The sequence below is a fragment of the Cucumis melo genome, chromosome 3 (assembly GCF_025177605.1).
Source record: "Cucumis melo cultivar AY chromosome 3, USDA_Cmelo_AY_1.0, whole genome shotgun sequence".
Lineage (NCBI taxonomy): Eukaryota > Viridiplantae > Streptophyta > Magnoliopsida > Cucurbitales > Cucurbitaceae > Cucumis > Cucumis melo.
In genome coordinates this window covers 21,160,961-21,229,928 of record NC_066859.1, presented here as the reverse complement: position 1 = coordinate 21,229,928, position 68,968 = coordinate 21,160,961, and the positions used below count along the sequence as shown (strand labels likewise).

Sequence of the window (68,968 nt, the reverse complement as noted above, 5' to 3'; positions counted from 1 at the left end):
TGATTGGGCCAATTTTTAATCCACCTCGATTAACAATCTTATACGCGCCATTTGTGTAAACTTCTTTGACAATATATGGTCCGTCCCATTTAGGTGTAAACTTATTCCCCGTATGCCTTGTCGTGATGATAGGTCTTCTTACTGCAAGCACCAAATCATCAACTTGAAATGATCGAGGCTTTACATGTTTGTCAAAAGCTTTAGACATTCGAGTTTGGTAACATTCTAATGCTTGCTGAGCTTCTAATCGCCTTTCATCAAGTACTTCTAACTCTTGAAGACGTAACTTGACATTGTCTTCAGTAGTCAACCCTTCTTGCACTGCATTCTTAATGATGGGATTTCTCTTTCAAGGGGAAGGACAACTTCTACATCGTAAACAAGCAAATATAGTGTAACCCCTGTAGGAGTGCGATGAGTGGTTCGATAAGCCCACAATGCTTCACCGATTCTTTCTTGCCAATCCCTCTTCGACTTGGAGACAATTTTCTTCAGAAGATTGTATAACGTCTTATTGAATGCTTCTGCTAGGCCATTCGCAGCTGCGTTGTACATAGATGACTTGTATTGCTTGAACTTGAATTTTTCACATAATTTATCTATCATGCCATTGGAGAATTATCTTCCATTATTTGTCACAATCCGGTGAGGAATACTGTATCGATAGATGATGTGGGTATGAATAAAGTTTGCCACGTTCTCCTTCTTGGCCTCTCTCAAGGGAATGGCTTCAGCCCATCTTGAGAAATAATCTGTTGCTGCAATGATATGAGAATGTCCTGCTGATGATTTTGGTGTAATAGGACCAACTAGATCGAGTCCCCAAGCCTCGAACGGCCAAGAAGCCACGGTTGGATGTAGAGGCTCTGGAGGATGATGTATGAAGTTTGCATGGTATTGACAAGCTTCACACTTCTTTGCATAGTCCATTGAATCTTGAACCATCTTAGGCCAATAATAGCCCATTCTTCTCAACTAAAATTGAAGCTTTGGTCCCGATTGATGTGCTCCGCAGACGCCTACATGTGCTTCCTCTAGAGCTTTTATCGACTCTTCCTTTCCAAGACACCTAAGAAAGAGTCCTTCAAGAGAACGACGATATAAAGTTCCTTTGTAATAAATAAAGTGTCCAGCCCTTCTTCGTACCTCAGTTTTATGACGAGAATCCTTCGGAAGTTTTCCGTGCTCAAGATACTCTATGATGGGTTGACGCCAAGCTTCTTCGTCAATCAAATGAGATGTCGTTACGTTCGCTTTTGACATTCAGGCAAAAGTGGAGGCATAATCCATTGTTGACAAAGTGGTATATTTAGAGTTACGTTATCCGGCATCATCAAGACAGTGGCTAAATTTGCCAATGCGTCTGCTCTTTTGTTTTCTGTTCTAGGGACATGCTCCAGCATTACACTGTCAAACCTTTCCATCAATTGTCTAGCATAAGCGAAGTATGGCTTCAAGTCTTCATGTTTCACATCATATTGAAGCGACAGTTTATTGATTATCAACTTTGAATCGCCATAAATTTCTATGAATGATACTCTGATTTCTAATGCCATTTGAAGGCCAATTATCAAGGTTTGATATTTAGCCACATTGTTTGAGCACAATATAGAAAGCACAAAGCTATAAGGTAACATATGTGTGAGAAATGAGGACGATGTCTGCCCCTGCACCACTCCTTCGCGCAGCGCCATCAAAATACATAGTCTAAAATTCCACCTCTTCCGTGAAGAAAACTTCATCATCTGACAAATCCTCACATAACTTCCAATCTGAAGGAATTGGGTGGTCCGCCAAAAAATCTGCCAATGCTTGTCCTTTTATCGCCTTTTGGGAAATATAGACAATGTCATATTGCTGGAGTATAATCGCCCATTTGGCTAAGCATCCAGAGATAATCGGCCTAGACAGAACATACTTTATAGGGTCCACCTTTGCTACTAGATGAATCGTGAAGGCCTGCATATAATGCCTCAACTTATCGATGGCAAAGAAAAGTGCAAGGCACATTTTCTCAATGGGAGAATAGTTAACTTCGGCTCCAACTAAAGTTCTGCTTAGATAGTAGAGAGCACGTTCCTTTCCTTTCTCCTTCTCTTGCGCCAACAATGCGCCTAGAGACCGTTCTTGTGCAGCAATGTACAATATTAATGGCTTGTCAGGTATTGGAGCTCCTAATACTGAAGGATTGAGCAAGTATTTATTTATGTTATCAAAAGCATTCTGACCAGTCTCATCCCACACAAAATTTTCTTCTTTTCTCATCAACTTTTGAAAAGGTTGGCACCGACCAGGCAGGTTGGAGATGCAAGCTCTTTGGCCTTGGCATCTTCTGGATGGCATCAATCTTGGACTGGTCTATCTCAATCCCTCGATGTCTTACAATAAAGCCAAGAAACTTTCCTGAAGTTACACTGAACGCACATTTGAGAGGGTTCATCCTCAACTGATATTTTCGCAAGCGGTCGAACACGACTTTTAGATCCTTCAAATGGTCTTGTCGTCTCTTGGATTTGTCCACAAGGTCATCAACGTAGCACTCGACATACTTATGTAGCATATAGTCAAACACTTATTGCATAGCACGTTGATAAGTGGCACCAGCATTTTTTAATCCAAAGAGCATCACCTTGTAACAATATATTCCCTTTGGGGTCCTGAAAGCTGTCATTTCTTCATCTGAAAGGGTCATTCGTATTTGATTATATCAAGACGACCCATCCATAAAGGATAGTGCCTCGTGTCCAGTAGTTACATCAACCATGATTTCTGTGATGGGTAAAGGAAAATCATCTTTAGGGCACGCATTATTCAGGTCACGGAAGTCTACATAAACACGAAGCTGCCCGTTCTTTTTTCTAACAGGGACAATATTTGCTATCCATGTGGGATATTTGACTTTGCGAATGAATTCTGCTTCAATCAACTTGTTGATTTCAACCTCGATGGGGAATAAGCTCTGGTTCGTCGTTGTGCTTGTTTAATCGGTCGATACCCTGGTTTAATTGCAAGATGATGGATTGCTACCTTTGGATCAAGTCCTGGCATCTCCTTGTACGGCCAAACAAAAATGTCCTTATACTTTGTAAGCAAACTCATGTACTTACCCTCCTCTTCACTAGAGAGAGAGACACTAATGAAAGTTGGGTGCGGTTCTTCTATTGTACCAAGGTTTACCTCTTTCAGCTCGTCTGCGGTAGATTGGCCACCATCCTCTAGACTTTGTGGGACATCTTCCGCATCTTCTTCAGGAGTTTCAATCTCTAATTCCTCAAGAATGGTGATGTGATGACATGAGATTTCACCTTCTCCTTGTTCTAAGTCTTCCTTTTCAGGATTAATTAATATAACATCATGTCTTTTCACCTTCAAGGAACCTTGATTTGTATTGAGAGTAAAAAAGTTTTTCTTTTCATTCGGGAAGGAACATTGCTACGAATTTCTCTCTCTCCCTTTACCTCACAAGGAAACTTCTTCCATGGCATCTCTTAATGTCTATATGCTTAATTTGACGCCAGACCGACACGCGAGATGTTGGTTCCTTCTTCTTTGTGTCTATACTAGAATCAGTTTGGACATGTAGGTCTCCATCCCCAAGACGATTAATAATTGGAGCATGAGGTGTTTGTACATTTTTCTTTTTAGCTATGCTTAGCCTTTCAAAGGCCAATGGTTTTGTAGTCATCGAGGCCTGACATATACCTTTCTCCTTTTTAAAGGTCATAGTTAGTCTTTGAAAGGTCGATCGTCAATCAGGGTTAGATGTTGACTGATGATCTTTTCTTTCTGCCTCTGTCATGCTTAGTCTTTCAAATACTGGGGCACGTGCAACATGTGGACTAATTCGATCAAATGCTGAGGTTCTTTGACTGTCACCTTCTTTTTCTTCCATACTATCGACCTCCTTTACAGTTATATGATTGTTGTCAACCACTTTTTCCTTCTCCTTTCTAGTTATGCGAATTGGCTCTGGTGACTTGTATCCGAGTCCTTTTTTTGACATGGGTATAGCATTCCTTCCCGTAATAGCTTCTTTTGGGTTGAGGAAAGCTTAGGTTGTTCGTGAATTTTGAAACTTTTAAACTCAGTGTGAGTTGTAAAGTCATAACCTGCTTTCGCCATCAATTTCTAAGCCTTGGGGTCGAACCCGTCTTTCGTCTGCCTTTGAGGCAAGCTTGCTTCTGTCAGGTCTATCTTTATTTCTTGCTTAGTTATTTTGGTAAGTGGTGTAGTAAAGCTTTCTTTTAAGACTTCAATGTCACCAACTTTCAAGCCTTGTGGGGACTCTATGAATGGTGATTCGCCTTTGTTGCGCCTCGACAGGGGGACATAGCGCAAAATCGATGGGTTCGAAGTCTTTTCATCCATGAAGATCACATTTTTTGCGGTGCTTGTGGACGTCTCACTCTTTCCAGAATGAAAGGTTCCTGTACTTTTATGTGGTTCCCTGCTTGCAAGTGATTTCAGTTGTAAATTATCTTCTCTGTTTACAAAAGGAACTTCTACAGACACGGCTTCTAGACTACTGTCATTCTTTAAATAAAACTTTTCATATGCAAAGTGAGATTCAACCTCTGAGAATGGGTTGGAGTCGGGTTCAACCTTCTTTACGCCATTTCCATGATGCAGTGTCGATGTTACTACTCCATTGCCATGAATCCAAGGACGACCGAGTAACAACTTACAAGTGGTCCTTAAATCTATGACATGAAACAAAGCACTAGCCTTCAGGTCACCAATTATGAGTTCTAAGCGTATCATACCTATTACTCTTTGGCTGCCCTAGTTGAAACCTTGAATTACCAGTTTACTATTTGAGAGTTCCTCCATTAAGATTCCTAATTGCCTCATAGTCGATTTTGGCATTATGTTGACAGCTGATCCTTTATTGACGAGAATTCGGTCGACTCTCTGTTCTCGAACATATCCAGAAACATACAAGGGTCTATTATGAAGTTTAGATCCCAATTGTAAATCCTCATATGAGAAGCCTATAGACATGCAGTAAGGAGTACTCTTGTATGTCGCAGTTGGAGCACTCGAACTTGATGCTGCTGAATTCAACAATGCATTAATGAGTATGGTTTTGGTTTCTTGAGGAAGTGATAACAAATCATCCACATTGAACATCGATAGGTCTTTTGACTCTCCTTCCTCCTCTAATGATCTTAGCGGGATGCTTTCTTTTTCGATTGCATCAATACCATGACATGCAACAACTCCTGGGTTTTCATCCTGATGATCACCAAGGAATCTTGTTGGAAAGAAATCTGCCAAGGTTACTAAGCGCTGAGTTCGAGGAAAATCCTTATCTTCCTTGTGCACGAGCTTAAGCTTTTGAGTTTTCTTCTTTTTCTTATTCTTTTGAGCCTTATTCCCTCTTCTATAATTTCTGTAGAAACGAGGCTCTTTATGGATCAGAGTTGATTTTCTTTTCTTTCGACAGGTCACAACAGTCCACCCTTCATCGTCTTCTTCGATCAATCTTTCTTTTTCTTAAGAATCCTCGGGTGCAACTTCCTGATGGAATCGGACCACTACAGGCTCGAAGGTTCCGAACTGAACCAAGCTTTCCCTTTGCTCAAAAATCAATCTTGGTGAAAGAGCCTCTGACATTATCATTGTTGCAGCATGGTTTGTTTGAGCTACCTCCTCTAGGTCCAACTCGATCTTTTTCTCATGAGCTAACCTTAGAATTAACTCTTTCAACACAAAACATTTCTCTATCGGGTGACTGATGAACCGATGATATTTGCAGTAATTGTGATCATCCACCTTTTCTGCTTGCTCAGGTCGCTTACATTCTGGCAGTTGGATCAGCTGCTTCTCCAATAGTTGCTCTAGCATGTCAGCAATATATGAATCAGGAAATGGGTAGACTTTTTCCTGACTTTCTTTTAAAGTCAGACGTCGTCTCTCGCTTCCATCATCCTTCTTTTCAGCTCTCCCTTCTTTTCTTTTAGGGAACTTCAGTGGGGTCGTGTTTACGACCATAGATTCTTTCACAGTGCTCTTCACTACCTTTTCAGCACTCTTTGTCTCCTTCTTATCTTTTCTTACTTCAAGAACAGGAAAATCCTTGGTTCCTCTGCTGGCAATGCTCAATTCCATATCATGAGCGCGAGTTGCTAACTCTTCAAATGTGTGTGCCTTTATTCCTTGTGAAATGTATAGGAGTCTCGAATGCATGCCTTGGGTGCACATTTCTAACGCTGACAGTTCAGTGAGTCGATCTTTGCAGTCAAGACAGCTCTCCATCGGTTTATGTAATCGATGACTGGCTCTCCCTCCCGTTGTTTGGTGTTTGTAAGCTCCATCATGCTTAAGGTACGTCTGGTGCTATAGAAACAGTTGAGGAACTCCTTTTCTAATTGTTCCCAGCTATCAATGACTTCTGGCTCCAGATTGGTGTACCACTCGAAGGCATTTCCTTTCAAGCTTCGAACGAATTTCCTGACTAGTTGGTCTCCTCTTGATCCTGCATTTTCACATGTTTTGACGAAGTGGACGATATGTTGCTTTGGGTTGCCTTTTCCATTGAATTGCTGGAATTTTGGAGGTTGGTACCCAAGTGGCATTCTCAAGTTATCGATTCTCTTGGTGTACGGCTTAGAGTACATGAAAGTAGTTTGCGGCGGTCCTCCGTACTGAGCTCTAATGGAATTCACAATTATATCCTGTAGCTGCTGAACTGAAAGAGAAGCAACAGAGACTGATTGTTGTTGTGGTTGGTTTTCTTGTACCACATTCTTTCCTTTATCAGTGGCTTTGACAATAGAAGTTTGACTTGACTCAGCAGTTTCACGAGTCCGCATTTGCTCCCTGTGATTTCATGGTCTCGTTCCTCCACAGCTTTCATCAGGAAGTTAATTTTCCTCTCTATCTCTGCCATGGCGGCTTCGGCCGTTATATCAGCCATCATGATAGACATCACGTCAGGATGTGCTTCCTTTTTTTACTTGCTAAAGGCAGAATCAGAATTGTCATACAAAGGATTTTCCTTGATAATACCATCGACTTTTCTATCCATCGTATGCCAACGCAAGTTCTTAGCATTCTCTAAGTTCTTAAACATTCTTATAAATCTTGGAACTATTGGAAAATACCACATCTGCTTGGCAGCAACTCCACTGTTTTCCTTTGTTGATTTTTTATTGATCTTCCACCTTGACAAACCACACTTAGGACACTTTGTCGAGTTTGCATACTCTTTTCTATACAAACAACAATCATTAGGACATGCATCAATTTTTTGGTAACTGAGTCCTAAGGCACCTAGTGTTTTCTTCGCTTCGTATAAAGAAGTTGGTATTTCGTTGTTGTCAGGTAGGAGATCACTTATTATGGACAACAATTCAGAGAAGCTAGTGTTACTCCAACCATATCAACCTTTAAGTTGTATAGTCTCACGAGAGCTGACAACTTAGTGAATTTCTTACATCCTGGATATAAGGATTTCTTTGCATCATCAAACATAGTATCAAATGTGTTGGATGTATTACAAGATCCGTCATGAGCGGATTGAAACATGTTTACTGTATTAAACAAATCGTCCTGTTCATATTTTTAATCGACTATATTTTCCATTTTACTGGTAACCGTCTCTGAGTTGAAATCTTCACCATGCCAGAACCATATCTTGTAACTTTTATTAATTCCATTGGCATACAAATGATACCGAACTATTGAGACATCCTTAAGTAAACGATTCCCGCATTTTAGACATGGACATCTTATCGAATTAGAGCCTTTGGCATGAGACAAACCAAATTGAATAAAACTTTCAACTCCTACATCATATTCTCTAGACATCCAATTTTCCATCATCCATGATTTGTCCATTCTGTAGATGTTACAAACACCAAATCTTCTATAATTGCCCTTTACACAAACCTATGTTACAAAAGAGAGGGATGACAATAGTAGAAGCATGTCCAAGCCAAAGATTCATTAATGTATGACAAGGGTAAATATACATAAATATTAAAACAAATAAGGAAATAATAAATTTAGCCTAAATTGAGGATAATTTACCACTCATAATTCGTGTATGGTAAGAAGCCCAAAATAAAATATAAACGGATGAAAATTAATTATATATGTGTGTTATAATCTCCCCACCTTAAAAACTTGTGTCCTCGAAAGGTTACTTATTCACAACTCTACAAAACTAGCTTTAGTTATTTTTTCCAAGTTTATTATTGAGTTAGTTAGTTGCTCTATGATCTTTCAACATTGCAAGTAAACCGTACCCTTAACAATTTCGCTTTATGAAAAACTCTTAATATTTTCAATAGTTTTTTTTAGATCAATTTGTGCAAAGAGTTGCTAACAACATTTCTTAACAATAATGCACCAAACACAATGCACACCTCAAATGAAACTATTGATGATCATGTTAACCAATAAGTCACTTAACTATAGTATTTGATATCTATAAAGATCCAATATATCTTTGGTGAAATCTTCTTTTTATTAGGAAAACATACAACTCCTTTTATAGTTGCAATTCAAGAAAGCATGTGATCGCCAAAACAAACTTTAAATTAATGACCCAACAAACTTTAAGAAAGCAAGAAAGCATGTGATCGCCAAAACAAACTTTAAAAAAGTAGATCCTCAATTTAGGACATTAATAACGTTTCCCACTATCGACTCCAAATTAAAATAACTCAACACCATAAACTATAAACATCGATAAACTTCACACTGATGAAACTAACATTAGGACACATGTTCTCTAGTGTCTTCTCTATTTTTGCCCTATGCCTCTTAACTAATTCGTAATCAATATTAGTGATACATTGGATTCACAAATTTCATAAACTATAAACTCATCCTTACATCAATCAGAAAAATTTACTTTGTAATTTAATTGGGTATTAAATTGATTCTAGAACCTTAAAATTGGAGATGGATATTATGTATCAGTTAAAAAGAAATGGATTAGAACCTGGGTACGCGAAAGATTTGGAGCTGCGCGGATGACGGGTGGACTGGGTGCGTCGGCTGGGTGCGCGGATGACGGCTGGACTGGGTGCATCGGGCGTCGGCTGGGTGCGTCGTCGAGCGTCGGCTGGGTGCGTCGGGCGTCGGGCGTCAGCTGAAGATGGTTGGTTGGGCGTCGGCTGAAGCTGGACTGTGCGGGCGTCGGCGGAAGCAACCTGGTCGGCCATCGGAGGAAGCACGGCAATCGCGTGGAACAAGCTGGTCGGTTTCGTTTTGGAAGGGGAGGAGGCATGGAAAGGGCAAATTGAAAGGAAGAAAAATTAGGGATTGTGTTTTTTCAATAAAATTAAGTTTTTTTATTTTAATAAATTATATTAAAAAATCCTATACCCTTTTATGACACCAAATAACTGTCACGAAAAACAATATCTGAAAACAACGTTTTTTTCTGCTAAAAAAGCGCATTTTCACATATTATGACAATTCTTTCTCCTCTCCTCTCAATTTCTTTTCTTTAGAAATGTCATGGAAAGTCACTTTTCTTGTAGTGTAATTAATCAATTTGTCTACATCAGATTGTAATGTTCCACTTTTATGGTCTCAATTACACTGATACATGAAAGAGTAAACCGCTTCATATGTAACTACTTCGATCGAGCATGTAGGTTACAATGAAGAACAAATAAAAATTACTAAGAGGAGTTGTAAAGAAAAAATTAGGATGTAAAAAATTCCCATCACAACCATTCTGACAAATGGGAGTAACTACGATCTTTTAATCACTTTTTACTCAAATGTCAACGACTCCAAATTTCTTGTGTCAATATATTTTTTTAAACAATTTCTCTGTTTGGTATATTCATATTTGATCTTTCAAATTACTAATAAAATATAGCCCCATAGGTAGTGAAAAGTAGTTAATTAATTAATAATAATATTACAATTTTGTCATCGACCGATCAAAGAAAAAATCAAATGGATTTTTCATGCTCTATACACACATAGGTGTATTGTTTATTCATATAATAAAATATAGAAGTTACTTCTAAAAGTTTAAAAAGGTGCAGGTGGAGGTGCATCAAGTCTGGTAATACAATTATTATAAACCTTCATAGGATTAGGCTCGTAGATTTCCAATCCAGGAAATTGGTACCAAAAAGTAAAAGCTTGTGCGCACTTCTTTCCCATGACTTTAACAAAAACACAACAATTTAGATCCAATTCCTTCTTACTTATATTGAAGTAGTAATTGTATAGTTCCACCTGACATTTTGCACTTCTCATCCTATCCAAACATGGTCGTAGAGTGTATCCTCTGTCTTCGTCTACCCATCCATCCCATATAGGTGAATTGTAGTCTTCGTCTACCCCGGAAGATTGAACTAATTTTGACAAGTTTATCGCGAATAAGAGAATCACTATTGCTCTCATTGTATTGGTTTTGTTTGCCATTGCTAAGTATTTGTTGTTTGGGAGTTTTGTTTTTGTTTTTTTTTTTCGTGGGATGAATTTGTGTTTTATTCCGTGCAAATCTCCAAGCTATTTATAGATATGGTGAAAAAGAAAGCAATTAATATATGAAGATGTTCAATTACAAAATAATTAAATGATATTTGTAAGTTTCATATATATATGTTTTGCTCAAAGAATTTAATTTGAATGTAGTTAATTATTCTTTTATGAAGTAAGTTAAATCGATATTTAAAGTAATTTTAATGGAAAAGAGATCATAACATCCATATTTGATAGGTAGTAAAAACTTTTTAAAATAATTCTAAAAATAGTATTTTTAAAAAATACATGTGTTGTTTAAAATAATTTTCCAAGCTATCACTTTATAGCTATTTGTTTTTTAGTTCATAGGTTTAATTGTAATCGTAATAATAAGCATGTACGCAATGCAAGTGAGAATGGTATTTTAGTAAATGTGTTTTGGGGAAATGAAAAGGTTAATTACAAAATCTTAGAAATAAATTTAAAAGGCAAAGTGAAGTGTTGGTTATTTCATAAAGGTTAAAAAGTAAATGGAAAACATTGTGGGTATGTTCACGTAAGAGGAAATAAAAAGATTTTTTTAAAAATATTTTTAAGAGTTTTTTTAAAAAATATAACAAAATGACAAAATATTTACACGATATATGACAATTCTGAAAACGAAAAAACACATACATATAATAAAAAAATACAAAAAATGTCTCATCAACCGCGTCGTCAACAACGCATGTAATATATAAGGTGCACGATCATTTAAACTTGGCTATTGCTTAGATTTAATCGTTTATTTTGGATTGTCAAATCTAAATAATTTTTTTTTAAGATTCTTTATACACGATCATTTAATTTGGTTGCATAATCGTTTAGATTTGGTACACGATCGTTTAAATTTGGATTTGGGTTGCCTAATCTAAACAATTTTTTTCAAATTGTTTGGTATACGATCGTTTAGATTTGGCTAAACGATTTTTTTCAAGATTTGGTATACGATTGTTTAGATTTTGTTACACAATTGTTTATTTTTTGGTATACAATCATTTAGATTTGGCTTCCTAAATTTAAATAAATTTTTAAAGATTCTTTTGGTATACGATCGTTTAGATTTGACTATTTTTTGTATACGATCGTATATATTTGGTTACCCAAATCTAAATGACGTTTAGTTTTTTTCAAGATATTTTATATTTAGTACACGGCCTTGAACAATCAAATAACAGTTTGAAAAAAAATAAAAAAAATAGATATTTTATATTTGATACACGATCTTGAACCAAATAACAGTTTAGAAAAAAGAAGAGAAAGAAAAAAAATTGCAGCGGAGAAAGAAAAAAGAAGAGAGAAAAAAAATTGCAGCGGAGAAAGGAGAAAAAAGACTATAAAAGGGAATGACAGACCAGAAATATTTTAAAAAATAGACTTTATGGGTTTTTTCACTGACCGTAAATATTTTATCGATTTGCGATATTTATGAGAATTTTCCTATTTTTAAAATATATACTATTTGCCATATGCCCGCCTTATAAATCAATATATAATTTAAATTATAATATGGAAAGTTATAAATAGAACATTTAACAAAATATTTGCATTTTATAGAAAGTCAAATATAATAAAATTTATTTTTTTTAATGATTTTGTTCTATAAAGTATAAATGACCGGTCAATTTTTTCTATTTTTGAAAAGGACATACAACTTAATTCATTTTAAAAACTTTATACTATATCTTAGCTATTTAAAAAGAAATTATGAAACTATATGAACTAAACTCACTCACTATTAAAATAAGCAAACGTTTTCTTAACTTTTCGTCATTATAATAATTAAACAACCACATGCTCTGATACTAAGTTAATTGAAGTTTTGAGTTATTAAAATAAGCAAACGTTTTCTTAATTTTTCGTCATTATAATAATTAAACAACCACATACTCTGATACTCAGTTAATTGAAGTTTTGAGTTGAAATTATTCTTAGTTTCTCTTTTATAATTTTACAAAACATTGTTTTTTAAATTTCTTGTAGAACTTCTTTTAGTTTCTTTAGTACGACAACGGTATAATAAACAATTAAGATATGTTTTGACTGGAATTTTAGGAAAAAAAGGTTAGGAAATTGGGCCAAACACTATGATAAATGAGGATTAGGGTTATATATTCTAATCCCCAAATAATCTTCTCCTATCTTTTCCTTTCGTACAACCTTATATTAACCTACACAATTTTCGATCGATTTTTCCCATTCTCCTCTGATTTTTGGGTGATTTTCTTCATTTTTTCTCTGATTTATTCTTCATTTTCTGTTGTCTTTTCCATTTCATCTCCACTGTGAACCGAATGATAGGAAATATATTTCTTTTCTCCCATTTTCGACGTTCGATTAGTTCTGTTCGTCTTCGAATGGTTGTCCTACTACTCTCCCCGATTTTCTATCCCTGCCGTTGAAACCACTAAGGTTTCAATATTGGAAACATATCAATATTGGGAACATATTCAAACGCATACATTAATTACCTTTGTAGGCAAATTAAAGTTTAAAGTAGTTTTTCAAATGTACTTGACCCCACTTAACCTCTCTTCCACTTCAAACATGTACATGTCATATATGGATGTTACCTCTTTTTTCCATTTAAGTGATTTAAATGTTAATTTCACTTACTTCACTAAACTTGACTCCTTCAATTAATGTCATGTAAGTTATAAATATTATTAAATTAAATCAAATTAAATTATATTTTGTAAATGCATGGAACATATGTTCATGTTTTAATTACTTTTTCTTTTTCAATGTTATCTATAAATAATTTGGAGATTTGCATCCAATAAAACGCCAACCTATATTACCAAAAAAAGAAAAAAAAAACCAATAAGAACAACAAACTCTTAGCAATGGCAATTAAGAGAACTAACACAATAAGAGCACCAGTGATTCTCTTATCGGCAACAAACTTGCATGGCAACATTTGTTCAACCTTTTGGAGTATAAGGTAGACTACATTTCACTCATATGGGCTGATGGGCAGACGAATATAGAGGAATATAACCCTACAACCATATTTGAATAGGATGAGGAGTGCAAAATGTCAAGTGGAACTTTACAATTCCTTCTTCAATATAAATAAGAAGGAATTGAATTTTAAATTGTTGTGCTTTCGTCAAGTCATGGAAAAGAAGTGTGCACGAGCTTTTGCTTGTTGGTACCATTTTTCTAGTTTGGAAATCTATGAGTCTAATCCTATAAAAGTTTACAATTATTGTATTAGAAGACTTCGTGCTCTTCCGCTCGTACCATTTTAAATCTTCAAAATTTGATCTTTTATTATCAATAAACAATACATCTATGTAGGTGTATCGAGGTTTCCATATGTATAGAGCATGTGAGAACTCCATTTAATTTTGGTTTGATCAATAAAAAACGTGAATGTAATATTAAATATGGGCGTTTGCAAAAATAACAAAAAAAAATTATGATAATAGGACACATGTTACTACATTTTCTAAAATGCAAAAATAGCAAATTTTAAAGCGAATAGCCCTCTGATAGCCTTTTGATAGCTCTCTGATATATCAAATTACTTGTCATATTTATCATATCTGCAATATGTAAAAAAGAATTACTATAGACTATTCTTTTCTAAATTTTTTTGTCATCTGAGCAATTTTTCTATTAAATTACTACTTTCTTATGTTGAATATGAGGTCGTGTGTTTAAATTTGAAATTTAAAATTAGTAAGATGAAAGAATGTTGAACATCAATAGTATATCTTTAGATAAAATAAGCAAATAAATTAATTTTAAAATGTAGTGTAAAAAAGAATTAGAGTGTTGGCATTTGAGTAAGAGGTGAAACAAAAGGAAACTCTCTACCATCATTTTGTCGAAGATTTTAGTTGAAAAAATCGAGAGCTCCTGCAATTTTAAACATTTGATTCTAACAAAAATTGAAATCCAATCTAGAAATTTGAGACAACATTTTGAAGGGTATGTTGAAGATGTTACATTGAAAAAAAATCAAAGAATCTTACGATCCAAGGATATTGACATTACTTTTGTTCTTCGAGGTTAAAAGTTTAGTCACTCATATCATGTAGTTGCTTTTTCTTAGTATAAGTAGACTGCGATTTGAATTGTGAATCTCCTGATTCTTTATCACATATAAATTTTGTTGATCTAAATTTTTAGGATGCGTTTGGGGAGGAAAACAGTTATGGGAGAAAAAGATTACGATAATCCTAGTGTTATGATAATAAGTGTTTGGGGGAAGGAATATGAAAGATAGTGTTATGATAATATGTGTTTGGGGGAGGGATTATGATAGTAGTGTTATAATAATATATGTTTGGGGGAATGATTATTATTGTAGTATTATTATAATATGTGTTTGAGGGAATAATTATTATTGAAGTATTATTAATATGTGTTTGGGCGAAGGGTAATGATTGTAGTGTTATTATAACATGTGTTTGGGGGAAGGGTTATGAGTACAGTATTATGATCATATACGTTTAGGGTAAGGATTACGTTAATAGATTTAGGATATTTTTTTAAAATAAGGAATATTAATATATGAATTTAAAAAATATCATATAATTTTTTTTTTTTTTTGTAAATAAGCAATGTTAAGATATGTAATTATAATAAACCATATATATATATTTTAAAAAAATACATTTTCAAATATTTTTCTTATGTACCCCACATAAGTGAAATATTTGTTTTATAAATCGTTATATTAAGGCCTATTTATTTTTATTTTTCTTTTCTTATGTTCTGTCATACACAATTAATGCATACATTCGTTAGCGCATTGAAATAGCTTTTTTGACGTGAATGTTACTGGGAAATAGTGGTTCACTACAACTTGTCATTAACATATGCTACGAAAACATTACATACATATGATACAATAACAATATGATAACACTACATATGATAGCGGAATCTGTATACATACCATAACTGCTTGAATACAAACTTAAGAAATGTGAAATAATAGTACATAGGATAAAAAGACAAACACAACAAAGTGCACGGATAATTAAGCAGATTGAAAAGACACTAAAAAAAATAGAACAAACAAAGTGGTTACTAGTTTTCTTGGAGAATCACGCTGCAGTACAGGAACTTCATTTTCTCAAGTACATCAAGGAAAGCTTTCATGTCGTCCACATTACGCATCAGTATATGCATTAAGCGACATCTATCCATTAATGTTAGCTCGGGGATGACATGTAATTGTCGAACAACCTCTTGTCGTGTTGTGCTTACGTCACTACAAGAGACGAGGGTACTCCCGACGCATAAATACGTCGGCGAAAATGCAAAGTACGTCGGGAAAGGATATCCCGACGTACAAAACGGTGTCGGGAAGAACGTCGGGAGAAATGCGTCGCGAGAGGCTTTCCGACGCCGTACCAAATCGGCGTCGGGAAAGCCTTTCCCGATGCCGGGAGATGCGTCGGCATGACGGCGTCGGGAAAACCTTATTCCCGACGCCGTCTATGCCGACGCATCTCCCGGCGTCGGGAAAACCTGTTTTCTGACGTTTTTTTCCCGACGTAATGAACGTCGGGAAATATTTTTTATATATATTTTTTAAATATTTTATTTTTACTTTTTTTCTTATAATATTTTGCTCAAACATTCACAATGATGTTCGGATTGCTCAAAAAGTTTCGCGACGTTTTGGATTAAATTAAAATAAATTAATAAATATACAAACACAAATTAAAAAAATAGAATTAAAATTAATAATACAAATAAGTTGACTACAACAAAATATAGTTCTCAATATAGAAAAAACATAAACATAATGAAAAATCTCCCAACGAGGTGCGTATGCGCGTCATTCTACACCTTCGGTCCTAAAAATTGTATAAAAATAACTAAGTTTAATACATAATCATATATTACAAAAACTTAAGAATAATAGAGACATATACGACGTACCGCAGAGCTAGGGATCATGTGGTGGTCCCTATTGTGCACGAGTTAGGTCTTCAATCATCTTTTTCATAGCTTCGACTTGTGAAGCTAATGCTTGGTGATTTCTATCTTGTACTTCAATCCGTTCCAAAGCTTCATGAAGTTTAGCTTGTAATTCAATCTCTTTTTGTGTGGACTGCGAACAAGATGTCGACGAACTGCTTGCACTTGCCGTTCTGCGGGCCTTCGGCTTGGGTCCCCAACCAAGGCCTTTTGAGTAGCCTGGTCGTCTACCCAACACCTGATCGCATATCTCATCCTCAGAGAGTGGCTGACTACCCTCTGGGGTAGGCTGGGATTGGAGTTCCAGCATTTGATTCTGCAACAAATTTAAAAATTATGTTAGGTAACGCGCAAAAATATATAATAAAAGTGGATAATTAATAAGGGTATAACTTACATGCGCATCCTCGGCGGCTTGCGACACGAATGTCCCAGCTCGAACGTGTGTTTCCCGAAACAATTCCACACGATCGACCGGTTGCCCTCTTCTTTCAGCGAGCTCATACTGTCGTTGTAGAAACGACTTGGACCCGCTACTATGATTGTAAGGCTGCTTCTGTCTAGCAGCCTTGTTTGTCCGTGATTGCTCATGCATTAAAACAATTATATTGTTTATTTCTTATACATATAAAAACTTGTTATCATAATTAATCATGACAAATACCTGGAATGCACGGCTGATATAATGGTCGCAGAGGAAGTGCCAATCCTCATCACGTCCAACCAATGCGTTTGGTGGGTTGGCACGAGCCTCCCCCGGGTCGCTATACTTTTTGAAATGTCTATGACAGTCGGCCCGAAACTCTTTAAAGGTCGTGAGCATCTGATGCTCAACAAACCTGTTCAATGCTTGATCATTGAAATCAAACACAAAAAATCGTTGCACATTACAAACATAACACATTAGATTGGTTAAAGTTAGATATGTTTCAAATGAAATCATATATAAATGTGTAGTGCATTTAATTACCTGGAGGTCGCCCTTGACGACCTCAATGTATTCTCTCCCAACGTTCGTCCACTTAAGACAGCGGACGGGAAATGTCTTTCGCACGCACACGCCTATAGCCTGGCTGAAGCGAACGGCGTGTGGAGAAATAGGCTTCTCCGCTCCAGGGGCGATCGTCATTGGAATGCGCCCATTTATTGCAACGTGGCGCTCTAACTCCAAGAGTCGAGACTGCGCACGTCTCCTAGGAGTCGGAGTCGTTTGTTGAGAAGAAGACCCTGCTCAATAAATAGACAATAACATATAAAGTTAGAAACCCCTACATGAAATATTTGTAAGTTAAAAATGAAGAAAATTCTTAGACTCACTCGTATTGTCGCCCACAGATGACGACCCTCCCGCAATGTTATCTAAATCCTCCTCAAACTGGAGGAACATATCGTCCGTCTCCATAAAATTTGATCGTCGATATGACATAATGACTATGGACATATAGAAAACAAACATTCAATAACCAAATACTCAAGGGATAGCTAGAATCAAAATATATAAAATATGTCTATACTCAAGGGATAACTTATTTCTAAGTTTCATCCAACCCTTATCCATAACTGCAGGATAGCCAACACAACCTAATTATTAACAACAAAACAAAGAAGGCTACCATAACTGCAGGATAGCCATCCCAAACATAAAAAAATTCAAAACAAAAAAGCTACCATAACTGCAGGATAGCCATCTGAAATCAACAATAAAAATATTCAACACAAACAGGCTACCATAACTGCAGGATAGCCAAAACAAATCTTAACACACATATTACATTCCCAATTCAATTTAACTATTAACTCCCCCCCCCCCCCTCCAATTTCAATTTTCAACTCAACTATAAATTCCCCTTCCCCCCCCCCCCCCCCCCCCAATTTCAATTTCCAATTTAACTTAAACCCCCTCCCCCAATTCAACCCCCATTCAATTTTATTCAATTTTCTAAAACAAAAATCCTAAATCATTCAAATTTCAAATTTCAAATTACAATTCAACCACAAATTACACACTCTATACAAAAATACATTTAACAAACAAAAATCTATTCCAAAAGAAAATCCTAAACTAATTTTCATAAAAAAAAAACCCTAAACTAATTTTCATAAAAAAAAACCCTAAAACATAAACTTAAACTAAATAAATTTACATATTTCACTTACCTAAAGTGGCAGACGGCGGCGAGGAACAACGGCGAGGGCGGTCGGCCATGGACGGCGGTGGAACAAAAGGAAATTTGAACGACGGCAACGAGCGACTTCTTCTTCTCCTTTCTTTTTCTCCTCCTCACGGTTTCGGTTCTGTAATTCACAGAACTGAAACGAATTTAAAGGGGATTTCCCGATGCAGTGACGTGGCGTCGGGAAATCCCTCAAAATGCGTCGGGAAAAAGGGAATTCCCGACGCTCATTAAACCCATTTTCCCGACGTTTCACGCGGCGTCGGGAAAACCCCCTATTCCCGACACCTCTCCCGACGCACTGTTCACGGCATCGGGAAAAACCCCTTTTCCCGACGTATCCTTGCCTACGCCTTCGTGGTGCGTCGGGAAAGATGGTTTTCCCCGACGCATCTCCCGACGCGTTGTTGAGGGCGTCGGAAAAGCCCTTATTCCCGACGTTCTTTATGCCGACGTGCTTTTCGGCGTCGGGAATGCTCCATTTTCTTGTAGTGCGTCTTGACGTTGTAGGACATGTTAGCCAATAATGCGATTAAGTTGTTCATTATCATACTCAATGGTCGTGTTGTCACACTCCCTCCTGGACTACCTGGTAGCTTAGACGGCGTGAAGCCGACCGATAACGCTTTTCTCTATCGATATCTATCGACTCTGCTAAATTCTTTAATGTGGTAAACTTGTTAATCTAGTATATAAACTATTATACATGCAACATAGCATAGCGGAACCTAGACTAATCATATACATACATGAAGTGTAGCTCGAAAATAACTGATTTCGCAAGTAAATCTGGACACACCTTAACCAAAACATAATCAGCAAAGGTTTACACAAGCGCAACTCTTAAAGCTTACACAAACTGTAGAGTATCTATATCATACAAATATATATACATCATAATACAACATACTATATGCACAACTCTAACCACGTATTGGCAATCGATATCGGAGCTTCAGCAGACTAAGACAGTCTATCAGAAACCAGGAACTTGATCTCTACTTGGAAAGTGGGTAAAACATTTTAGAAGGGTAAGCTATAAAGCCCAGTGAGTGACAATACTTTAAAATTGTAAATTAGAACTTGTAATAATCTTTGAAAACTTATAAATCTAACAAGCAAAGCGTTAATTGTAAATATTTTTAGAAAACAGCTCCTTCAAACATTCAATATGTATATCGATAAAATCTAGCAAGGCATTTCCTGTTTATAAACTATTCAACTAACATGACTTCATTACGTTGTGTAGGGCACACCCAGTACAACCAACGTTTACTAGTTCTACGATGTAGTGGGGTCTGTCCAGCACTCTCATCGTCTTTGTCATAGTGGGGCTCACTCAGTACTCACGACAGCACCGTTGTCATAGAGTACACTCAACGTCAACAACGAACGTAACCTGTGAGCACACGGTATCCTCTAGCTTCAGGCTCAAGATTGCAGTCATGTAGTCAATGGAAATATCATAAAGCATATGAAAACATTAAAACATGTATGCTTATCTTAACCTTGCATAAACTCAAACTTACTCAGCTTGTTTGTGGAAAAATCGAAAATCTTAAAATAATTCTTGCTTAAACTATGCTTTGTTTAAACAAATATCATTTCAACTACTTTTCAAAACTCATTAATTACGTGCTAACATGTGGATTCCATTATGAAATCTAAGCTCGAATCTCATACTCAAAAGCTAAACATAGAAATCATATATCATTTATAAACTCGTAGTCAAGCAAGTTAAACATTTAGTTATAAGAAACAGTTTTTTTTAAATAAAAAAAAATCATTTTCAAAACTTGTTTTTGTCACTCACAATCTTAGACTAGTTCCCCCATGTGTAAACCCAACCTATTTCTTCTTGGCCTGTCAAACAACCAAAATCGAGTATTAGAAACCTAAATATTATGATCTTCAACTATTATGTTTAATATGGCTCACTAAAGAGGATGCTTAAGCAGCCTAACTTTAAGAAATAAAACCATATTCCACACATTTTTCAAAATTTTCCAGATTCGCAGCATGAAATTCAAACGATCACCACTCTTCCAATACTTAACCCAAATAAGAGTTTTTTATATTAAAATCTTCATTTTGAAGTCCTCTATAACTTACCTCAAGACAATGGTAACATTTACCTAATGTTGCAATGGTAACATTTACCTTTAGCAACTTTCTTTCCCTCACTATTCTTGGGATTCTTCCCCTTTCTCTTCTTCTTCATATTTAAAGTTCCAACTCTAGTCTTAGAGGACGACCCTCCCACTAACTTTTTCTCTGTGGTAGCAACATTTGCTTCCACTTCCTTCCCCTTACCCATGGTAAGGTTCTGGAATCGCTAGAACTCATTTAGAAGAGTGGTCAAAGTGAACTATATTTTGTTTAGGGATGCATTCGTCTGAAACGATACAAAACTCTTCAGAAGAGATTGTAAAATAACGCTCACCTGATTTGAATGATGGGACCACCATTTACTTCAGCAATATTAAAGTGCATCATCATGTCCAGGACATGTTCTCTAACAGAGGTCCCTTCCTTCATTTGCTTAGTGTAAATGTACTTAATTGCTTTGTGACTGAGGGGTCATGAAGGCTGACCAAACATCTTCCTCAATGAATCCATAATCTCTTTAGTCGTGGCTAAGGATTCATGTTTATTTACCAAGACATCAGACATGCTGGCAAGAATATAGACACGGGTTTTTTCATTGGCCTTAACCCATCGATCATATGCTTCTCGAACATTTCGATTAGCATTTGAAGCAGGGGCTTGAGGATGTTCCTTAGTTAAGACAAACCTTAAATCATCTATGACTAGTATTATATTTAGGTTTAATTTCCAAGTCGCATAGTTGTCGACGTTAAGTTTTTCATAAGCTAAGAATTGTATTGTTGAGTTGTTCATGCTGGTAAAAAAACATACTCTATTTAGTGAAAACTATAATCCTTTAAGAACCAATTACTTTAGCAAATATTAATAATGTACCCATCATTATTATGTTTTGTAACGATATTTCAAAGATTCAGAATAACCTCTAACGAAGGGTAGTCGATTACTCCTCTTTTGAACCAAGACAATCTTGACCAAATGCTAACTTTTTAATATCTCGTATTCACTTAGCACTTAGTTACCGCTAGTTTGGTCGAGAATATACTAACAACATAGTAATTCTTGTAAGTGTAACCCTCTATTTTCAGATCTCTAAGATAAGAATCATTATGCTCTTGAAAGTGGAAAGACAATATGAAAATTGATCTAAGAGACCCTATCCATGTATAGAGTTCACGGTGTTTCGAATCCTATAATACAGCCCTCCAAAGGGAACGTCGCTCCAAGGTAGACAAGCAAGCACATTATATGGATCTTCGGTGTGATCCAACGGAAGAGACCGTGGGATGTGTTGTCACATGTCCCTCACCCACTTACTATGAACTACTTCCCTTATTCACCTTGATATTGATCCATGCAAACACTCTCCGAAGGGAGTCCGCTCCTATGCACTGCCCAAAGCCTTGCATGGACCTCACGATGTGAACTCTTAGGGACACTGGAGTTAAAAGTATATACGCTACTTTTCTCTAGCTGAAGTGTTCTCAGAAGTTTTTTTTAAAAGGGTACTCAGAGATAAAGGATCATATTTAGGCTAACTTAAACATATCCTAAAGTCTACAGCATAACCATTATACCGGATTTTAACCTACGATATCTAGGTGATAAACCAACTTTATTACCTCACATCTCTCATGCATGCTCATAAAACTAAGTTAACTAGGCTCTAGATCTGATTACGATCTCCAGATAGCAGGTGTTCCATAAACCGTCAACTTAGGAACCTCCAACCTTAGTCATCTTATCTGACTTGTTGACAAGATCGAATCAGGTGAGCCTCTTGTAACCAGTTTTACAAGATATTGACCTTATTCTATGAAATTTGGAAGATATATTTTTAACCTAGATGAGCATGCATCTTATCTTTGTTATAAATTTTAAACGTCTAATTTATTTTATAACACTTATAAAAAAAATTTAGACAAACCTATAACATTCATCTAGCAATATATAATCATTATATAAACAAATTAATTAATATGGATTGATTTTTTTTAAAAAATATTCATTTAACTTTTAATTAAATCATATTTAATTAAAATAAATAAATCAATAATTAATTAATTAATTAATTTCATTAAATCATATTTAATTAAAATTTACTTAATTAATTAAAAAATTAATTAATCAAATTAATTAATTTCCATATTAATTAATTAACATGTATACTATACATTATAACCATTATAATATACTTTCAATGCATAAACATGTTAACATATGCTGGGATTTTAAATCTATATGGCATACATTATGCACACACATCTAAACATTAATCAAAACATACATCATATGCATAATTAATTAAAACACTCTAAAATGGATTGGTTTTGGCTCCTAAATTAAGCTAAAAACTAAATTATTACATAATAATTTGGAGAAGTACATAAACTACTCCCGAACAACTCGAACCGGCTAGAAAACCATCAAATCTGCACTGAACCGGCCAAAAAACTTTTAAATCGGCCCAACCAGGGCGGGGCAAACCCGGATCAGCAGCGTCATAGATGACGCGTGGCGTGCGCGGATGAAGTGGGCTCGTGCACCAGGTCGCGGGTCGAGTCTGAGGCAGTTGGTCGAGTCTCAAGCTTAAACAATCGTTTAGCCTCCAAACAATGGATTTTTGGCTGAGTTATCAGGTCATCCGGCCGGGTCTGAAGCATTAATTTCGGGTCTAAAGCCAAAATTCGGGTCTATCTTCAATTTTCTAAAAAAAAACAGCTTTTCTCTCTCCCGTTGAAGAAATTACACCCTAATTTCCAACTCTAATGACTCGAATAAAATTACAGACCCTTTGCACTAATAAAATAAGCCACAAACCTGCAAAATACAATAATAACTACAAATTTAAACCTAATTTAAGGCAAAACCATAATATATCCATTTTAGTTCATCGCACAACCATTTATCAAATAAATTGAAATACTCATCATATGCAAATGAGTAAAATTAATGCATGCTTTGATACCACATGCTGGAAAGTATACGAACGCAGCGAAAAACAACATCAGAATTTTACCCTAGATGCATCTAAACTAATTTAGATATTAACATGCTTAAGACAAAAAACCCTAATTACACTAATTAAGGTTAAGATAAAACACTTACCTTTGTAGCTTCTCAAACTCGAATCGGACCACTACTAGTGTTGACCTGCTATTCTCTAGACTTGGAATCGGATTGTGGAACCCGTTCAAAGTAGGAAATTTGAGAAAGAGATTGATTTTGGAGGTGGATTTTGGTGTGAGATTTGGGAGAGAAATAGGTTTATTTTTGTAATTCTAAATTTCAAAATGAAAATTGCCCCTTAAATAGACTAATTACATGCAAAATTTGCATATAATTAAATCACCAAAGCCCAACACCTCATAATCCACTAACCATTAGTGGATTGATTCACCATTTCATTTTCTCTTAGTGGGCTTAGTGTCATCACCATGAGCTTCCACATAGCCCACTAAGAGTTAGTGGGAAAATCCAATATTTAGTTTGTTAGATTTTCCCACTAACTTTGGTTAAAGGGAAAAATGATCATTTGACCATTTTAGTCAAAGTCAAAAGTCAACATTTTGACTTTTTACCATTTTATCCATCTTGACTAATTTCGACCTCCCGAGCATGAATTCGCATTCATTTTTCTGAAATTTAAATCACATTTGAATATAAAGTCAGTCAAAAGTAAACATTTTGACTTTTCACAACTTTGACCATTTCCATCAATTTCGAGCTTTCGAATATGAATCCATATTCATATTTTTAACATTTAAATCACACTTAAACATAAAATCCTATAACTGACGGCTATATCACATATATTCATCGGTTTCTCTCTCTCTATCTAATTCGAACAATTCGAATAATTCCAACATGTTGTTCTAAGTTAATTCCGTATGAGCTAGCAGGGGAACCTAATGGACCTATAGATCACGGGCTCCAACGATCTGAGATTAACTGGCTAAATCCTTTTAGACCGAACTAATCAACATTCGTTAACTAACGGGTCATTCCACTAAAGTCCCGTAGTTGCACTCCCCTCACTATAGATATATTTGTGTCCATTTGATATAACCATGATCAGTAAGTTAATTCTTCACAAGTTGTTTGTAACCTCGGCTGGGTCAAAATATCGTTTTACCCCCAAGACTACATCTTGTTCCTTAAGTCCCACTGATCCACTATTGAAATTTGGTTTAAGGTCCAACCTATAAACCGAATCCCTCTCGGGCCAATGAGAGGGTGGGATCCCTTGTTCAATAATTGGATTCAGTCCTTTAGGGAATAACCTATCTACTAACCCTAAAGCAGGTAGGAGAGAATTCCATCTTACACCCTATGTCTATTCACCCGGTCTTACCCTTAAAATGGGAGGCTTGTTGGGCTTGTGCCATTGAGCTGCCCTCACCCATGCAGATCTAAGGATAATACCGTTTGAACAGAAGTTCATAGTTAACTCAGAATTAAGATCTAACTAGGTCATCATAATCAAAATAGTCAGTTTATATAGTCAACGGTGTTGTAACTTAAAAGTGACTATTTCTTGGTTCCAGTCTTATGTAAACTCTTTACATAGGATGCCCCCACTTCCATGTCTCTACATGAACGATTTAGGATCACTACGTTTGTACTAACTACAAAGCGGGTCGCATCCATGGCGTTTCCAGAATAAAATGATCAACCTTATTCATACACTATAGATCGTTTGGGCTATAAACTCGAACTTGATCCATGTTTATGTCTCTACATAAAGATCAAGTGTACATTAGATAGCCTCGGGACCTTTAGTTAATTGGATTTAAGGTTATAGTATCTATCTTCACTAATAAGTCATAATAACCATTTTATTGAATAGAATATAGTTTAACTACAAACTACGAGTTTTAGGACATAAATTCCAACAAAATGATCGTTACAATGTTATGACTTAGTGTTGACCATTCACTAAGTAAATAATCAGAAACATTTTGTATAACAATAATTATCATAACATTAATAGGATCACTTCCCCTTAATCAATATTCACGGGTAAACCTAGCTTCAAGCATAATTGAATAGCTGCTGTTATCTCTCTTGTTCAGTATGTTGTATCGTCACTAATTAGTTCTCAATGTGCATACTAAAGACTTAGGTTAGAATAACTTCTTCTTCACAACCGCAGAGCATGCAAGACTTCTCTATATAAAATAATTTTCAACCAACCATTCTTTAAATAAATCTGAACAACTTCATCTTAGAGAAATCCAACCAGCTGATAATAATGGAATATCATAACAATAATCCAAAATAAGCTTCACCACCAAATCAAAGATATAAATTAGTAAATAACTAATAAAGGGAGTGAGACCACATCATAACAAAATATAATTTTAAACTACAAGCTACGAATTTTAGGACATAAATTCCAACACTTTTATTGGCCATAAACTTAGCAATCTTAGTTCAGCCTTCCATGGCAAACATAGATGATGACTATAATTCACCGATTTGGGATTGATGGATGGATGAAGATAGAGGTGTAAATTTACCACCATGTTTGGATATAATGAAGAGTGCAAAATGTCAGGTAGAACTTCACAATTACTACTTCAATATAAGCATGAAGGAATTTTATATATATTGTTTTACCTTCGTCAAAATCACAGGGAAAGAATGTGCTAATGCTTTCGCGAGTTGGTACAAATTCCCAGGTTTGGAAGTATACGAGTCTAATTCTATGATAGTCTACAACAATTGTGTTGAAAGATTCGATGCTCTCCTGCCAACACCATTTTAAACCAACCTTTAAACTAACTTCTCTGTTTACCTTATGTTAATAAATAATGCATCAATGTATGTATTAAGGTCTTAGACCCACGTTTTCAAGATATTTTAGAACAAAATTTTTAATATATCAAGTGCTTTTAAATTTTAAAATGATAGTCTTGATTCAACCAATTGATTCAAATTATTTATTTATTTTCTATCAATTATCCATTTATTACGTGTCAAATAATGATTCAAATCTTTTGTTATCTAGAGTAAGAGATTAACATGGTTTTATTTTTTTAAAGAAAAAAGGAAAACATAAACTATATATTCATATATATATATATAATCTCAACTCTTTTGACTACTTAAATGAAGCAATGTACCAAAAGAATTGCGGTTCAAATCTCTCTAACTATTGTACTAAAAGAGCAAAACAATACACCAAAGTCTCCAAGAAAATTGATAAAAGAGCGAAACAATAGATGACACAAATATAAATCTTCAAATTACATCAATCAAACTTCATTGCTATACAAGGCTATGCTCTCATATACTTGGAAAACCCTAAAATGGGTACAGCCCAGGTAGAAGACTCGTGACAACGTGTGGAAATAATAAATATAACAAAATATATGAATTAATAAGGTAAAAAAAGAGATTAAATGTAAATCCTAAAGGATAAAAGGTCTCGAAACAATAAACATAATAAAGTAAAATGTATATTAAAGCAATAAACAAATAAATACATAATCAAGTAAAATAGATAAATATATAAAGGAAATAAATAAATAAAAACATAATAATGTAAAAAAAATACATAAACATAAAAGCAATAAAACATAATAAATTAAAAAAAATAATAATAAAGGCATAAATATATTAAAAAGAGAAAATTTTAAGAGAAAAAATAAATATACTAGGCTTCCTTTTTGTTAAAAACTTGAAAGTAAATCTTTTTCTAAAGTTGGAGACTTATTGAGACCCTCCAACTTTAGAAATTAGCTAAAGAGGAAGAAATTAAAACTTTGTCCGGCGCAACCCTCTACTAAGCATCGAGAAAAATCTCTATTTCTAAAATTTTGTAGCTCTCTTTTTTTTTTCTCTCTCTGTGGGCTAACCTTTTTTTTCAAAACAAATCAACTCTCTCCTTCAATGTGAAAATCACATTGTTTCTAAAGGCAAAAAGGATGATATTTGGGTTATGCGTCTTTTTTTTTTTTTTTTTTTTTTTTTGACCTAATTTGAAAACTTTTCCAAAAGTAAAGAATCCAAAAGGATGATGATAAAGTGAATTTTTGGATTAAAATTTTGAGATTAAAATTTTGGAATTTTTTAACCCAAAATCTAAATTTATATAAATATTTATTTTTACTTTCCAACTCTCCATCCTTCATCAATTCAAAAAATGAAAAAAAAAAAAGCTAAAAATAAATAGATAAGTAAATAGAAAAGAAAATTAAGTATCAAAATTATTAGACAAAATAGTTACGCATAAATATTGGGAATTTATTTGAATAAAATCACATGTATTGCCTTCATAGGCACAACTAATTTTTAGGATATTGCATACACCTATTAGTATCTACATATCAAATATGGATGAATCTTTTTTCTATTAAAAGTACTTTAAATGTTAATTTAACTTACTCCATAAAAGAATAATTAACGACATGTATGTATGTATGTATATATATCTATGTATATGCATGTGTGTGTATATATGTATATGCATATGCATGCGTATGTATATGTATATGAAACTTAAAAGTATTATTTAATTATTGATAATCGAACATCTTCATATATTAATTGCTTTCTTTTTTACTGTATCTATGAACAACTTAGAGATATTTGCATCGATTAAAACACAAACCCATTCCAAAAAAACAAAACTCTAAAACAAAAAAGACTTAGCAAGGGCAAACAAAAAGAACACAATGAGAGCAATAGTGATTCTCTTATCGACAATAAACTTGGCAAAATCAGTTCAATCTTCCGAAGTAAACGAAAACTATAATTCACCCATATGGGGATAATTGGGTAGACGAAGATAGAGCATTCACTCTACGACCATGTTTGGATAGGATGAGAAGAGCAAAATGTCAGGTGGATTTATACAATTATTACTTCAATATAAGTAAGAAGGAATTGGATCTAAATTATTGTGTTTTCGTCAAAGTCGTGGAAAAGAAGTGTTCACAAGCTTTTGCTTTTTTGTACCAATTTTCTGGTTTGAAAATGTACGAGCCTAATCCTACGAAGATTTATAATAAGCGTGCTACAAGACTTCATGCGCCCCCATCTATTGTTTAAACTTTTTAAACTTTGAGAAGTAACTTTTATATTTTATTATACGAATAAACAATACACCCATGTGTGTGTAGAGCATGAGAAATCCATTTGATTTGTTGTTTGATCAGTGAAGGACACAATTGTAATGTTATTACTAATTAATTAACTACTTTTCACTACCTATGGGGTTATGTTTTAATTAGTTTGAAAGATCAAATATGAATATACCAAACGCTGCAGGAAAAAATGTCTACGATAGCTAACAAAAAATGCTATCGTAGACATTTTATAGCGCTTAACAAAAAGTCTTGTCAGCCCACGTTATTAAAAGTCTGGATTTTTAATAGCGTTTTCCAAAGCTATAAAAGTGTGCATTTTTATAACGTTTTATGTAGGTTATGTAAACAACTTTTTAATAGCGATTTTCTATTTGTATCATTTATGATAGCGTTTTCTTGAAGTTATGAAAACATTTTTATAGTGGCTTGTGGAAGCTATGAAACGTGTGCATTTTAATAGCATTTTAGAACAGCTATAAAAACATCTTTTTAATAGCGTTTCTTGTATGTATATTATTTATGATAGCGTCTTGTTAGAGCTATGAAAAACTTTTTATAGCAAATATAAATTGTTATTTATTGTTTATAATAGCATTTTTTAACAAGTTTAAACGCTTAATTATACCTTTAGATAAAAGCTTTAATAAAGTAGGATTTTCACATAGTTTATCTATAATAAACTTTTTTAAATATCAATATTCTATTCCCACATCAAAATATAAAACCATCCCACTTATGTGAAGAAAATATATTTCAAATGCTATGGTTCATGACTCATACATAAAAAGTCAAGTAACAAAAAATATCCTTACATATTGCCCTGCACAAAATGCTATTTCTATGGTTAAATATTCACATAAAAGATAGTCACTAATATATCATCTAATCCAGCACGATGATCAACCTATACTATCCATTAGTTACAAAAAGGTAATAGGGCTTTGTACAATTCTTGGTCATGACATTCTTGGGCTTTGTACAATTGTTCTTTCATCAACCTACAAAAAAATTATGAACAAAATGAAATGACTAACTAAGGATATATGTATGTGTATGTATATGTATATGAAACTTAAAAGTATTATTTAATTATTGATAATCGAACATCTTCATATATTAATTGCTTTCTTTTTCACTGTATCTATAAACAACTTAGAGATATTTGCATCGATTAAAACACAAACCCATTCCATAAAAACAAAACTCTAAAACAAAAAAGACTTAGCAAGGGCAAACAAAAAGAACACAATGAGAGCAATAGTGATTCTCTTATCAACAATAAACTTGGCAAAATCAGTTCAATCTTCCGGAGTAAACGAAAACTATAATTCACCCATATGGGGATAATTGGGTAGACGAAGATAGAGCATTCACTCTACGACCATGTTTGGATAGGATGAGAAGTGCAAAATGTCAGGTGGATTTATACAATTATTACTTCAATATAAGTAAGAAGGAATTGGATCTAAATTATTGTGTTTTCGTCAAAGTCGTGGAAAAGAAGTGTTCACAAGCTTTTGCTTTTTTGTACCAATTTTCTGGTTTGAAAATGTACGAGCCTAATCCTACGAAGATTTATAATAAGCGTGCTACAAGACTTCATGCGCCCCCATCTATTGTTTAAACTTTTTAAACTTTGAGAAGTAACTTTTATATTTTATTATACGAATAAACAATACACCCATGTGTGTGTAGAGCATGAGAAATCCATTTGATTTGTTGTTTGATCGGTGAAGGACACAATTGTAATGTTATTACTAATTAATTAACTACTTTTCACTACCTATGGGGTTATGTTTTAATTAGTTTGAAAGATCAAATATGAATATACCAAACGCTACAGGAAAAAATGTCTACGATAGCTAACAAAAAATGCTATCGTACGTAATAGGGCTTTGTACAATTCTTGGTCATGACATTCTTGGGCTTTGTACAATTGTTCTTTCATCAACCTACAAAAGAATCATGAACAAAATGAAATGACTAACTAAGTTTATATCCCAAGATTTTAGTTGAAAAAACGAGCTAGAAGTTAATAGTTAAAGAATGTACATACTTGAAATAACTTTGTCAAGAGGTCATGCTACTGTTCTTCCAACAACATCCTCAATGTATGTCATCTCTGAGTTAGGTCTCCATAAAAATGCATTTGACTTCTTTGGCAAGTCCACCCAAACTCTAACAGCATGAGGACCGGAGGAACATGGTGAACAGTAGCTTTAAGATCATTTGAGGACCATCGACCTTCAGCAACCACCTCTTCTGTACCACCCCAATCTAGCAATGTGCACTTGCGGAGAGTATTGTTGTTATTAATACTCTACACCAACAAGGCAATATAAAATGCAATATTAAGCATAATGAGCAAGTTATAAAAATTAAAAATTAATGATTAAAGACCTTACCGAAGGTGAAGTTCCAATCGGGTTAGTAGCAGCATTATTAATCACTTGATCATTTATAGAATTAGAAAATTAGTCGCTCCCATTACACTAAGTTAGAAAATAGAAAAATAATTACTATATTAAAGTCTGTTGTTTGATCATAAAAGAAAAAATATTAAAATATTATTTTAGTCAGTATATAGTAGATTCAGTTGTATTTTAGTTTCTATTTTTCATTTGTTTAATTTTAATATATAGTTTTAGTAGATTTTAAATTTAGTTACTTAAAGTTAACTTTTACCGAAATAATTATATTACTTTACCCATAAAATAAACACCCCTACATGGTTATTTTTTCACAATTTATTAAAGGATTTGCTCACGGGGACTAAATTTTATGGGAAAATAATTAATGTTATGGAAACTAAACTTTGCTTATGGAGATTAAATTTTATGGAAACTATATGTGTGAACTAATGTTAATATTTACATGAAACAAAATATTAAAATTAGATAATTGAAAATATCGTCATATAAATGTATGTTTTCAAATGTTCAAACTGAACAAACTTATCTACAAAATTGAAGAAAAAATAATTATTATATGTGATAGATCAAATAGATTTATATAAGTATTTATATATCTGATGATAGATTATAGTAATGTTTATCTAGATCTATCGTAGTCTATAAGAGGTAGAAAGTAAAATTTTACTATATTTATATTTTTTCAAGTAAAATAATTTTTTTAAAATAAAATTAAATTAAAAATACATAAATCTAACAGATATTTTAATCTAAAATAAACATTTAATAATATAAAATTAGAAAAAAAAAAAAAAGATTATTTGGATGACTCGATTTCAATCACGTTAATGCTAGAAAAAAATATCTATTTTTTTAGTTTTCAAATCTTGAATTTGTTTTTTAAAAGGTTAATTTTCGTACGTATTGATTTTTATTATTATTTTTTTAATTTTTCCGTTTGTCCATCAAACTCTTGTTTGGTTAATTAAATATCTATTTTTTATTTATTTCTTTTGAAACTGTTTTTTACTACTATTTGGTAGTTTAAAATCGTGTGCAAATATAAATATCATGTATCAAATATAAATCATACAAAAAATCTTGAAAAAAACAGTTGAGATTTGGCTAACTAACAAAAAAAAAAATCGTTTAGATTTCAGTCAACTTTTTGTGTTTTATATCATTTGTATGTGAGTTTTTCCTTTTTGAAAATTATTGTCTATTTTATACTTTGTTATATTTTTAAAATGATCCTTTTTAAAATGTTAATAAAAAATCAATAAAAGAATGAGAAATTATTAAATATAAGGAAAACTTTCATGAATGTAACGAAACACCAAAGTAACTAGGGATGGTTGCAAATTTAGCAATTATATTCAAAGTAATGAAGTATATAGCAACATTTTAAAAAAATTGCAAATATAGCAAAATCTGTTAAAATCTATCAATGATAGGAGTCTATCACCGATAGACCATGTAGCAAATGTTGGTCTATCACTGATAAACCATAAGAGTCTATTAACGATAGAAGTGTATCACTGATAGATTTTGCTATTTTTGCAATTTTTTTAAAATATTGCTACATACTTAATAATTATTCTAAATATTGCTACATATTATAATTACCTTTTTTTAAATATTCTAGGTTTGTCCTTCCATCTTTCTTCTCTTCCATCTTTCTTCTCTTCCAATTTCTTTCATCATCTTTTTTTCTTTTCCTTCTATTTTTCTGCTGCGACTTCTTTGCTGCAATTTCTTTCCATCGTATTTATTCTTTTCTGCTGCGATTTCTTTCTGTCGTCTTTCTTCTTTTTTGATTCTTTCTTTATGTCGTTTAATATTTCCATCGTATTTCTTCTTTTTTTTCTTTTTTTTATGTCGTTTACATTTGGGTAACTAAATAATCGTATACAAAAAATAGCAAAATCTAAAAGATTGTGTATAAAGAATTTTGAAAAAAATCAAAATCATTTAGATTGGAATAGGCAAATGTAAACGATCAGGTAAAAAAAGTAAACGATTGTGTAAAAAAATAAAAAATCGTGTATAAAGAATCTTTAAAAAAATCATTTAGATTGGAGTAGTCAAATGTAAACGATCGTGTAAAAAAAACAAAAGATCGTGTATAAAGAATCTTGAAAAAAATCATTTAGATTGGAGTAGCCAAATGTAAACGATCGTGTAAAAATAAAGTAAACGATCGTATATAAAAAAAATAAAAGATTGTGTATAAAGAATCTTTAAAAAAATTATTTAAATTGGAGTAGCCAAATGTAAACGATCGTGTAAAAAAAAGGATCGTGTAAAAAAAAGTAAACAATCATGAAAAAAATTAAGAAATATAAACGATCATGTACCAAAAGAATTTAAAAAAATTGTGTACCAAATTAAAAAAAAAATCATTTATCCAAATCTAGACGATCGTGTAACCAAATTAAATGATAGTGTAACAAAATTAAACGATAGAATTGAAAAGATAAATTGTAGTCATATCTAAACGATCGCGTCCCAAACAATAACCAAATCTAAACGATCACAAATATATTATACGTGGTCGACGGAGTGGTTGACGAGACATTTTTGGTATTTTACACGGTAGACCTCTGGGCTTTTTCCGTTTTCAAAATTGTTTTATACAGTGTAAATACTTTGTCAATTTGTTATATTTTTTTAAAAGATCCTTAAATATAATGGGTTTTGTCTATTTCAGAGGCTTTTTTTCTATGGAATATAAATGGTTTTTTTTTCTATTTTTGAAAACAAAATCCTAGAAAAGTTGAAATTAAGGGCCCGTTTGGTAACATTTTCGTTCCCTGTTTTTTGTTTCTTGTTCCATGTTCCCGATTTCCTGTTTCTTCTCTTTTTAGAAAAAGAAATAGAAATGTGTTTGATAATTGTTTATGTTTCTTGTTTCTTGAAAAAAAAAAGTAGAAACAAAAAATGTGTTTGATAACGGTTTCATCTTTCCTGATTTTCTTTGAGATTTATTTTTTTTTATTTTATTCACATCTAATTCAATTAAATATTAAACAAAAATATATGTCATCCATTAAACATAAAAAAATAAAATTATCAAAAGTTTATTCATTTAATATGTCAGTGCACAAATAAAAATAACATAAACATAAAATTGTATCTATCCTTCAAATGTTACCAAATTTGATTGACAATATCATCTCTCACTCGGGTTATTTCTCTTAGATGATATCAACTTACTTCTTAATTCATCAATTTCAACAACCTCGTTCATGTTTTATGACATCTAAAATGTATTATTAATTTTAAAATAAGTTATTATGTCCTCAATATTCAGAAGTAAAAGAAACATAACAATATTTAACCTTTAAGTCTGCTATTATAATGCTCGAGAGAAAAACCCACAACGAAAACCCAGATCTGCACAAAGAGGAAGACAAAAACTATGAATACGGCAAAGAGGAAGAGTTAGACGAAAACTATGGATCCGACGAAGAGAAAGAGTTCGGATTGTAAAGGAAGACAATGAGAGGGGAAAAGGAAAACAATATATAGAGAAAGTAGATGAGAGAAAGAGGAAAATGATAGTTATTTGGAAAAGACGATGTAGATAAGAAGAGAAGAAAACCAATAAAAATAATTGAGAAAAATGGAAATGTAACAAATAAAAATAATTAAGAAGAAAAAAGAAACCAATAAAAATAATTAAAAAGAAAAGGAAACAAAAACTATTTTTTTTCCGATAATTCCATGAAAAATGAAACATTGTCAAAACACTTCGGTTTCTTACAAAATTGAAAACAAAAATAGAGAACGGGATTGTTTTTCACAAATTATTTTTAGTGCGCAAAAACGTCGCATTACTACCAATTAGTAAAGTTAAGAAGTATCTCCATGGCGGGAGTCAGCGTCACGTGCTTGTCACTCGTGAATCGCGAACGACTCCTTTCTTCGGCCATACGATAATAATAATAAAAAAAAGAATAATTATTTCCTTCATATTTCGGTGTTTCTCTCTTTAGATCACCGGAAATATCGGAAGAGCCATTAGCCTCCAAATTTGTGATCGCCGGAAGCTCAAAAAAGGGGGAAAATGAAGTTTCTCCTTTTCTTCTTACTTCTCTCTCTTTCTTCTCCAGCTTTATTTCACCTTGCACTGGCTCGAGGTGCCTCCAACATCTCCATTTCGCCAGGTTTCTGCTTTGTTTTGTTACAATGTTTCGTTTTCTTTGTTTATTCGTATGACAATTGGATGTTTTCTGTTTTTCAGTTGTGAAATTGGTATGATTGAGTAGTAGTTGATGATTTTGAACTAAGAAAATTTGTCGTCCGGCGAGTTTATTTAGTTCTATACTCGAATCTTTTTTACCTTTATGTTCCTACGTGACATTTTGATTCATTTTCTGTAATAATTGAGGCGAGGAAAGCGAAAATATGATTCCGAAATGTTTTTTCTCATCTTAGATTTTCTTTTGTTCTTTGTTTGATATGTATTTTAGGTTGTGCGTCTCGGACTTTGAATTATTATGTTTGATCGTTTGAATGCCTTTAAACTGGTGTTCGCTGTTCAGTTCCATTGTGGATCGTTTGATTTGAGTTTGCATGCCTTTAAATCGGTGTTCGCTGTTCAGTTCCTTTGTTGATCGTTTAAATTGAGTTGGAATGCCTTTAAATCGGTGTTCACTGTTCAGTTCCTTTTATGCATCAGGTTTCAGTAGTTGACGTTTTCATCCTTTTTAATTTTCTTTGTTATTCCTTTGTTATGCGTACGCCTTAATTCTGCGGCTCGGATTTCCGATTATTGTCTATGATTATTTGAGTTGAATTTGAATGTTCTTTTTTTCTTAATCGGTTTTATGCAGTGGATTTCGATAGTCATGCATATGGCGGTTCTGCTAGAGTTTTACTCGAGGACAATAAATCTGAAGGAAGGTAGCTTCCTTGGAGATTCCAGTATTTTGTGGTTATTTAAATTTGGTTGATGTGTTATGTTATTCTGACATCTGACGTATTTCAAATTTTATTTATTTACAGCATCATGCAAGGTTATATGACCAATAAAGACCTTGAGGAGGCCATTAAAGCTTTTGGTAAAAAATGTAGTCAAATTTCTAGGATATATAGGTAATTCTAAGAGCTGTGATTTCCTCTTTGCCACGGAAAGAAGGCTAAGTTTATGTGCTGATTTCTCCTTTGCTTTCCTTTTCTTGCTCTTGGATGCTTGATCATCAGTATTGGAGACAGCGTGCAAGGGTTTCCACTGGTAATCATTCCAAAATGTTAGTTCTTTTGTTTATTCTAAATCTTCCGTCCCTAATATCTATGACTTTTAGTCTAAATTTACAAAATCTGATGAAATTGTGTCATCTGATTGATAATAGTGGGTAATGGAAATCTCTGACAAGCCAGGCCAAGAAGAAGCCAAACCTGCATTTAAGGTGAGTGGTCTTACTACTTGTATATAATAGCCATTCCCGTCTGCCCTTTGTGAATTATTTTTTTTCCTCTTTATGTAAACAATTCAGGTATAGGGAAAAAAAAAAGGCGCATCTTGTTTAACTTTATGTTGTTTTACCTCCGGGTATATTAACAATACTTCTGCTATTTATCTATTCTATGGGGCTATGCCATGATTAATTAAGCATGCGTCCCTTGTCAAATTTCCTAATGACTAGTCGTCTTTGGTCTACTTTTGATACAACAGTGGTTATTGTTCAGTGCTTATTAATATTAACATAGTTGCTCTTTAACTGCAAGTACTATTTAAAAAAGCATACTTTCTTGTTTTTCACCCTCCCGTTGCGTTAGTGTCTGTTTATCTATATGCATGGCATCCTAGTGTAGAATTGAGTGGAGTATTTTTTATAAAAGCACCTGTAGACTTTCTCGAGGGAGTTTGAAATGATTTTATTTGATATTGCAGTACATAGGAAATGTACATGGAGATGAACCTGTTGGCAGGGAGCTTCTTTTGCAATTTGCTAACTGGATCTGTGATAATTACCTCAAGGATCCGTTGGTAACTTATGATTTCTTTTCTTCATTTACATACTTCTTCATTCTTAATCATATTCACCATTTGACATGATTTCTTGACATTATATATTATTCATCTTGCTGATTCAAATCTTTCTCGTTTTATTTTTGCCATATTCCTGACATGCCAATATAAACTAGTTGCTAATTTATGTTTGCATATAACTTCTTTCTCACTTAAAGAACTGCATAACTTTATGTAATAGTGAAATATTGTTAAACAGAATTTAAAGAAGAAAGCCTTTTACTTACCTAAACCCAATTGATGCAATATTTGGTTCATTTGTAACTGGTTCTACTACGACTTTCATCTCGCTTAGAAGTCTCAATGTATTTCTGAAGGCTACATTGATTGTGGAGAATGTTCATCTTCATATACTTCCATCCATGAATCCTGATGGGTTTTCTCTTAGGAGACGCAATAATGCAAACAATGTTGATCTAAACAGAGATTTCCCCGATCAGGTACATCTATTGACTTCCTAATTTATTATGTGCAAGCCAATTTAAGTCTTAGCAGGCTTTCCTATTTTTGATTTAAGTCTGATGCTATTGCAGAATAGGTTGTATTCGCTGCATCTCTTTTCATTTGCTTGAATATATGAATAGCTTCATTGTTTGTTATCCGCTTTTTTTTGTTGCATGCTCAAGGGTTGCCCAAAATGTATTTTGGAGTGGCTTTCCTCTTCTCACAATGGCTCGTGACACCACTGCCATATTTGTATTGTTTTTTTTTCTGTCTGTAATTGATCATTTGATGCAATATCTGATTCATTATTACTGATCTTGATTAGATTTTTGTTTTTCCCCGTAAATCTAAGATTTTAGATGATTGTCTTATTTGATCGACTATTCTGTTCCTTTTCTGTTGCTCCATCATCCTGATTTTTTCTTTGGCTTTTGTTTCTTTTCCGAGATGAATTGCTTTTCAACGTGAAATGGCCAAAACCGATTCTATGATGTTATACGTTTTAAGCAGGGATTAACTGTACGCTTAATGTCAGTTCTTTGTCATCAATGATGATGAATATGATAGACAACCTGAAACAAAAGCAATTATGAAGTGGATGAGAGAGATACATTTCACTGCCTCTGCCAGTTTGCATGGGGTAAGACCTGATCTTGTCTTCTTTCTACTGAGAAATCTTAACACTTCATTGACTTTCCATTTTGTGGGGAGTTCGGTTCAAGGGAAACAATAGGATTTTTAAAGGTTGGAAGATTGGGTGGTGAGTTTTAATGCCTTTCTGTGGGGTTTGGTAACTCGGACTTTTTTGTTTGTAATTATCTTAGTTTCATTTGGTTGGATTCAAGACCCTTTCTATAGTTTTTGGGTCTCTTTCTTGTGGGACTCTTTTTTTGGATGATGTATATTCATTTTATTTTTCATTTTTCTCAATGAAAACTTGCTTCCTTGCGCATGCAAGAGGGAAAAAGAAATTAAAAATAATAATAATAATTAAAAAAAAAAAAAAAAAAAAAAAAAAACCTTCATAAATGTCTTTCTAATTGTTCATTCCTGATTAGTATCATCTAGGACATTATTTGTGCACTTTTTTCTAAGGAGAAGCCTCTTATGAGAACAAAGCCAGAACCCTTATGATGGAGCCATCCTTTGTTCAATGAATTCTTGCCACAAGTACAGAAAATTATGAAGAACCTAATAATATCGTGTTTAAATATTGTTCCAATCTCCAAGAACAGCATGTTCTCTTACTTTTTTTTTTTTTTTACTCATTTAGTACGGTGTAACTGTTGAGCAATCTTCTCTTTTTATTTACTTTTTATTTCTTCAATGAAAAGTTTTGTTTCTTTCTGTTAGAATTAGTACTTTTGGAAAGAATAAAATATACTTTTGGAAAAAATAAAATATAAGATTTTATTTCCTAAATATTTCCTAAATCTTTTCCTTTCTTATTCCTATTGTACTCTATTTATACTCCCTTTGTACCTATTGTTTTTGTTCATAAGAAAAATAATAAAAACTAAAGTATCGTGGTTTTTCTCCCGGTTCTCGAGTTTCCACGTAAGTCTCGGGTTGTTGTTAATTGCTTTCAATATGGTATCAGAGCAAAGCAATAACGAAACCCTAGAAAATAACCTGGGAGAAACCCAGATCGAAACTGACCCCGTCACCGCCGCCGCCGGAATCTCCGCCGCCGTGGACGCCGCCGTCGCCGCCGCCATGGAGAAACTGCTCCAGAACCTACAGAAACCGCCGATCTACCCAACGGGAGTGGTTCCGCAGCCGTACGCGCCGCCGTTTGACCAGAAGTTGATTCACGCGCCGCTCGTGTCCGGCGCGTGGGCCCACGCGCCGCCGCCGTTTCACGTCACCCGCCCATCCCGTTCCCTTCTACGCGCCGTCGGATGTCCAGCCGTCAAACCCTTCCGGCCATCCGCATCCTCATGCGCCATCTACGAGCTCCGGACAGCATCCCTCAACCGTAAATCTGTCAAATCAGTATAGTAAGCAGCAGCTGTACGTTGACCCTTTACAGCAACCGCTGTTTTCTGGTAACGGAATTGATCAACCCCAAAACAGATCGGACATTGAAGCGGGCGAATCTTCAACGCATTCCAAACCAACCGAGTTGCCGATGTATTCCAAGAACCCGGTAACTTCGTTCCCTAATTCACAGTCAAATTATATAACTGGCTCTTTGGGTTCGTCTACAGGGAATTTTTCAGGCGAAAAATTAAATGGTCAAAATTATTTTTCTTGGTCACAATCAATAAAGATGTTCCTCGAAGGTCGATACCAGTTCGGATTCTTAACTGGAGAGATTGTACGTCCTCCACCAGGAGACGCCTTGGAACGACTCTGGAAAGGAGAGGACTCACTTATTCGGTCCATGCTGATTAATAGTATGGAACCACAGATCGGCAAGCCTTTACTATATGCAACCACAGCAAAAGATTTGTGGGATACAACTCAGACCCTTTACTCGAAACGACAGAATGCCTCTCGGTTATATACACTGCGAAAACAGGTCCATAATTGCAAACAAGGGACCCTGGATGTAACTACCTATTTTAACAAGCTCTCTCTCCTCTGGCAAGAGATGGATTTGTGCAGAGAGACAGTTTGGGAAACACCAAATGACAGTACACAATATGCTAAACTTGAAGAGGCTGACCGTGTTTATGACTTCCTTGCAGGACTTAATCCCAAATTTGATAATGTTTGTGGTCGTATACTCGGACAAAGACCTCTTCCCTCCCTAATGGAAGTTTGTTTTGAAGTCCGCCTGGAAGAGGATCGCACTAATGCCATGGGTGTATTGACTACCCCTACCATCGACTCCGCAGCCTTTAGCGCTCGGTCCTCAAATCATGACAGTGACAAGAATAATGGGAAGTCAATTCCTGTGTGTGAGCACTGCAAGAAACAATGGCACACCAAGGATCAGTGTTGGAAACTCCACGGTCGTCCCCCAGGAGGTAAGAAACGATCCTCCAACGAGAAACAGAACTCAGGACGTGCCTACATTAGTGAGACTACACCTGCTAGCACTTCTCAATCAACTGATCCTACTGTGAGCCAGACCAAGACTCCGACTCTGGGTGCCATTGCTCAGTCAGGTATGCCTCAGTCCCTTGGGCTTATTAGCGTTGATGGGAAGAATCCCTGGATCTTAGACTCGGGGGCTACAGATCACTTGACAGGTTCTTCAGAACACTTTATCTCATATGCCCCGTGTGCCGGTAATGAAAAAATCCGAATAGCCGATGGCTCTCTAGCTCCGATCGCTGGCAAAGGACAAATAGTTCCCTTTGACGGTTTTGCTCTCCAGAATGTTTTGCATGTCCCTAAACTGTCTTACAATTTGTTATCTATAAGCAAGATCACTCGTGAGTTGCATTGTAAAGCTATCTTCTTACCTGAATCGGTTTATTTTCAGGACATGAGCTCGGGGAGGACGATTGGCACTGCCCGGCATAGCAGGGGACTTTACATCCTTGATGATAATACCTCATGTAGTAGTTTGTCTAGGGTTAGTTTACTGTCATCCTACTTTAGCACTTCTGAACAAGACTGTATGTTGTGGCATTTTCGACTGGGCCACCCAAACTTTACATATATGCAACATTTATTTCCCCACCTTTTTTCTAAAGTTGATGTCTCTTCTCTATCTTGTGATGTGTGTATCCGGGCAAAACAACATCGAGTCTCTTTTCCCTCACAACCATATAAACCTACACAACCGTTTAACCTCATCCATAGTGACGTTTGGGGTCCTTCCAAGGTCACCACCTCCTCGGGAAAGCGGTGGTTTGTAACTTTCATTGATGACCATACCCGTCTCACCTGGGTCTACCTTATCTCAGATAAATCCGAGGTTCCATCCATTTTCCAAAACTTCTATCATACTATCAAAACACAATTTCATACAAAAATTGCAATTCTTCGAAGTGATAATGGTCGGGAATTCCAAAACCATAACCTTAGTGAATTTCTAGCCTCCAAGGGGATTGTTCACCAAACCTCATGTGCCTACACTCCTCAACAAAATGGAGTGGCCGAACGAAAAAACCGACACCTTGTGGAAGTAGCCCGTTCACTTATGCTTTCCACTTCCCTTCCATCATACCTGTGGGGAGATGCTATTCTTACAGCTGCTCACTTAATCAATAGAATGCCTTCTCGTATCCTCCACCTTCAGACTCCCTTAGATTGTCTTAAGGAGTCTTACCCCTCTACTCGTCTTGTTTCTGAGGTTCCTCTTCGTGTGTTTGGGTGCACCGCCTATGTCCATAATTTCGGCCCTAATCAGACCAAATTTACCCCTCGGGCTCAGGCCTGTGTGTTTGTTGGGTATCCCCTTCACCAACACGGTTATAAATGTTTTCACCCGCCGTCTAGGAAATATTTTGTCACTATGGACGTTACTTTCTGTGAAAACCGACCCTACTTTCCTGTTAGCCATCTTCAGGGGGAGAATGTGAGTGAAGAGTCTAACAACACCTTTGAATTTGTTGAACCTACTCTTATTACCGTGTCTGACATTGATCCTCATCCCATAATCTTACCCACAAACCAAGTTCCCTGGAAAACATATTACAGGAGGAATCTCAGAAAGGAAGTTGGGTCCCCTACTAGTCAACCGCCGGCTCCAGTCCAAAATTTCGAACCTCCTCGAGACCAAGGTATGGAAAACCCTACAAAACCTTGTACTAATAATACAATGAGTGAGAATGACAAGTCTGATATTGCTTTTCTTGAAAATATGGAAGAAAAGAACTGTGATGATGAGACTGAGGTTAGAATAGAAACCAGTAACGATGAAGCTGAACAGGGTCATACAAGAAAACTTGATGAGTATGATCCCTCTCTTGACATTCCAATTGCATTGAGAAAAGGTACCAGATCATGCACTAAACATCCCATTTGCAACTATGTTTCCTATGATAATCTCTCTCCACAGTTTAGAGCGTTTACAGCAAACCTTGACTCTACCATAATACCGAAAAATATCTACACTGCTCTAGAGTGTCCTGAATGGAAGAATGCTGTTATGGAAGAGATGAAGGCTCTCGAAAAGAATAGAACTTGGGAGATCTGTGCTCTACCCAAGGGACATAAAACTGTAGGATGCAAATGGGTATTCTCTCTCAAATACAAAGCAGATGGTACGCTTGATAGACACAAGGCAAGGTTAGTTGCAAAGGGGTTCACTCAAACCTATGGTATTGACTATTCGGAAACTTTTTCTCCAGTTGCTAAATTGAATACTGTTAGAGTCCTGCTATCTGTTGCTGTGAACAAAGATTGGCCTCTATACCAGCTGGATGTTAAGAATGCTTTTTTGAATGGAGACCTTGTGGAGGAAGTCTACATGAGCCCCCCACCAGGATTTGAAACCCAATTTGGTCAAGAGGTGTGTAAACTCCAAAAATCTCTATATGGTCTGAAACAGTCTCCGAGAGCATGGTTTGACAGATTCACTACCTTTGTCAAGTCCCAAGGGTACAGTCAAGGGCACTCTGACCATACTTTATTTACAAAGGCTTCCAAAACAGGAAAGATAGCTATTCTAATTGTTTATGTGGATGACATTGTTTTGACTGGAGATGATCAAACAGAAATCAGTCAACTAAAGCAGAGAATGGGTGATGAATTTGAAATCAAAGACTTGGGCAATCTGAAATATTTCCTTGGAATGGAGGTGGCTAGATCAAAAGAAGGTATTTCCGTGTCTCAGAGAAAATACACCCTTGATTTGCTAACCGAGACAGGTATGTTGGGATGTCGTCCTGCTGATACTCCTATTGAATTCAACTGTAAACTAGGAAACTCTGATGATCAAGTTCCAGTTGATAAAGAACAATATCAGCGCCTTGTAGGTAAATTAATTTACTTATCCCATACTCGTCCGGATATTTCCTTTGCTGTGAGTGTTGTCAGCCAGTTTATGCAGGCTCCCTATGAGAAACATATGGAAGCTGTTAACAGAATCTTGAGATACTTGAAAAATACACCTGGTAAAGGGTTGATGTTTAGAAAAACAAATAGAAAGACCATTGAGGCATATACTGACTCAGATTGGGCAGGATCTGTTATTGATAGAAAGTCTACATCCGGTTATTGTACCTTTGTTTGGGGCAATCTTGTAACTTGGAGGAGTAAGAAGCAAAGTGTTGTGGCCAGGAGCAGTGCTGAGGCTGAATACAGAGCTATGAGTCTGGGAATATGTGAGGAAATTTGGCTCCAGAAAGTCTTGTCAGATCTTCATCAGGAATGTGAGACACCATTGAAGCTTTTTTGTGATAATAAAGCCGCTATTAGTATTGCTAACAACCCAGTGCAACATGATAGAACTAAACATGTTGAGATTGATCGGCATTTCATCAAAGAAAGACTTGACAGTGGAAGCATATGCATTCCGTACATTCCTTCAAGCCAACAGATTGCTGATGTTCTTACCAAGGGGCTTCTCCGACCACACTTCGACCTTTGCGTTAGCAAGTTGGGACTCATTGATATTTACCTCCCAACTTGAGGGGGAGTGTTAGAATTAGTACTTTTGGAAAGAATAAAATATACTTTTGGAAAAAATAAAATATAAGATTTTATTTCCTAAATATTTCCTAAATCTTTTCCTTTCTTATTCCTATTGTACTCTATTTATACTCCCTTTGTACCTATTGTTTTTGTTCATAAGAAAAATAATAAAAACTAAAGTATCGTGGTTTTTCTCCCGGTTCTCGGGTTTCCACGTAAGTCTCGGGTTGTTGTTAATTGCTTTCAATACTTTCTATAGAAGATAATTTGATAAATGCAGACTTTAGAAACACCTAAAGAGGTTTTCGTCAATTTTCTTTCCTCTTTACAGGGTGCACTTGTTGCAAATTACCCATGGGATGGCACTGCAGATAAAAGGTGATAATTTTGTGTTTGATATTTTTCTTTCATTGCGGGAAAGATTTTCTTTTGCCCTTTGGTGTTTCTCCCAGTGTTGCCATATTCTTTCATGTTTTATATTTGTGTCCATATATTTCTTTTTACGTCGGTGACTAATGGCTATGGACTAATTATTGAACGGACTCAGAGTTTGTTTCTTCATGTTTGTTTGTCAATTATTCCCCCCTTATGTGCTTTTTTGTTAACATATATTTGTGAATGTGTTTACTATTTACCCTTATCGTACATTCCTTCTCATTCATTGTTCATGTTGAATGTCTACTTAAGGCTTCCTTTTTTCCTCAAGAAATTATTATTGATTGGGAAATTGGTTTTCAATTGTGTTGATTATTGAAAGCAATAAACACGAAACCGGCTTACGTGGAAACCCAAGAACTAGGAGAAAAACCACGATGTTTTTAGTTTTATTATTTTCTGATAATCATATAATAGGTACAATAGGGAATAAATAGAAAAGTACAAAAAGATAAAAAAGGAAAGAATATTTAAGGTAAATCTTTCCAATGGGCTAAGGCCACTAATTCTAACACTCTCCCTCAAGTTTGGTCTAAGTTGCCTAATTTCTGCCTGATCATCTCCAGACAAAATAATGTCATCCACATAAACTATCAGAACTGCGATCTTCCCTGTCTCGAAAACTTTTGTAAATAAAGTATGATCAGAGTGTTCCTGACTGTATCCTTGGGATTTGACAAAAGTAGTGAATCTGTCAAACCATGCTCTGGGTGATTGTTTCAGACCATATAAGGATTTTTGGAGTTTACAAACCTGTTGACCAAACTGGGCTTCAAAGCCAGGCGAGGGCTCATGTAGACCTCCTCTACTAGATCTCCATTCAGAAAAGCATTTTTAACATCCAGCTGCAATAGAAAGGACTGACAGTATTCAACTTAGGAACAGGAGAAAAACTTTCTGAATAATCAACACCATAGGTCTGAGTAAATCCTTTTGCAACTAACCTTGCCTTGTGTCTATCAAATGTTCCATCTACTTTGTATTTGAGAGTAAACACCCATTTGCATCCCACAGGCTTGTGTCCCTTGGGTAGAGCACAGATCTCCCAAGTGTTATTCTTTTCAAGAGCTTTCATCTCTTCCATGACACATTCTTCCATTCAAGACACTCTGAAGCAATATGAATATTTTTTGGTATTGTGGTAGAGTCAAGGTTGGCAGTAAAAGCTCTGAATTGTAGTGAGAGATTCTCGTATGACACATAATTAGATATGGAGTGCTTTGAACAGGAGCTAGTACCTTTTTCAGTGCAATAGGAAGATCAAGAGAAGGATCATATTTATCAAATTTCCTTGTATACCCTGTTCAGCTTCATTGTTACTGGTTTCTGTTCTGACCTCAGTCTCATCACCACTGTTCTTTTCTTCCAGATTTTCAAGAACAACATTAGACCTGTCATTCTCATTCATTGTATTATTAGTACAAGGTTCAGTAGGGTTTTCCATACTTTGATCTCAAGGAGGTTCGGAGTCTTGGACTGGAGTCGGCAGTTGACTAGTAGGGTATCCGACTTCCTTTTTGAGATTCCTCATGTAATATGTTTTCCGAGGGACTTGGTTTGTGGGTAGGATTATAGTGTGAAGATCAATGTCAGACATGGTACTAGAAGTAGATTCGATAAATTCAAAGGTGCTGTTAAACTCTTCCCTCACTCTCCCTTGAAAATGGCTAACGAGAAGATAGGGTCGGTCCTCACAGAAAGTAACATCCATAGTAACAAAGTATTTCCTAGACGGCGGGTGAAAACATTTATAACCGTGCTTGTGAAGGAGATACCCAACAAACACACAAGTCTAAGCCCGAGGGTTAAATTTGGTCTGATTAGGGCCAAAATTATGGACATGGCAGTACACCCAAACACACGAAGAGGAACGTCTAAAAAACAAGACGAGTAGAGGGGTAGGATTTCTTAAGACATTCTAAGGGAGTATGGAGGTGGAGGATACGAGAAGACATTCTATTGATTAAATGAGCTATTGTAAGAATAGCACCTCCCTATAGGTATGAAGGAAAGGAAGTGGAAAGCATAAGGGAGCGGGCTACTTTCAGAAGGTGACGATTTTTTTGCTCGGCCACTCCATTTTGTTGAGGAGTGTAGGCGCACGAGTTTTGGTGAACAATCACTACGATGAAAAGCCACTAGAAATTCACTAAGGTTGTGGTTTTGGAATTCCCGACCATTATCACTCCGAAGAATAGCAATTTTTTTATAGAATTGTGTTTCAATGGTGTGATAGCAATTTTGAAAAATAGCGGAAACCTCATATTTATCCGTGATAAGGTAGACCCAGGTAAGACGGGTATAATCATCTATGAAAGTTACAAACCACCTTTTCCCAGATGAGGTGGTGACCTTGTAAGGACCTCAAACATCACTATGGATAAGGGTAAACGGTAGTGTGGGTTTATATGGTTGTGAAGGAAAAGAAACCCGATGTTGTTTTGCTCGAATGCACACATCAGAAGATAATGAGGAGACATCTATTTTAGGAAAGAGATGGGGAAATAAATATTTCATATACGTAAAGTTCGGGCGACTTAACCAAAAATGCCACAGCATAAAGTCATGTTCAGAGGTGCTAAAAATAGGAAAATAGTAAACTAGTCGTAGAGATACTACTACCAGAGGTATCATCATTAAGGATGTAAAGTCCCTTGCTATGCCAGGTGTCAAGGGCATAATTGTCCATGGTATTACTTACCGATGGTCGTATGCCCGAATACCCCCAAATCACTTTATCTTTATGTCTTGAAAGTAGTTTAGGTTAATTCTTTCGTTTAGGTGTCGCCGAGTCATAGTGTGACATTTCGGCTTTTTCATATGCAAGCCTGCCAAGGCCAAAATTCTCAATATGTACTATAGGGGGTACATGACTAAGTCCGACCCCCGCCCAAACCTTGTCGCACTCTTTGCATGTTGAGTTATTTTCCTTGCAATTGACAGTCTTCAATGCTTTCTTTATGACGTTTTCAACTATTTACTTTCTCTCTCCCGTTTTATAAAAACATTTTTCCAAGAACGGGAAGGGAGGCTACGTCATACCGCGAGTTTGACCGCGGATTCCGATTTTCGAACGGCTGACTTGCTGATTGAGCTAAGCAAGTGCCGCACAATCGTGTTGAGAAGTTACGATTGTGACACCGGGCAGTGCCAATCGTCCTCCCCAAACTCAAATCTTGAAAGCAAACAGACTTAGGTAAGAAAGTAGCTTTACAGTGCAGCTCACGGGTGATCTTACTGATAGATAACAAATTGTAAGAAAGCTTAGGCACATGCAAAAAATTCTGGAGGGAGAAATCGTTAAAAAGGACTGTTTGTCCTTTTCCAGCAATCGAGGCTAAAGAGCCATCGGCTATCCGGATTTTCTCATTACCGGCACGGGGGTATAAGAGACAAAGTGCTACGAGAAACCTGTCAAGTGATTTGTGGCCCCCGAGTCCAAAATCCAGGGATTCTTCCCATCAACATTAATAAGACCAAGGGACTGAGACATACCTGACTAAGCAATGGCGCTTAAAGTAGGAGAGCTGGTCTGGCTAGCAGTAGGGCCAGTTGCTGTGAGGTGCTGGAAGTCTCCCTAACATCAATACGCCCTGAGTTCTGTTGCTCGTTGGAGGAGCGTTTGTTATCTCTTGGGGGCCGACTGTGGAGTTTCCAATAATGATCCTTGGTATGCTGTTGTTTCTTGCGGTGCTCACAAACGAGAATTGATTTCCCATTATCATGGGTCAAGGATCGAGCACTAAAGGCAACAAAGTTAGTTATATAATTTGAAGGCACGTTAGGAAGCGAAATTACCTATAATTTGAAGGCACGTTAGGAAGCGAAATTACCGGGTTCTTGGAATACATCGGTAGATACCGATCTGTGCCAAGGATGCACCAACTTCAAAAACAGCTCTCCTTTAGGTTTGGTTAATCCTGAGACCACAAACATATGGCTGTCCATAACCAAAGGGTGTCGATGACTCGCCCGTTTCAATCCCCGATTTGTTATGGTGTTGGTCAGTCCCGTTCTCATAGAAGAAAGGTTGCTGAAAGGGTCGATGAACAAATTTGCATTGCTGTACAAATTTGACAGTTTTGAAGGTTGCTGTCCGGCGGCGGATGACTGGAAGGGTGAGACAGTTGGACAAGCGACGATGTGTAGAAGCGAATGGGATGGGCGGTGAGATTAACGGACGACGGCGCGTGAAGTGGTTTATGGCCGGAAGGTTGCGCGGACGGCGGCGAGGGTTGGCCCATTGGATAGATCGACAGCGTCTGAATGGAGTAGTTTTTCCTTGGTGGTGTCCATGACAGTGGCGGCGTCGGCTTCTGTTTTGGTCTGGATGTTTCCTAAACTTCTTTCTAGGGTTTCATTGTTGCTTCGCTCTGACACCATATTGAAAGCAATAAATACGAAACCGGCTTACATGGAAACTCGAGAACCAGGAGAAAAACCACGATGTTTTTAGTTTTATTATTTTCTGATAATCATACAATAGGTACAAGAGGGAATAAATAGAAAAGTACAAAGAAATAAAAAAAGAAAGAATATTTAGGTTAAATCTTCCCAATGGACTAAGCCCACTAATTCTAACGTTGATGTTTATGGCTAACTAATTATGGATGTAACTTTCACTTTAAGACACAGGAAAAGTATAGATTAGAACAAACAAAACGTAAAAATCAGGCTGACTAGTTTATAGGAGGCCCAATGTAGGTTGTGGCAGAAGTAGGCTAAATTACAACAATATTCAGTTGTTTTTGGTCAATTCCATTTTGCATCTTCAACATGAATTACCGACCGTTGGTTAATATCTCGTTCTTGCTCTATTTTCACATTCTAAAATGTGGTTTTTCAGGAAAGATTACTATGCATGTCCTGATGATGAAACATTCCGATTCATGGCTAGTATCTATAGTCGCTCACATCATAACATGTCTTTTAGCCAAGAATTTCAAGGAGGAATTACAAATGGAGCTGCATGGTATGGCTTAAAGAAATTGTGTTTGAAAGTCACATCCATGTGTCATGGTTTGGATTTTATATAGTTAATGAGTCATTCTCTTTTAAAGTGCTTTTTAGAATTTACGCAAGATTGTTCCAGGTACCCCATATATGGTGGCATGCAGGACTGGAACTACATACACGGTGGCTGTTTTGAGTTGACTTTAGAGATTACAGACAACAAATGGCCTCCTGCTGATGAGGTCTTAGCTAAGTTCAATCCATCCCAAATAGAAAGGAGTAAAATATTTGTTATTCTATTACTCTAAACAAATTAGTGGTTCAGAAAATATTGCTTGTCAGTTTTCTCGTGTAGATTTTAGCGATCTTTGCCGTTCACACCACTACCTTTTTCATCTGACTACTATTCAGTAAATGATTTTCCCCTTTGGCGTATGTGCAGCTTCCTACGATTTTTGAGTATAACAAATTGAGCATGCTAAAGCTTGTTGCAAGCCTTGTTCAGGTACACCTTAGTTTGTCTCAGTTGCATTTGTGTGTAAGAGTACAGAGACTTTTCTCTCCATAAATTGGCAATTTGTCAAAGAAATTAAAGTTCAGTTCAATGAATTCAAAAGAATGTTGAAGACCTTTGTTTTGTTGGTAAATTTTAAAGCATTAACGTATCCTATTCAGACAGGAATACATGGAAGAATTTTTTCATCAGATAGTGGGACACCGCTACCTGCAACCATTACACTCAAAGGAATAGATTATTTGGTATGTTCTAATCTTTAAGTTCTCTCTGTTTGTTTTATTATATTATTAATTACTTGGGGCTCCCTTTTCATTCATTTTGTAGTTTGTAGTTTAGCTTGTAATACCTGACACTTTCCAAAAGTAGGCATTGTATGTGTATTGCATTTAATCACGAACTACAAATAAAAAAAGGAAAAACTAATCTCACATCACATGAATCATATTTTGGAATCATTATAACTCAATTAGATTTAGACCAAATAAGGATTTTTCACCGTATGAGAAACAATGGAGAGAACAGGATCATGGTGAGGAGGTGGAGGAAATTTCAGTTCTTTTTGCCTCTTTCAGAACAAAATCAGGAGGCTTCTTTAGTAATCTTAAACCTATACAGTAGCGGAATATGGAGGGGATTATAGAATGTGGTATTGATGAGAATGAGAGAGAAAACGAATGGGTTGACTCATAACCTAGTGGGGGCCTCCTGATTCCAAAGGAGCTTTACGTGACACTTTAGGAAGAAGAAAAGTTGTATACTGGGAAGAGGTGGATGGTTGGATGGAGTTTTGAATGATATTAAAAACTTAAGGCGAGAGAAAGGAGTTGGTTGAGGAGATAGTTATAGTGGTAGAGATGGTATGTAACAAGTGAGAAGATGATTGAATATTGATGATGGTCATTGTTCAGGTAAAAAGGGACACTTGAGAGCGGAGGATGGTGAAGGGTAAAGGAAAATATTTAGTACCATTGGTAGGTCTTTCAGAAAATAATTAAAAATATTATGCTTATAATATGTTTATTCCTTCTACTGCTCGTTGGGAATGTCATGTGGAAAAAATTACTCTATAAAACATAGTAAAAGTATATTAACATAGGTATTTATTGGATGATATTATCTTATCATAACGAAACCGTGTGGAAAAGCTCAATCCATATGTGATGATTGATGACTTTTTGTGGAACTTGATCGATTTCCATTTTCATTCATTTTCTTAATAAATAATTTCATTGATGTATGAAATTACTGAAGAGGGGAAAGTTGCTCCGACTTGAAGAAGTTTTAGAAGAGAGAGCAATGAAAACAACTTGTTCTAAGAAAGCATAAGGTTGTGTTTTTCCAAAAATAAGAACCAATGAGGTTTAACCATAAGAGAGTCTCTTCCCCCTTTCAAAAGAATTACCCTCAAGAAATAAAAGGCTAGGGATGTTGATAGGTAGAACCATGAGGCACGAACCACGGGAAAGAAGAGATGATGTGGCTTCTACATCTATTTGAATATATGAATTGTAATTTTTAAATCTCGTTTTCTAAAATCATAATCATACAATAGAAACAGAAAGATGATGGGAGAGAGGAAAAACAATGGAGAGAATGCTCACTCCTTGGTGAACAATCTACCTTATAAATATTCTTAAATTTAATGGACAGGTTAAAGCTAGTCAAAAGTTTGCCGACTACCACCGGTTAGCCGCACCAAGACAGAAATATGAAGGTAAGTGCTTTTATTTCCCTTTTTAACTGTTTGTGTGTGTCTTTGATCTTGGTCCTTGATATTGAAATTCTCCATGTCCTAGCCTTGTAAATAAAAACTTATATAATTAAAATTAAATTAAATTAAACATCAAGACCCGAGATTAAGATGAATCTCTATTCATTTTTTTTATTAACAAACAAAGGTTCCACTTCTTTCAACAACCTCCAAAGGGATCCTTAATCTCTTTCCAATTTCAATAACTACTCTAGTCATGCAATTAAGTAAACATCAGTGTGTCGTGTATAAGGTTCATGGCCAATCAACAATTAATCCGTGATTAAGAGTTTAGCTACCCATATTTCACAATCTAAACACAAAACTCAATACAAATCCCATAAGGGAAGTACAAGGAGAAGAAGAAAATTTTATGTTTCCAGCTTCAATGTACCAAAAGATTATCCACATGCGAAGCTGTGATAACAGACGCCACAATCCTTCTTTCCAATCTCTAAACTAACCAATGAATCATATTATCATGCTTGGTAGCCTCGTTCAAAATATTATAAATTACAATTACAAATACAATTGCAATAACTTGTATCCCCGCTTTTCAAGCCTGAAGTACAACAAGAAACATTTTATAGATAGTTTATAGCTCATTCCAATTAAACCAGAATGATAGTGCTTATTTATGGTTTAAATTACGGAATACAACTGCAGTAACTGCATCGATGCCTGGGTACAAGTCGAAGGATACAAGCATCTGGCTGGAAGAAGGAGCAATGTCTGTGGACTTTGTTCTTGATCCAGACACAACAGCCAAAGGAAAAGTAATACAAAACTGTGATTGCAACTGTGGCAATAGGCTGGACTTTGTGGGCTATATTTGGAGACACTACTTTGAGGCGTATATTTTCTTGGCGGTTGTTTTGGTATTTATTTGCTTTTTATTTCAGAGGAGAATGAAATCTAGACTTTCCAAGCAAAGATTGGTTGCATTACCTAAGAGGACTGTGGTCTAAACAACCCCTTCCTATTTTATTTCCAGTTACTTTTCATTACTGGAGAAATGATATCACATAATTGTAGCGTAACAGTTTTTTAGGTACTTCCCTAAGGGAAAAAAAAAAGAAGAAGAAAGGGAGAATGGATCTTTGGTTAATGTTGATTGTCAAAATTTCTGAGTCAGAATAAATTTTGATTCTGTACCGTTCTAACTTTAGTGCTATTTTCCTTGCTCTCTGTGGGGTCTCATGTTTTGGGCAATTGAAAGTGTTGGTATGTAGAAATGCCAAATGACATTTCTGAAAATTTAGACTCCATCTAATAACTAGTTGTTTTTAAATTGAGTTTTTCTATTTTAAAAAAATTGTACTTGGTTTCTGTTCTTTTAACCAGTGTACTTTCAATTTAGTAACTATGTATTCTAAAAATATTCTGTCTGAACATTTATTTACGTAAAAATCACTATTCTTAATACTAAATTCTACCATAAGATTTAAATTGTTCTTTAGTAATACTAAATTCTTCCATAAATTTTGTTATATAGTAAATTCAAAGATTAAATTGTTACAAAGGTTAGATCAAAGTTCTGACTAAAATGTTCAAATTTTAACTAAATTGCGTAAGTGATTTTTAACCTAATTAAGTTATTACTTGTGGAAGTGAACTTTAACCATTTAAAAAAACAAAACACGAAATAGGGTTTAAAGAACACAAAAATTAGTGTGTAGACAAACTTAATTTTTTAAGGACTCAGGACATTTGCATCAATCGCAATTTTCAACACTCTTATGTATAAGAACTCAGGACATTCTCAGTTCATATATACCTCAAGATTTATACCTCAAGTGAAACCTACCGTTCAAGATTCAACCCAGTTTCATACGTGAAATGTAGAAATATCCACAAATTCATTGCCAGTTGCATGTAGAAAACGAAAACTTACAAGTACTAGATTTTTCATACATATCACACAAATTCCACAAACTCCGTATCAAAAATCATCTGTTTAACGAAGGCTTGTGTCGGTGATTATCGTTTGAAGATGCAAACCACAATGTATGAGATTGAATTTGATAAGAAGATGAAGAAGAACTCGGACTATGTGAGGACCTAATATGGTTTCTTTAAGGTGACGAATTTTTCCAAAACAAGAGTAATTTTAACCTTTCATATCATTGAGTCATTTGAATTCCTAGTGTTTAAATTAAAATCTCAGAGTCGATCTCAACCAAGAAGAAGCACTTTGTAAAAAGTGTGTTATTTTCAAAATGTGAAAAATAGAAGTGGTTAATTTAGCCAATTCTCCCTCAAAGAAAATTATAATTTAATTATAAAGTTTGATAAAACCGTATAAATAGACCTCCAAGATAGATAAAATCTACATAAATGTCACCAACTATTTACGAAACTTTTATCAATATAGGGATTAAATTCTAATTACAAAACATAAGGATTAAATTCAACTTCCTCCAACCTATTGTGACCAGATTTGCAATTAATCCAAAAGAATAAACAAAAGTTAGTTGATGCCATGTTTAGATGAGAGCAAACCTGGCTGCTCCTGTATTCTACAAGTAACAAGCAACCGGAAGTAGTAGATCTGAATGAATCAATTCCAGCTTTAGAGTGGAATCATGCCTTGTCAACAATATTATTATTAAAGAACAGGAAGAGAAGAAGAACAAATGGATTTGGTGAGGCAAAGAAGTGAAACTATTATTATTTCGAAGTGCAATCAAACAAATGAAAATGGAAAGTTATATCATTTTTCTTAGGATTTAAATACGAAATGATAATGTGGGAACCCTTAGAATGATGACCTGAATCATATCATTGCGATTGGATTGGTTTCTCAGGCAGCGGATGCCTCTGATTAGCAAGCATCTGCTTTGTTTTTTCAAGAACGCCAAAAAATATAGCGCCTCCTAATCCTATCCACAATACCCTTGGCCCCATGCCCTGCAACATGAAATAAGACAGAAGTCTGCGTCATTGTGTCTCTTCAACCTATAGTTGTAGTTAGATGGGTGTTCTATCGGTCATAATCAAGTGGAGCCGTTTGAATGATTTAAGAGGGTACTTAACCCAACTTTATCGGTAGAAGTCAAAAATAACTCAAACCTACCAACTAAACCAGAATTCACTATTGACGTTTGTTCATTTATGAACTTTATATTTCTTCGTTTGTTTCTCAACTCTAAACTAAACAACTATGCAACCCAAACACATATTTAGACTTTTTAACTCCACATTTTAGAACTCAACTAACATCCAAAGCAGATCCTAAGATAAACATTTTGAAAGGTAGCTTTATTTATTATTGTTGTTGTTTGTATTATAATTACTATTAAGGTTATATTATACAAAGTACTCTTCAAGTTTCATTTATAACTTTAGATTTTTAAAGTTCTAAATTTAACTTTGAAGTTTGAAATTTGTTCTAAGAATACAAATTTCAAATTTCAAATTTGAACTTTAAAATTGAAAACAGCCGCTTTCCAATTTCTGTTTTATTTAAACGAGGAAAAAATCTCTATATTTTGAAAGAAATTTCAAGTATACGGGTAAAAATTGAAAGTTCTCCAAATCTGAGAGAATCATTGAAACCTATATCAAGATTCTTTGTCAGAAAAAATGATGATAATAAATAAATAAACCTTGTATCAGGACTCGGGAATATTTCCTATAATTTGACCTAAGAACAATAATAATAATAATCCCTTTCTATCAGTAAGTCTGAAGAACGAACAACAAACCTTTAAGAAGGCACGTGCTCCTTCTTCCTTCATTATAGTCCTACAGCAATCACGAATACCTTGATATTGGCTATTTGATCCCTGTGTAATATTAAAAGTTAAGAAAGAAAAACGTGTCAAAACTTGAGATGGTTTTCCGCCAAATAAAAAGTTGGTAGCACTTGAAACAGTACCTGAACCATTAATCGAGTTTTGATCACATCAAAAGGTGTGGTTATAGCCCCAGTAACGGCACCTACAGGCAGGAAATGTCGGAAAGAATATGATTATTTGTACTGCCTGGATTAACCGTTGGGAGGTTAAAAATTTACTGTGGTTGATAAATTGCTCCTACATCATAATAGTTCTTCTCCCTCAATGTGTTAAGCACGATATGCATGATTAAATTTTTTCTTTCATTTATGAAAACAACAACTTTCATTAAAAAAGAATCAAAGAATGCAATGCAAGGACTTACAAAAGAACAAGCCGCAAATACAACCCCTATAAATAGGTTGGTTACCAAGAAAGTAAGATGTTACCATGCGAATAATTGCAAAAAAAAAAAAAAAAAAAAAAAAAAACTTCAAAACCAAAGCCAAAACCGAAACATGAAATCTCACTAAAGACCAATTCTCGCTAGGGTCCTTGTCCAACCCCCTAAAGTCTAAATCTGCAATCAAACATCAATCAAGAATAATTTGGGATCATAAGGTGTCCATGTCGTTGTGGTGAAAGGGACTAGATTAGAGAAACTAGAAGATGAATATGGAAAATTTTCTAGAACTAAAATAGTATCGAAACTTTTCCGGACCACCTCTGCACGTTGCTTGCCACAATAGTATCATCTACAAATTATATGAGGTCCATGAGATTAATGAATATATCATTTATTTGACTCAGAGGAATAGAGCATACGTATAGTTATTAGAAAAAGCTCCAAGCCCCTGTATATAATGAGTCCACCTAAAATTTTCATAATTCAACAGGCTAAAAGTTTTTATAAATACGGCAAACATATGCACTGGTGAACAAGAACAAGATCTGTAATCAATCTCATTGAAACTGGACACAGAAATGAGTACAGTTTTTCTAGTATTCAGTTTGTAATGTTCCACAGATGTACCAATAGAGAAAAAAAGATGTCGAGTGCTTTGAGTATAAAATGTCCCCAGAACTCTAATGGAAACAAAAGGGAGAAAAAATGACAATCGATGTTCTACCAGAAAAGGCACCGATTAGAGCATTCTCGGGGTCATTTGGATCTCTCTGCGCCTGCACCAAGATGAACAACATTTATTCTCCTCAAAAAAAATTGTACATTGGCCAGCAGTTCAACTTAGCAAAACAAGGGATGGAAAAGTAGAAGTTAATATAGGTTTACAGCGTTATTCCAATTGCCAAGTACTCTGAGCTTGAAAAGTTGAAGAACACAAAATCATCTTATGGATTCTTTAGTGCATTTATATTGAAAGAAAGCTCTCCCCCACACCAGAAAGAAAAAAAAGAAAAGAAAAGGAAAGGCAACGGAAAGGAGTCAAGTCCTGATTAGGTACTTGTATTGAACGTACCGCTAGCTTGTACCCTATCCTAAGTTGTTCGTAAATGCAGAACTGGATGGCATCAAATGGCAAATCTCGTAGTAAGAAAGATCCATAACCCTGAGACATTAATGAAAGAAACGGGAAAGTGATCAATTTCCAATATGTAATCCCAAGAAAAATACTCTCTTTCTCAATAAATTGGCAAGAAAAATATTGAATACTGACAGATAAGGACGTTTGGTATAGTATGAGAAGATCAGTAACAAAGTGAGTATACTATTACCGCATAAAGGCCTTTAAAACCTTCCCTTGAAACAATAGCTTGGACAGCATTCGATGCAGACGCAAAGTGGCTAGTCTGCATCCTTTGCTTAACTACCTGGAAACAATAAACAAATAACGAGCTCAGCAGGCATGGACAGAATATTGTAATAGAGCAGCTAAAGTTAACTACCTCTGTTGGTACACGAATGATCGATGAAGCCACTCCTCCTACGACACCTGCAGTCTGTATGTAGCTTGAACACCTATTAAATTAACAAATAAAGAGCTCTACCAACATTTTGATGTAATAGTTTGCTCTAAAATATCATAAAAAGAAAGCCGAATGCAACTGATGTTCTTCTTTAACAAAATAGCAAACATAGCCAAGGGGAAAACACTGCTAGATTCAAATGGTATTGTAAACTGAAACATGGTTGGTGGAGAATCTTACTAAATGAGCTAAAGCATTGAGGTTTTCAGGGAGAGAATTGAGCAATGTCTGCTTGGTAGGTTCATATACACCAACGAAAATGGCAGTGGCACTGATAATAGTGAAATTATAGAACATTTAGCACAGACATCATATGATGAGAAATAAGAACAGTTACTGCATTATAGAACCAACATTAATGATTTCAACACTCAGTATTTCAATAACTTAATGGCTGAACAACAATTGTAAGCGACTCAATAACAGGCAGAAATCAGGGCAAAAACGACCCATTGGTGCAACAAGTTCTGAAAGCAACAATTGATATTTGGTTTTCACTCAAATGGCAGAAAACCAGACATTACTACAGGCCATAATATCAACATCAACAAAAGAATTTAAGGATTACTTAAATCACTTATGGAGGATTTGATGGGGACTGTGAATCCTCATTTGAAATATGTTCATACAGACTTGGAAGGACAATTATTCGAAGAAATTTTAAATTTTTCTTTGAGAGTTCAGTCTTTGATCCATTAGTATAGCAGATAGTTTGCGGCAGAGGATGCCTAATATGCACTTGTCCGTCTTATGTGATATGTGTGAATCTCCTGGATATCATTATTTTGCATTGTTCTTTTGCTTCCAGTTTTTGGCTCATTGTTCTGAAAGCTTTCGGATGGTCTTTGACGTTTTCTAGTAATGTTTTTGATATTCTTGCATCTATTTTGGTGGGCCAATCGTTTTTGTGGTAGAAGTTATTATGGTTGGCTATATTGCAAGCTCCTTTTTCATCTTTGGGGTGAAAGAAATGGTCACATTTTCAGGAAAGTCTCCTCTTTTTAATCAGTCTATGGACATGGTTCCTTCTACTGTTTCCTTTTGTGCAAAAAATAAGCATCATTTTGCTCTTTATACCTTATCTAAATTACGGTGTAATTCACGGTGTTCGGCGTTTTACTTCCCGTTTCATTTATCAATGAAATTTTTTCTTTGTCCAAAAAAAAAAAGGTGTTGGGGGAAAAAACGACTAAAAATCAGGTTAAAAAGAAAAGGTATTTGGAATGCGAGACACCCTCATATTCCATACAAACTAATGAACTTCAGGTTCCTCACATGACAAACTTTATTTATTCAAATTCTCATTAAAGAAATACTTCTCTGCAGGCTAAAATCAGCTCCAACATTGCATATACGATACATTTATCCAACATTCTAGCAGAGGAGATGGTGAAAAATATATGGGGGTAGATACACTCACGGTAACATCCCAACCAGATTTCCGGTCAATCCAGAATAAAGACCCTTTAGTACAATCTTTCCTCCTCCGTGAACAGCCTAGCAAAACCATTTTAGTGTAGTTCAGAAATCATCAGGTGGTACACATTCAAAAGTGAACATATGACGGAATAAAAGCACGAAGACCCCTATAGTTGTGCAATGACCATAAGATAATTGAATCAGCAGACAGGTAGTGATGATGACTTCAGGAAGGGAATGAAAAGCTTCTGCAATACCGCTGTCGAGATTGTATAATTAATCAATCCAGGACAAATAATTCAAATTAAAAATCAGAAAATGAAAATATCAATCTCCGAGAGGCAAAATATTTGAAGAGACAAAATAAGAGCGCAGCACTTGGGCAATATTAGGTGATTAAAACAATTACAAAAAACACTAGGGACCAAAAACTTGAGGCTCGATCGTTCTAGGAGCCTAAAAGATATTCACTTTCCAACTGAAAGAAACCTATGCATATAAAGCGTACCTGTAGACGAGTTTTTATTGTATCGATTGGATATAGCGCAGCTTCAATAACGAAGCTAGCAACACTGCCAGCTATAGCGCCTTCTGCAAAAGTCCATAGCAAAGGCAAGCAGAGATGATATGAAATTAGAACAACCCTTACAAAAGAAGAAATTAGTTAGAGATCAATATAATGTTATTTTAACTGTTCACAGCTTTACAAGATATTGTGACAGACGGAACAAACTTTTCTGCCTTGAAGACCAAGGGAATTAAAATAATAAAATCCTTCGGCAGAGGTGGGGAGGAAGAGGAATGATTCAAATGGCTTTTGCATTGTACAGATTTTGTGGTTCAGGGGAGTTTGAAATGATCTCTTAATACACATTATACATTGGAGAATGGATGCGTAATTTCCTCAATAATACCATGTTGAAACTCACAACCTAAACCATGCACACAAGAATCATGATGGTTCTCAGGGAGATGGATTAGTTAGTAGCTTTACTTTATTCATCTCTATGTGAATATGAAACTCCAGGGGGACTGGTTTTCCAAGCACCTTGTAAGTTCCTGTTTTTCTCAGAATAACTTTTTTTTCTTTATGATAAGAACTAATTTCCTTGATAAATGAAATGAATGTACAAAATCACACAAAAAACCAAAGCAGTTGCAAAAAGTTCCTTTAACTGATGCTAATTAAAGAAAGCTCGTAGTTACATAAAGATTCGTACCTATTTGAAAAGGCAGTCATCATTAAGGAAGATACTCACCCGTATTACACACCAACCCCAAAAACACAATTTGGTGATCGATAGGAATGTACTTGACGAATAAAAGTAACATTTGGAACTTTGTCTCATTATTTACCCACGAAGTCCACTAGCAGATTGTATATGATCCTTTCAAAAATATGTGAAGGATTTTTAAAACTTACTATCATGAAATCCAAAAGGAGTTTTGCATTACTTTTTCAGCAATGATGCGAAGAGATATATTGATCAAGACACTTGTTTAGAAAATAAAAGAACGAAGAAAATAAGATGAAGTGATAATCAAAATTTCATGTTTGCTGAGCAGATAGAAGAATTTGAACAGAAAATGAGAGAATGGGATCCTTAAGTCAAAAGAAACCACGTTTGATTGATGTAACAAACTTCTCATAGAAGTCCACACTTCTATAAGTACAAAAATGAATACTATTTAGCCAACCTAAGAAAAGCTCAACATATTCCTTGTTCAAGAGGTCAAATATTTGATCCCCACTGTCGTTCAACTATATATGTATATAACCACCAACTTAAAACTTAGAAGTCAACAGTAAACGTAAAAACTTAAAAGTAAAAAGCTGAAAAAGAAACTTCTGAAGTTTTGAAACTAACTTCAAAGAAAGAAACTTAAAATTCAGTATAATCAAAAGGGTAAAAAACTCATAACTCTGCAATACTGCATCTCAATAATAGAGAGAAAAGCTCACATAGTAAAATGTTATTATTGTTATTCTTATATGGAAACTTAAATTTTAGTTTCCTCCTTGGGTTTGCTCAATTCGAGTAATCAAGTAATACATCGTGAGTTGAGCTTGATTCTTGCTCCAATACATGCATGCTCTGAGAGTGTTTTGTTCCATTTTCTACGTTTTTTACTATCATTCAAACATGTCTTTGCATATTGTGCACTGAGACTTAAACTTATACAGCAGATCAATCATCTGGAATGCTGAAAATTTCCCCTAATGAATTTATTCAAGTATATTTAATCAAATAATACATACCATATAAGGAACGTACAAAATCAAACTCCTCATTGTCTCCAACATTAAGTGCAGCAGATAATTTGATGACCTTATTTTTAGCATCTTTCACCTCGTGCACCAAAACATCTGTATGATAAATTTAAATTAGTTGTCCGTTGCAAACTGAACCAGATGTACGAAGAATTTAGGTGAAAATAATACTGATTATTAAAATAATAACAAGGTTAGATAAGTTGTTGGAGCTTTGAAGAGATGAATATCGTAGGCAAACTAAAATTCCACAGAGATCGAAGCCTTGAAGCTGAAAATTTATTTTGAGTGCTAACAGACGATCATTTCGTTCAAGTACAAAATAAGAGACAAGTTCTAACCTGATTAGATCAGGTAAAGCAACGGAATGCGTGACGTCTAAATTTCATAAAAGAAACGGAAGCAACGAAACTGTAGCTAAAAGCCTCGAAGTTATGACAAGCATTCTTAATGATTTAGGAAAGGACGAGAATCGCCAAATTTGACAAAATGCATCAGGATAGAGTTTGATTCTCAGTTGACTACCGCAAATGACTGAGAAACTGATGGAACTTCAAACTTAAATATTTGGAACAGTAAAAGAGAACCTCCAACAAGGAATTCCGTGTTCGTGGAACAAATCTTAGTTCAAGCTCCTTCATGTCATACTATCCCAGATAACAAATTACTCCTTCAACGCGTCGTTAAACAATGTTTTACAACGATTACACTATTCGACGACGTCTGCAGTTCTCTAAGCAACGAAGAAGTTCAATTGATCCAGAACAAATTTATGATGACTCTTCCCATCCAGGCCAAGAAAAGAAACACATAGAAAAACAACAACGAGATAAAATTTTAGATAATTAACAGTGCGAAACAGATTGAAGTTAACAAAAATCTCCGCATCGATACTTCAGACTATCTCGCTTCAATAACGCTTTGGCCGATGAACAAGAAGAAAGAGATGGAAGAAGAAGAGGATTGTGGTTGAAAAATGAAAATTACCAGGTGAATCTCTCATTCTGGGCGGCTGCTTTGGGAGAGTGGAGACTCGGCGCGCCAAATCCCCATTCAAAGAAAGAGGGAAGGTTACCCTTCTGGTTTTTGGCTTTTGGATCGCTGGATTGGCTTCTACGGCCCATTTAATCTTTAACAAAACAAAATTTACTCGATCTAGAGGTTCGAGATTGCGAGTTCAAATCTGCGCGGCCGTTTCTACTTACAATAACCAAAATTGAATCAAAAAATTTGTATTAAACTAATAATTAGTTTAGGAGAATTAGTTGATTAAGTTTTGTTGGTTAGCTCGTCGTTCCTAAATTTTATTTTATTAATTTACTTCATAATTATTTTAATTTCATAAATAAACATTAGGGTTAAAAAAAAAAGAAATATCCATTGAACATCAACATACTAAAATAATTATTAGGTTAAAGTACAATAATCAAAATAGATCACAATAAAAAATATATAGATCAAAATAATATTTAAACAAAAAAGTAGTTTGAATGATAACACTATTAACCTAATAATAAGTATATTAAGCATGTGATGTAACAATGTCTTCAAAAATTGATCATAATTTTTTCTTATTTTTTTTAAAGATTATGTCTATTTCTTTTCGGTTTTTATATAAATATTATTTTGATATTTATTGAGTTGAAAAAAAAAAGTTAGAATTTGAAGTCAAATTAAAAAAATAAAAAACAAGAGAAAGCAAAAATCATCATTTTAAAGAACTATGTTATGTTTAGTAGTTGTCAAGTTTTGAGATGGTCTCACGTAGGAATTAAATAACAAAACCTGATGAATGCTCCACTTAATGTCCAACATTTAAAAACTAAAATTAAAATAATTACAATAAAATAAAAATAAATAAATAAATAAAACTTTAACGTTTTATTAAATTGTTTGTTTTGTATCTAATTAATGTACATTGCTTGGGTCAACAAGAAACGTTTAGGGTATGATAACATAATATAAACAAAAGTTTTAAACCACAAACCTTTAACCATTAATACATTTGTATATCACTTTGACTAGCTTTAGAACATGATTATTTTAACAAGGGCATGGTAGTTTTACTTTGTTTTTTTAGTAATATTCCTTTAAAAAAAATTGTCAAAAATAAAACATTTAATAAAATAATTACACTCGGGGAAAAAACAAATGTAATAAATTTTATCTTCTGTAATTTTGTTATATGCGATGTAAATATTTTCTATTTTTGAAAAAACGTATTTTTCCATTTTGGTCGATCACAAATAAGCCCGGGAGAAAATTCTTTTATTATTTTTTCTTATTTTTTTTAATAGTTGATGCAAAATAATTTTTAAATGAGTTTGTAACCCCATGTCTCCGATGTGAAAAATTAATAAGATATAAAATTGATGCTTTTAATGGTGGAAGCCATCAACTCATTGGATCAAACAAGGGGTGGAATTTACGACTCTTATTTCGATACTTTCATTTCTTAACTCCTTGGTCAAACACGCCCTTAATTATATATATATATATATATATATATAAAACTTTATAATTATATGCAAACTATCTTACAACATTAATTTATGCATGTTGCATAATTATTTTAAAACGTATACATCATAATATCGTTTTAGTTCATATACTTTTGTATTTAATTTTGTTGCATATATACTTTAACTATTCAATTTTGGTTCGTATGTAAATTTTAAATTTAATAAAATAAAAATAAAAGAACCAACAACAAACGAGCATGAGGTACTATATAAATTTATTGTTTTTAAGAATTAAGTACACAAACAAAAACATGACATTCACAAGTGCAATACTAAAATTAAACAAACCTATAAATACAAAATGATATTCTAACATAAAATTGACAACGATGACAAAACATCTTCGTTCATATATGTACACTTTTGAGCACAGATGAGGGCGGGAACCGTCTTTAGTATAAATTATATTAGTTGAGTTAAGTTCAAGCTCTTATTAACTTCTTTCCTATGTACTTTCGTTCTTTAATTCTTATCTTTTAAAATATTATTTATAACCGCATCCCAACATATTTCCAAATAAAAAACATCATGCCATTTATATTTTTGGATTTGATACCAAACACCAAGTTTGATATGCAATATACTTAGGATAAAAGAAAACGTACCAGTCCCGAAGTTAAATGACCAAAATTATACTTTGAAAATACAAGATTAAAAGAAGTAGATATAAGTTTGATAAAATTAAAATTTATGCAGCCATTTATAATAAATTTTTAATTGACAACATTCAATTGATTCAATATAACTTTTTAAAAAAACTATGTAGTGTAATGTTTAGGTTTTGAAATGTTGGAATTTTTTATAAATAACAAAAATAAAAACGTGTTTACAAAATACCAAGTAAAAGAAACTTAAATATATAACATAGAGAATTTGATAAATTTTGCTGACTCTTACATGGAATAAAATGAGTTTTTATAAAGAAAAATTTCGACTATTCATGAGCTGCCACGTCAGCCAAAGTTCGTTAGAAAAAATAAAATTACAAATTGAATTGAGATGAGTAGTTACCCTAAAGTCAATATCTAAAAGTCCAACTTAATTAAAGCCCATTTTGAAATTTGGAGCCATTTTTGTCCTAAGAGCAGCTTCACCCAACTCTTGCTAATTCATTTTGGGAGGTTGGATAGCTGAAAAGCCAATCCTCTTTTAACAAATTTCCAAATATTCGAACTTTAATTTGAAGATATGAATAATATAACTGCTCTGAAAATTTGTAAAATATAACCCCTTAATAAAATAATTGTAAAATATAACCCTAAGTTTTTCAAGATCTGAAGCTCTAAATGAAATTTGTGAATAATATAACTTCTCACAGTCACTAAAATATATAAAGAAAAAGTTTTGAATATTTGAAATATATAACTCCTCCCATAATTGGAAGACCGGAGCTACGAAGCTTTCAAATTTTTAAAATTTAAAAATCTCAAGTTTAAAGATTAGAAGTTTAGAATCGCAAAAGATCGATTCATGATAATGATCAACAAGCCATAAATCGATAAACTAACTAAATATCGATCTAAACTAATAAAACAAGTTCAAAGATCGATTATCAGAGAATGTTTATTATTTTTCGAAATAAATCATCAAAGGAACATTAAAGATTGTTATTTGTACTTGCTTATACTACACATGATGCATCAACACACATATGGATAAATTTTCTCTAAAAACTTTGTCAACCAAAGTTCATGATTTTCTTTTTTTAAAATCAAACAAATCAATAATTGTTTATGAACTTAATTGAACATAAAATTTAAACTTTAAAAGACATTTTTGTTGCACTCTTTTAAAATGTAAAAATTTCATGGACATTACGTTAAGAACTCTTGTAAATTTGTCATACTTTTAAAAACTCAAAAACATTTTATTGATTATTTAATATAACTAATGATGTAGTTTTAAAACTTTAACATAAATTAAAAAAAATGGTAGATTAACATATATAATAGCAAACTCAAGCTTATTTGATATAGAAAAGGTAAAGTCCTACTCTGATCATCAATTCATTTTTAATCTTTGGTTCTTCAAAGTTAAGTATATTTTTTTTAGTTATTCTATAATAGTTGGATTTTTTTTATCTAATTTAAAAATAATAAAATATAAAAAAAATCTAAAAGTAATTATAAAAATACAAATTATATATATTTCATATAAAAATTATTAAAAAAAATATTTTGTCAAAATCAACCAAAATATATATATTGAAAAAGAACGGAGGACAATAGAAGAAAAAGATTAGAAGAAGAAGAAAATGAAGAAAAGAAGAAAAAAGAGAAAAGAAAGACAGAATGACAGACCTATTTAAAAAATAGGAAATATTTTTTATTACATGTCCGGTAGATATCGTAGGGTTTATTATATTTATAGATATTTGTCTTTAAAAAAATCCCATAAATTAACACGTAATTAATGAATAAAGGAAAAAAAAGGCAACAAATACTTGATTGAAAGACTTGACAAAAGCATATGCTACACTACACGTGTAGCACAAATCGGCGTTACCACGTGATTAAATTTTAGAGGTCCACGTAATGCAAAATTCAACCAGACGTCCTAAATAATAATAACAACCATTAAATATTCTAAAACTATAGTTTTATCATTTCTAAAAGTGTAGAAAAGTTACTTTTTAGTCCCTAATTTTTGTAGGAATCTACGTGTTTGGTTTTTAAGTTTAAAAACTCCATTCCTTTTAATCTTTGTTTATCGATTCTAGAAATAAGTTTTAAAAGCTCTGCCACTATTTTTTGTTTGATTTTTATCAAAATAGTTATACCATATATAAAATTAGAAAAAGATAGTTTAAAAATAATATCATCTTTTAGAAATTATTGTTCAAATTTAGTATAAAGTTAGTTTGAATTACATCTTAAATCTATTTTTAAAGACTTATTTTTTAAAGCTCAATAATTAAAATGATCTATTCCTCAAACTTGAGGACAATAAAATACATTTTTATGGTCAATAAAGAATTCTTAGTAGGCTCGAACCATCAACTTACATTGACTACGTCCTTATCTTTTGTATACATAGTTCGAAAGAAAGACTTAAAATATATTTTGTTCCTAAAAGATAATGAGGGAGGGGGGTGTTGAGATGTTGAGTCTCATATTAGCAAAACAAAGGAAACTCACACCTACTTATAAGATAGATGTGTTATTCATCTCATCGTCAATTGATTTTGAGAGGGAACCTCATCTTATCAAACATGGTATCACCTTTTCCAATTTACTCAATGAAATGCATATTCTACCTTTGCCATGTACGTTTTCATATAACTTTTCATCTTCTCGTTTTTTTTTTCTTTTTAGAAATTCCCTCTTTTTTTTTCCTATTAATAAATTAATATTAGGATATTACGAGAAAAATAAATTATATACTTATATACACACATGTATGTGTTAGTAATAGTTAATTTTTAAAATGGTGCATACTATTAAAATTATGCCTACCATTTCACTTAATAAATAGAATACATATCCTTTTGTCTTTGTTTGACCCAAATTTGGGGAGATGTTTTGTTTTGCGATCACCATTCAAACATTTCAAATTTCAAATTAAATAAAAAAAAAAAAGTTCTCGTTGTTCGTAAATGAAACATTTACGTAAAAATTATGAATCTTTGAAAACCTATAAAATTGTTATTGTTCGATGAATACTCGCACCTTATGAATTAGAAAAATATGTATGTATTTTGATCGTGTTACTTTAACTATTAGACTTCTTGGAAAAATTACACACACGTAGAAATAAAATTGTATAAAATGCATTTTCAAATATAATAAAATGAACAAAAATATTTATAAAATATAGCAAAACTTTATACTATATGAATGAAGAACATCGATGGACTTCTATCAACGTCACAAGAACAACAATTTAAAGTTACCTTTTCGTTTATATTTCTTAAAAGTACTACGAAGGGAATAATATTTTGTTTTTTTTTTTTCGTAATTTAATTTTTAACTTGTTTGCACCATTTCATATAGACTAAAGACCATCTAAACAAAATAAATACTAACATAAATCATTTTATTTTCCATTGGTTCAAACCTCATTTTTTTAAATGTGTTGATTAGAAATATTATTAAAACTTCATGAATAAAATTAATGTTAAAGGTTTTTTAAAAACAAACAATGACCAAATAAAGCTTAAGGAAGAACTCAACAACTTATTCCCGTCAATAAATAAAGGTGACAATGTCATTTCCAAATTTAAATTTTCTATCAATTTTAGTGAACAGTTTTATATCAACAAGTGAATGAGAATGATTGTACAAATGAACTAAAAGTATTTTTTAATTTTGTCCAAAATCTCATATGGGAAAAAAATCAAGGACGTCCTCACAATACATACATAGATAGATAGTGTGAATGGTTGATATTTTATTAATATTGATGTGCATTTGAATAGGAGAATGATACAAAAATAAATACACAAAATATGTACCCATACAACCAAAAAGACTAAAAAATAGGATCTAAATTTGACTAAAATACACCATTTACTAGAACTATTCCTTTTTATTGTTATTTGTTTTCTAATATGTTGTCTAATATGATATCACAGTCATAACAAGCAAGTGGACCTTCGAAAATAAATGGGCCACAATTCGAGAACGGTAAACCCAAATGTTGTCTTCGAAGAAGTATATATGATGGTAAGAATCTCACATTGAACAAATAATGAATCTTGCAGTTTTAAGAAGATAGATGAAACTTCTTTTATAATTTTGAGATAAAATCCTACGATATCTAATAATTTTAAGTTATGTGAATGATACGTGTCTTTCAACTAGTTCATATAAATAGAATTATGTAGAGATGTTTTTATAAATTCCTATTTAGCCTTTCAACTCGATGTGTCTATATACATATGATATATATCGTAGATAAAAAAACCACCATGTAAGATATTTTTTGAAAGAGCAATCACATCATTTGTTTTATCGTAACTATTTATTAATTAAAAATGGTTACAATTTTCCTAACAAAATGGTTTGCTCACACTTACAATCCCGAACATAAAAAAAAAAGTTAGATAATCTATATATCCAATATATCTAACTAAATTGTTCAATCATAATTTGTCGCACGAC

At 34.1% G+C, this 68,968-nt stretch overlaps 4 protein-coding genes across 5 annotated transcripts; 1 reads left to right on the top strand and 3 right to left on the bottom strand.

Moving 5' to 3' along the window:
- Positions 1–618: 618 nt before the first annotated feature.
- On the bottom strand, positions 619–945 carry LOC127148685 (uncharacterized). Its single transcript, XM_051082881.1, has one exon. The coding sequence runs from the start codon at positions 943–945 to the stop codon at positions 619–621; it is 327 nt and encodes a 108-aa protein (XP_050938838.1).
- Positions 946–16,402: 15,457 nt separating this feature from the next.
- Positions 16,403–17,038, bottom strand: LOC127148639 (uncharacterized). The gene is made up of 2 exons (XM_051082800.1): positions 16,826–17,038; positions 16,403–16,744 (listed from the first exon to the last, which is right to left on the bottom strand). The coding sequence occupies exons 1-2, from the start codon at positions 17,021–17,023 to the stop codon at positions 16,418–16,420; spliced, it is 525 nt and encodes a 174-aa protein (XP_050938757.1). The 5' UTR covers positions 17,024–17,038; the 3' UTR covers positions 16,403–16,417.
- An 18,140-nt stretch (positions 17,039–35,178) lies between these two features.
- On the top strand, positions 35,179–53,056 carry LOC103496589 (carboxypeptidase SOL1). Its single transcript, XM_008458516.3, has 15 exons — positions 35,179–35,384; positions 36,054–36,123; positions 36,226–36,315; positions 36,424–36,454; positions 36,573–36,629; positions 37,115–37,210; positions 37,570–37,692; positions 38,232–38,336; positions 44,565–44,611; positions 49,515–49,640; positions 49,761–49,863; positions 50,064–50,126; positions 50,297–50,380; positions 51,789–51,852; positions 52,555–53,056. The coding sequence occupies exons 1-15, from the start codon at positions 35,285–35,287 to the stop codon at positions 52,854–52,856; spliced, it is 1,461 nt and encodes a 486-aa protein (XP_008456738.1). The 5' UTR covers positions 35,179–35,284; the 3' UTR covers positions 52,857–53,056.
- A 1,473-nt stretch (positions 53,057–54,529) lies between these two features.
- On the bottom strand, positions 54,530–62,476 carry LOC103496590 (S-adenosylmethionine carrier 1, chloroplastic/mitochondrial-like). Of its 2 annotated transcripts, XM_008458518.3 has the most exons (12): positions 62,332–62,476; positions 61,333–61,440; positions 59,581–59,663; positions 59,074–59,150; positions 57,834–57,924; positions 57,573–57,626; positions 57,402–57,497; positions 57,146–57,235; positions 56,798–56,849; positions 55,769–55,830; positions 55,596–55,676; positions 54,530–54,798 (listed from the first exon to the last, which is right to left on the bottom strand). In XM_008458518.3, exons 1-12 carry the CDS (start codon positions 62,345–62,347, stop codon positions 54,670–54,672), a joined length of 939 nt encoding a protein of 312 aa, XP_008456740.1. In that variant the 5' UTR covers positions 62,348–62,476; the 3' UTR covers positions 54,530–54,669. The 2 variants fall into 2 exon arrangements, with proteins under 2 accessions (XP_008456740.1, XP_050938756.1); XM_051082799.1 differs by lacking the exon at positions 57,834–57,924 and having other exon boundaries at positions 57,573–57,645.
- Between the last annotated feature and the right edge of the window lie 6,492 nt (positions 62,477–68,968).

Coding starts and splice junctions, on each gene's coding strand:
- LOC127148685 (XM_051082881.1), bottom strand. CDS start 945: ATGGTTCAAGATTCAATGGACTATGCAAAGAAGTGTGAAGCTTGTCAA.
- LOC127148639 (XM_051082800.1), bottom strand. CDS start 17,023: ATGCATGAGCAATCACGGACAAACAAGGCTGCTAGACAGAAGCAGCCT. Junction 16,745..16,825: donor AAGCCGCCGAGGATGCGCAT/GTAAGTTATACC, acceptor AATTTGTTGCAG/AATCAAATGCTGGAACTCCA.
- LOC103496589 (XM_008458516.3), top strand. CDS start 35,285: ATGAAGTTTCTCCTTTTCTTCTTACTTCTCTCTCTTTCTTCTCCAGCT. Junction 49,864..50,063: donor AATGGCCTCCTGCTGATGAG/GTCTTAGCTAAG, acceptor GCGTATGTGCAG/CTTCCTACGATTTTTGAGTA. Junction 50,127..50,296: donor TTGTTGCAAGCCTTGTTCAG/GTACACCTTAGT, acceptor TATCCTATTCAG/ACAGGAATACATGGAAGAAT.
- LOC103496590 (XM_008458518.3), bottom strand. Junction 59,151..59,580: donor CAATAAAAACTCGTCTACAG/GTACGCTTTATA, acceptor TGGTTTTGCTAG/GCTGTTCACGGAGGAGGAAA. Junction 55,677..55,768: donor AAACTCGATTAATGGTTCAG/GTACTGTTTCAA, acceptor AATATTACACAG/GGATCAAATAGCCAATATCA.